The sequence below is a fragment of the Cornus florida genome, unplaced genomic scaffold, assembly GCF_030987335.1.
Source record: "Cornus florida cultivar Cherokee Brave unplaced genomic scaffold, ASM3098733v1 CherokeeBrave_3.0.0_Hap2_Chr05, whole genome shotgun sequence".
NCBI lineage: Eukaryota > Viridiplantae > Streptophyta > Magnoliopsida > Cornales > Cornaceae > Cornus > Cornus florida.
Window position 1 is genome coordinate 53837138 of NW_026775575.1, and position 72089 is coordinate 53909226.

A 72089-nucleotide genomic window follows, 5' to 3' on the forward strand; every position below is an offset into this window, starting at 1 on the left:
TTTATACCCTATAAAAGTGTATTTGATTTATAATATTTATATACATTTTAAATGGTAGTGGAAGACTTGGTAAATGTTTTTTTGTGAACGTGACAATCTTGGAGCCTTTCAACTCTCCAACAGGCCAGAAGTTTCTTACTCTCTATTACTTTAATATACTTTTACTGATATTTTATTGGATTGTTATTATTTTATAATACTTTATTTGTACTATTTATATTCTGCTATAACTAAGTGTTTTGGTCTAACTACATCCTGATCATGTTTAAATATTAAAAAAATTTCATTCTCTATGTATATGACGTGTTTACTGTTCTTTGTTGTTTTTTTGTCTAATTTTGTGTTCCTTTCCTATTTAATTTTTTAAGAAATATTGTTCTTTTATATATGTTTGTCTTATTCTCTCCAAAGTATTTAGGATTCCATTATATACTTTATTTATATTTGGAAGTCTGTTCCATGAAGATTTTTGGAAGTATTAAGAAATTGTAATGTAAAAAAAAAAAAATACAGAAAAATTAAGAAATTCTCTGGAGTTACATTTAGAATAAAACGACATTTAGTTCAACCAGTTTAATATATACATTATCCGTAAAATGTGTATTACATATACATATATATGTGTGTATATATATCATTAGAAAACAATTTCTATTTACTTATATTGATTTATTTATTTTATTATTTTTGTTTTTGTACAAAAAAAGCATGGATAGGATCTTCAATTGAAAAAAAATTATTTCATCTCAATACATCCTATTCTTCTAATAAAAACTCACTTTAATTTCACTTCTTTAGTCATTTATATTACTGAAAGTCACAAATTTTTAAAGAAAAGTATCATAAACTAGAACTCTTCTTAATTGTGAAATCTTTTTCTTCTTTACTCTTTTTCTTTAGCATTGGGAAAACATGATGGATTAAATTTAAAATTCTATCGTGCATCAAGCAGTGTAAAAGTTATTTTTTAAGTTCTTTCGTAAGTAGAGAAGTTTTACAATCTTGACTAAAAGTCAATCTCTTTAAATAATAAATTATTAATATTAAATAATAAATTAATAAATATATGTCTAATTCAAAAATTAAAAGTTGTGTTTATTCAACCGCATTAGAATAAAAAGCTCATAACATTCTTGTATATAAAGTTATTCAATTTACTGAAATTGATATTATTAAACATCTTTTAAAGAAATCAGATGATGGTTGAAAGTTATAAATTTCATTTATAAATAAATCTCTCCTGACGAATTTTAGTTAGCTCTGAATTTCTGGTATGTATTAATTCCATGTATTGAAAGCTATTCATATGAAAAAAATATGAATTTCAATTTATTTAGAGTGTTGGAAGAATCTATTGGATAAAAATGAAAGTGTCATGAAGGTGAGAGTGAAACATGTAAATGTTATACTCCTTTTCTGAATTTAGAAATTAGAGAGAACACTTATAAGTATTATACATAGTGAAATAGGCAAGTGTTATAATCCTTTTTCGAATTTAGAAACGTTTACGGTGCATAGATAGACACACTGTTAACAGCAAACACTTGTAAAAAAATTAGACTGTTCATAATTATAGATTTTATTTATTAATATATCATAATACTTACTCTATATTATAATAATTATGTGTGAACAACTTTAAAGTCTCTATATAATAAGCTATCATGTATATTATATTCTATTCAGTCATACATAATAAATAAAAAAATAAAAAATCGATATAAGACGGACATATATAATTATTTAATTTTTATTGCATGTTTTTAAATCTATTTATAAAAAAAATGTAATGTGTTATATGTAGTATTTATAAACGTACTGTTATATTCTAATACATCATATGATTTGATATAATAAATCTCTTGGACAATTGATTCAATAGTCTTTTACATTGCTTAGCAAATAAAATTATATTCTTTAATTGTTTGGCTATAAGTACCACAAGAATATTAGGGTTTACATAAGGTTTTAGCTAAAGAGACTTTGAAGATGATGAAAGTCTTATATATCTTTGAGATTAATAGTCAAATAGTTATTCGGATGATGAATGATAACTTAAAGTTTTGAATTTATTTTGCTCTTATAAATACATAAACCAAATTAATTTAGCACTTTTATCTCCAACTTACTTTAATTTCATTTCTCTGTTTAATTGTCAAATTATTTTTACATATCATGTAAGCTATTTTACTATCTCAAAATATTGCTAAGTTCTATATTACTCAACCAACTCTGCTGGACCTTCCTTGAGTTAAACTTTGGCTATAAATATATATAACCTTCTGAGTTGCATCGTCAATTCTTCATTTAACCTCCACTTTTGCTTGCTTTATGCTAATTCTTTACTTATTACAAATAAAACATAAAATATCTCAATAATAATATTTACAAAATATAAATAATATAAAAATATATATAGCTTGAGTATATAAAATAATAATTTTTGTGCCTTTATCAAGAACAGAAAGCACATTATTCATTTTATTATCAATAAAATATTAATTTCTCCCGAACTTGTGTATGCTTGTTTCTTTAAGCATTCAATCAATTTAGCTTTCGTTCCGTTACAAATCACAAAATAATAATCCAATAATACTAAGCATTCAACCAACCTTCGTATGAACATATAATTCACTATTTGAGTTTTCATTCTTTTCAATATTCTGAATACTTTTTCGTATTTTGTTATATAAATATGAATTTAATATATTATATTTACAATTGTTACGTGTTTGTTTAAAATCAATTTTCGTTCTAGATAAGGCATAGTAAATTCTCTAAATTTCCTACAACCTTGAAGAAAGATAAATAATGGGAATAGTTCAAAGTTCAAACTGACAAGTCTATATCAATTGAAGTTTTTCACATGGTGGAGCCCTTATCAAGAAAATGAACAGAGGGAAGCCATTCATTGAACTATTCTCTGTTCACATTGAAAGTTGACATCAATTACCAGCTTATGGTAAAACTTGTTGCGTTGATAAACTTTTAGATTTTTTTTTTTTCCTCGAAACTTTTAGATTAGAGTGCAATGCATTTTCCTTGTGCTTCTGCCGCTGAAATCTGCCGTTCGATTCAAGTCGGTCTCGAAAACATGGTTCTCTCTAATCTCTGGTCCTATGAGACCAAAAGGGTCTTGTTCTATCTCCACCCCCTTAGGAATCTCAAGCTTCTCGAAAACATGGTTCTCTCTAAGGCAACGGAGAGACAGAATCACATCCCTCTTAGCCTTAGTAAATACTTCCTCAGACCCGAAGCGGAGTCATCGGAAAATGTCATGGGGGTTAGGGATTTTTGGAGGAGGAGATTTAATGAGAACGGGAGACACCGAAGGTTTGGTCTCAGAATCCGTACTCTCTACTTGATCACGGGCAGATTTAGAACTCATAGTAAAGAATTACGTAGAAGAGCACAAACTGACATGAGAGAGACAGAAGTCCGAGCATCGAAGAGAAGGCAATGATGGAGGCAAGGCTTAGAAGGATTTGAGGCAGAATGCCAAAAGCCACTAACCGAACCGTCTTCTACACTAACAGCAACTGTACATATTCAGTTCCCTTCTAAATGGGTATCGTTACTCAATTTAGGAATGAATTGAGGGCAACGTGTGAGGGGGAAAATTTCCTGGTCCAATTATAACTGGCCATGTCATCCAGTCAATTTGTTATGGCATTTCCATTGGGCCCCAACGAAGTACGAAAGGATTTAATCTTTTGGCCCAATCAGCAAGATAGCCCAATTCTATGGCTTCAGCCGAATCCGAAGATAGCCATGAAGGAGGTCCATCTGTTTGGGTTCATCCATCAATCACACAAATTGCAATTATAGGAGCAATTATAGGAGAAATCTTATATGGAAGAATTGTAGAAGGAAACTATCACCTAAGGATGATTAGTGGGGGCAAGCAACGCGAGTCCAACCCTAATTCTTTCACCAAAACTTGTATAAATAGAGACAAAGACCTTCAATAAAGGATATATATTGAAACCTCAATCTCTTGCTTGCATTATTGTTATTTTCTTTTAGTGTATTGTTCTTATTCAGACACTAAAATAAAACTAATATACAATTAGAAATTGTCCGGTGGTGTATATTTATTGTCAATTAGAAATTGTGTCTGGTGGTGTATATTTTTTGTCATTGATTTTGCAAGTGATTAACCCATACTCTTAACAGGTCTATCTCTGTAACTGTCAAATTTAAATCCTCCAAAATGCTAAAAAAACATAAATTCAACCTGCGAACTTATACCTTGCGACTTAAATTTCCTTGTGCTACTATCAAGCATGAAAATGCAGGTTTGAATTTTTAAAGTAATTACCTTGTGCAAATAATATTAAAAATCTTTATATTCAATCTGCCCTTCCGAGCCGTCTCAGTAATGACCAGAATCGTTCATATATAGCACTAGGAAGCAAGAATAAGCCACAAATAATCATATTCTATGAAACAAAATAATTCTCACTTCAATGAACAATTCATCCTATGCCATTGTAGAGTTTCTAAATTAATCAGACAGAATTCAACTAATATAAACTTGTAATATTGTTATAAACAAAAAACAGGTAGAAGAGACGGGAATATAGTTGAAAAAATTAACCGAATAGAAAGCTAGCATCATTCTTTTTACATTTTTCTCAGTCTTATACCAAGTTAAATAAGCCCTTCGTGCTTTCCTACTTTTCACAATACTTCTATGGATGTCTGTCTGCAATAGAAAAAACCAAAGCAAGGAAGAAAAAGAACATTCTTCAATGTTACAAAGATTTGGGTGATGCACACAAACACAGAGACAAGATATATATACATACACATATATAGAGAAACCTACCTCGAAAGCTAATGGTGCCGTTGTTGAGCTAGCTATGAAGCATTTCTATACTTGGCCCATTGATGTGTTCGTGTATAGCAAAGAAATCTGATTATCTAATGTCACTAAACCAACTGAATCTTGTGTGAAATGCATAAACAATATTCTTTAGACTCTGGTTCAAATTTGTGAAGTTTGATATGGTAACGTGTCATTTTCAAAGCCATGCATATGGGTAGAGAAGTTCAAGTTCATGCATAAATGGATTAAGCATTAAAATCAAAGGAGGATAGAAATAAGATAACAGGTAGCAAAAACAAGTTTGTGAATATAATTTTAAATAGTTATTTCATAATTACTCAAAATAAGATCCAGTTCCTGCATATAAGGGAATTTTTAATTTTTAATTTTTATCTGTTAACCTCAAAAAAGGGTCAACAGAAACCAAAATCCAATCTTTTCCTTTATCCTTGTATTTGTTGTTACCGAGACTGGGTAGTATAGTTGGAAGCTGTAAACCCACTTTTTCAGCCCCCACAACAGAATCACACGATACCAAAAAAAAAAAATAACTGTCAGTAATAATAAATTTAAGATTAGTAAGAGAAAATTAAGATTATAAGCCGATATTCAAGGAAATGAAAGGAAAAAAAGGCATTTGAATATGAATTAACAACTAAGGAAACAGACCAAATCTCAAATATGTGTTTGGATTAGATAACAAGTTTTAAAATTTTTAGTTAATAAACGGTCCTCTATAAAATTAGTGATTACAAAAAATATATATTTTAAAATTTTCCAATGACATACCAAGTAATATTGCGCGTCCATGATTGGATGAATACTCCACTTTTTCACCTTCAATGGTCCTCTAGCACGATAGGATCCGTTAATTGAAACCTTAATGTAACACCACCCATCAGAATCGCACATCCATCCCATATTGAGTTTATGCAAAAGTATAATGTAATCTGACGTGATTCTGTTGATCCAATCATCTATAAGATATCCAACTATACATTTACCGTTGATGCCGATATAAATTATATTCTGATTCTCATCACCGTCATTGATGGGTTTTTGATTTTGATTGATTCCGATAACAATGCTCCTTTGAGGAAACGTAAAGAATTGGTACAGATCCTCAAACACACCCCAGTCATGTCCACACCGTTACTCTCATATTTTATATGGCTGAACCAACTTGGAATCTCGCATCCTGGAAAAAAAGAGACCCCAACGTATCTTCTCTGTACCATAAAAACCATATATGAGGGGCTGGTTAATTTTGAAATATATTAACAGACATAAAAACCATACATGACGTATACACACAACAAAATGACAAATACATACCTCTGCCATAAAATCTTCACCTTGTGAATAGTATATATTTGGCTTTTTGTTCCCATTCCCATTCCCATGATTCTCAACTATTGTGTGGCACTCTGTCAAATTGAAATTGCATCCAATGGAATACCCTTCTAGTGATGCGCAACCTTGTGCCAAAACTTGTGTTGTAAATTCTGGAACTGTCAATGTTTGGAGGCTTGAGCAACCACGCAAATCAAGACATCCTATGGATGATGGAAGTGACTCCAATGTGTGGAGCCTTGCGTAATCGGCCAAAACAAGTTGATAAAGGTCTGTAAGTTGAGAGAAGCTTGACCGTAGGCTAACAAAGTCATTCCCCCTTAGATCTAATATCCACAACGAGTGAGGAAGATTGACAATGGATTCTTCATCTAAATTGCAGTAACACCAACGTAATTCTAGAATACTCAACTGTGCAATGGATGATGGTAACTTTTTTATTACACTATCACTCAACCAAAGTATTCTTAAACTTCATTTCACCGATATTGTCCAAACTACCAAGCATTTTGCAATTCCACAGATATAACTTGTCAAGCCCTTCGAGATGTCCAACTGATGGAGGTAATTCTTTTATTGCAGTCCCAGTAAACCGAACAAGCTCTAAACATATCATATCCCTATGGAACTCTGGACACTTCTCGAGTTTTAAGCACCCAATCAGATAAAGAGTTTTAAGAGATTTTAAATTAATTCTTGTGACGAAATTCTTCAAATTTTTACATTTTTCGAAACTCAACCAAATAAGCCTCTTATGAAATTCAATAGACGGATGAACCTCAACTAGACTTGTACAACCTTCAAAATCCAATATCTTCAGACATGGCAACCTTGACAAATTAGAAGTTTTTTTCAAATTTTTGCAGTAGTGGAGACCGACGTAACTTAACTTTTTTTGAAACTGCTAAATCAAACGATTAAAACATAAGAGAAATCAACTACAATCAACTCAAATATAATTATCCAACGGGAGGGGAAATGTATTTAAAGTAACAACCTCACCATTAACTTCTAATCTTCTCATCTCATTAGAAAATAGAGATAGAAAACACAAGACAACTACATGTAGTTTCCCGTTTCCTTTAGTTTTCATTTTTCATTTTCTATCTCTCACATCAGAAAATAAAAAATAGACTTGAGAAAAATAAAAAGACTCAGAAAAGAGAAAGTTACTGAAATTATTCAATGACTAGATCAATACCATTTGTTCAATTAGTTTATTTCAATTTGCATTCACTTGGGTATAGTTAAATGAAATGCAAGAGGTGAAAGTAAAAAGTAAGAGGAAGTGAGTAAATGAAAAGAATATAAATTTTCTAATGTGCATTTTATTAGTATATAATTTTTTTTAAAGAAAATTAGAAAAAAAAAATACCATTTCATAGTTTAAAATACATGAAACTTGAAAGAAAATAAAGTACAATATTGTAACGTCATTAAATGTTCTCAAGAAATGAAGAAATTATTTCCCTTTTTTTGTGTGAAAATTTTATGGGAAGTTAGCTGAATATGACTAAATTACTTTCCTTCTAATCAAATGACCAATAAATTTCGCCTTCTTTTCTATTACCGATTTGACCCAAACATAGGTAGTCAGTAAGAAATTCATTTTTTGTTTTTTACATGCTAAATTATAAAGATGTACACTTTAGTTTGATTTGGTATAGAAGGTAAAATTAAAGAACCAAACTAATCATAACTGTTTAAGAATAAATTGAAATCAGTAACCCAAAAATGTAATACCCCGATATTTTAAAAAGGATTTATTAATTAAATTAATTTATATTATATTATTATTATTATTATTTTTAAGTGATTTGTTTTATTTAATTAGGTGCTTGATAGTTGTGATTTGTTTTATTTAATTAAGTGCGTAGGTAAATTGTATTGTTTTAATTAAATTATATATTTTGTAATTTTATTTGTTAAATTTATATGGTGTTTGATTTTTGGAATGCTAGTTAGTGAAGTGTTTATTTGATTTGCGTGATTTTATGTTGGTGTAACTTTATTGTTAATTATTGGTAGCTATTAAATTTAATTTCATTATTTTAGGTATTTAAGTTATTTGGATTGGGATTAAAGGAAGTTGGACCAACGGATGTGGTATTGGGCTTGAAGGAAGCCTTGTTGGGTTAATTGGTAAAGGCCCGTGGTTGGGAGGATATTTAATAATTATCTTTGCATAATTATACCTATATAATTACATGTGTATATTAATTCATTATTAAATCATGAGGAGGGACATATATGTCAATATAATTATATATTGATATATATAGGTATATATAATCTATTTATACTAATGGTTATATATGGAAGGTAATATATATATATATATATATATATATATATATATATATATATATATATTAAAATATATGTATGTATATATATTATTTAAAAGATAAATATTATTTATTTTATATGATAATAATCCTAATGGGAAAAGGATGTAGGTTTTTGGATGTGTATAAATAGACACATAAGACTTTAGGGTTAGGAGTTTTTCCACGTTAGAAAAATAAGAGAATTAAAGAGAGAAGAAGAAGGGTTAACGAAGAGTAGGCCGGATCAAAGAACGTAAGAGGAGACCGGATTTGGAAAAGAAAAGGAAAGTTCTTTTCTACTTCTCCTCATAGGGCTCATAAGCCTATCACCTTCATTATCAAAATTATAGTTTTATTTTATTTTGTGCAATCAAAATAAATTAGTAATCAGATTATTGGGATCACATTTATTGTTGGCATATATGTAGCTTTAATCCTTTATATACATGTATGTGCTATTAGGATTTTCTAATTTTAATTTCTGAAATTTTTAAAGGTTGATTTAATGATGGGTAGCATGATTAGTTATATTATATGGTGGTTAAATTATTATATATGTTAATGTTGGCCTTAAAATATTACATATAGTATTTGAGTGCTTCGGAAATTTTCTGGATATTTTATACATATGATTCGTATTATTTGTTTTAGTTTTTTTTTCCCTTTGATAAAATTGTTGGTAAAATATATACACTATTATGTATAATTTTTGGTTATATATATATATATATATATATATATATATATATATATATATATATTTATATATACTGGCAACATACAAATCGGCGCATGCACAAAAAGGGGTTGGATTTGGTGCGGCGCAACACACAGTCTTTCTTGTGCGCCCAAATCAGGACCATCATTTGGTCCTGATAACAAGAGAATAATCCAATGTGGATGATTACATGAGAAACGGTTGCACTCGCTAGGTTGGGCCGTTAGATGAAGATAATGGGTGTAGGATGATTCAGTGTGTTGCGGTTGTATAAAATTTGTGTGCGCATTAAATCTGGACCATAGATGTGGTCCAGTCAACAGGAAAATGATCCAGTGCAAGCAAATACACTAGAACGCAGAAGGCTGGCCAATAGGAACAAGCCACACATGCGCCGAGAGTGGCTCAGGCGCGTGAGGGCGCGTGCAGGCGCGTGGACGCGCCTGCCGGTAAGGGGAAGCGCGTGAAGGCGCGTGGGAGTAGTCTAGGGGTATGTGGTTGCGCGTGGAGGCGCGTGGGGATGCGTGTGAGGTCCTGGAAAGTTGCTTGAGACTCCGGTGAATTTCCAGTATTTATCTTAAGCGTGTTAGGGTTAAAATTAATCATTAGAGGGTGTGTTCTTGATGTTCTGAGAGCCTCAGAGTGTTACTAAGATACCTAGTAGCATTTAGTGGTATAAATACACTTAATTAAATATTTTTGCAATGAAAGGAGGTGTATATATGTATATATATATGTAGATATGATTTTAAATAGTCAATGATTGGTATGGAATGTATGATACACACATATATATATATTATAAATGTATATATATTATTTAAGATTATTAAATATTATAAATCTTGTTTGGTATGACTTGATTCGTGGATGGTATGGTTGATTTAAAATCGTAATAGATACACGGTTATTAAATTAAGGACATGCTTATTATATGCATGTGAAGTCTATAAGTTTAAAGTTAGTACATGGTTGAATTGTAGGCATGGATGAGTTGCCAAAGGCTTTGATATACTGCCTTATTGGTTATGAATAAATTTCATATATGGGAAGCATGGTTGAATTGCTAATTAATTGCAAAAGTAAATATACGGAAGGAAGCATGGCTGAATTGCTAATATATAAATAAATATATTTATAAAAGGCATGGTTGATTTGCCGGTGCATATTTAAATTGCTATATGTTTAGATGACTAAATTACTGTTTAGGATGGAGTTAAGGTGAGTGGGGTTTACTTTATGAGAAAATTATAAAAGGGGGGGCTTGGTCTAGGTATGTCTGATAATTAATTATTGGTGAGTGGTTTTGACAATTTAATGCCCTATTAACTGGTAGGATTCTTGCACTATATATATAAGTATTTATATATATTTGTAGCATCGTATATTAAAGTTAAAGCTTAATTAGGGATGGTTTTGGTAAAGATGATCTGTTTATTGGTTTTCAGAGGTTTGGTAGAGAGAACTTGCTCGTATGGTTTAACCCGCGATTTATTTTTCAGGTTGTAGAAGGTCAAGTCTTAAGGTTGAGGATCCGCAGCTGGAGGACTTATCCATTCCTTCTATTTACTTAAAAGTAGGATATTAGTTTTGTTTCAGTTGATATTAGTACTTATTTGGTTGAAATTCTAAATAGTAACTTTTGGTTAAGGGGTCCTTGAGTTACGGGATTCCCGAGTTGTAACCATTTGGAAGTTATTAATGGATTTACTATTAATTGGATTTCTTCAGCGTTTTATTTTATTCTTTATTTCATTTTGTAATCCGTGCTTGTTTAAATACTTTAATTGGTTTGATATCCCCTGATTTTGTGCGCGGACTTGATTAACCCGTGTTCCGAAATTAGGGGGTATTACAGTTGGTATCAGAGCACTCCAGGTTCAAGTGTCCCTAGGGTGTCTTTCGTTATGTGAATTCCGCTTTGTGTACTCGTTTCTTTAGAGCTTAAGTTTAGGATACATTGTATTCCTTTACGGTCCGTTAAAATCGTACTGATGTCTGTCGTTCTATGTTAACAGCATGGTTAATACTGGAAGAGGACAGAATCTGAACCGTCGACAGAGGAGAGCTGCACGTAGGCAGCAAGAACACCTGCAACGTCAGCAAATGGAGGAAGAGCAGCAACGACTTGGGTTTCAGGATGAGGGTCAGCTTCAGGAGGAGCAAGAGGAAGTTCAGGCTCCGGCTCAGGGCAGGGATCCAGAGTATCCTCCTCACATCAATGACCTCATTGCTCGGGCTATAGAAGCTGGGGTAGCAGCTGTACTTCGGAATCAGCCTCAGGTACAGCCGGCACCGTTACCAGCACCGGTTGTTCAGACTGATACTTGGGAGAAGGCCAGGAGTTCTTTCACAAAAGGGAGTCCACCTGAGTTCACGGGCTCCACGGATGCGAGAGCAGCTCACCAGTGGAAACAGGACATTGAGCGACATCTTCGCTTGGTTCAGTGCACGGAGGTTCAGAAGCAGATGCTTGCTACCTTCAAGCTTGTTGGGGATGCACTGCAGTGGTGGGAGTCAGTTACCACCATAGAGGAGAGGATGGCATTGACTTATGATGAGTTCAGTGCACGCTTTGAAGAAAAGTATTTCCCTTATGCAGTTAGGGCAGCCATAAAGACTGAGTTTCTTAATCTGCAGCAAGGGAACATGACAGTGGCGGAGTATGAACAGCAGTTCACACGCTTATCTCTCTTTGCACCGGAGGAGGTGGATACAGAGGAGAAGAAGCGCAACAGTTTTGTCAAGGGACTAATGTGGTCTATCAAGAGAGCTATTACTAGTAGTCCAGCCTACACTACTTATGCTCAAGTGGTGGACGCAGCTTTGCAGCTTTATCAGCTGAATGAGGATTTCAGACAGACTAGGGCTGAGAAGCGGGGTGGCAAAGACTTTGCTAATCAGCCAGCTGCGAAAGTGAATGATAATGGGAACCGATAGAATGACAAGGGCAGATTCCAGGGCCAGCAGCCTTGGAAGAAGCATAAGGGTAATTCAGAAGTTCAGAGAGAGGGAGTTTCCACTCAGCAGACTGGAGCACCTCAGACTGGACTGGGACAGCTACAGGGTAATCACCAGGAGGGGCAGTCAAGTATATTTAGGGGTCATTGCTATAAGTGTGGAGATTATGGGCATTCAGCCAAACGGTGTCCTGGGTTGGCTCAGAAACAGCATGGGCAACAGGGACAGTGGCAACCATTACCTACTCCACAGATTCCACGTGTGTAGGCTCAGACATTTCCGGCCTTACCAGCACCACCGCCACCGCAGGGACAGCCTATACAGCAGTTGCATCAGGGTATGGTGTACAATGCCACACCTTGCAATGCATGGGTACCTTAGAAGAATTGAGGTATGTTTTTTTTATTTCAAGGTAGATGTAGAAATGACTTAGTAGATATAAGTGCATCATGTTCATTAGTATCTGGATGGTTTTGGCTTATGATGGTGATATATATTTATACATATATATACAAATCATTGACTGTTAGTATATTACACCACTAAGTGTTTAAGTAATTTACACAATTGTAGGCATTTTATTATAGATATTTACATATTAAATATCTTACATGGCAAACAGTGGAATAAGGGAAAATGAAAGTTTGGGACAAATAATTAAAATTTCATTTTATGGATTCGTGAATTCTGAGGACGAAATTCCTTTTATTAGGGGGGAAGAATGTAATACCCCGATATTTTAAAAAGGATTTATTAATTAAATTAATTTATATTATATTAACATTATTATTATTTTTAAGTGATTTGTTTTATTTAATTAGGTGCTTGATAGTTGTGATTTGTTTTATTTAATTAAGTGCGTAGGTAAATTGTATTGTTTTAATTAAATTATATATTTTGTAATTTTATTTGTTAAATTTATATGGTGTTTGATTTGTGGAATGCTAGTTAGTGAAGTGTTTATTTGATTTGCGTGATTTTATGTTGGTGTAACTTTATTGTTAATTATTGGTAGCTATTAAATTTAATTTCATTATTTTAGGTATTTAAGTTATTTGGATTGGGATTAAAGGAAGTTGGACCAACGGATGTGGTATTGGGCTTGAAGGAAGCCTTGTTGGGTTAATTGGTAAAGGCCTGTGGTTGGGAGGATATTTAATAATTATCTTTGCATAATTATACCTATATAATTACATGTGTATATTAATTCATTGTTAAATCATGAGGAGGGATATATATGTCAATATAATTATATATTGATATATATAGGTATATATAATCTATTTATACTAATGGTTATATATGGAAGGTAATATATATATATATATATATATATATATATATATATATTTATATTTATATTTATATTAAAATATATGTATGTATATATATTATTTAAAAGATAAATATTATTTATTTTATATGATAATAATCCTAATAGGAAAAGGATGTAGGTTTTTGGATGTGTATAAATGACACATAAGACTTTAGGGTTAGGAGTTTTTCCACGTTAGAAAAATAAGAGAATTAAAGAGAGAAGAAGAAGGGCTAACGAAGAGGAGGCCGGATCAAAGAACGTAAGAGGAGACCGGATTTGGAAAAGAAAAGGCAAGTTCTTTTCTACTTCTCCTCTTAGGGCTTATAAGCCTATCACCTTCATTATCAAAATTATAGTTTTATTTTATTTTGTGGAATCAAAATAAATTAGTAATCAGATTATTGGGATCACATTTATTGTTGGCATATATGTAGCTTTAATCTTTTATATACATGTATGTGCTATTAGGATTTTCTAATTTTAATTTCTGAAATTTTTAAAGGTTGATTTAATGATGGGTAGCATGATTAGTTATATTATATGGTGGTTAAATTATTATATATGTTAATGTTGGCCTTAAAATATTACATATAGTATTTGAGTGCTTATGAAATTTTCTGGATATTTTATACATATGATTCATATTATTTGTTTTAGTTTTTTTTTTCCCTTTGATAAAATTGTTGGTAAAATATATACACTATTATGTATAATTTTTGGTTATATATATATATATATATATATATATATATTTATATATACTGGCAACATACAAATCGGCGCATGCACAAAAAGGGGTTAGATTTGGTGCGGCGCAACACACAGTCTTTCTTGTGCGCCCAAATCAGGACCATCATTTGGTCCTGATAACAAGAGAATAATCCAATGTGGATGATTACATGAGAAACGGTTGCACTCGCTAGGTTGGGCCGTTAGATGAAGATAATGGGTGTAGGATGATTCAGTGTGTTGCGGTTGTATAAAATTTGTGTGCGCATTAAATCTGGACCATAGATGTGGTCCAGTCAACAGGAAAATGATCCAGTGCAAGCAAATACACTAGAACGCAGAAGGCTGGCCAATAGGAACAAGCCACACACGCGCCGAGAATGGCTCAGGCACGTGAGGGCGCGTGCAGGCGCGTGGACGCGCCTGCCGGTAAGGGGAAGCGCGTGAAGGCGCGTGGGAGTAGTCTAGGGGTATGTGGTGGCGCGTGGAGGCGCGTGGGGATGCGTGTGAGGTCCTGGAAAGTTGCTTTAGACTCCGGTGAATTTCCAGTATTTATCTTAAGCGTGTTAGGGTTAAAATTAATCATTAGAGGGTGTGTTCTTGATGTTCTGAGAGCCTCAGAGTGTTACTAAGATACCTAGTAGCATTTAGTGGTATAAATACACTTAATTAAATATTTTTGCAATGAAAGGAGGTGTATATATGTATATATATATGTAGATATGATTTTAAATAGTCAACGATTGGTATGGAATGTATGATACACACATATATATATATTATAAAATATATGTGTATATATATTATTTAAGATTATTAAATATTATAAATCTTGTTTGGTATGACTTGATTCGTGGATGGTATGGTTGATTTAAAATCGTAATAGATATACGGTTATTAAATTAAGGACATGCTTATTATATGCATGTGAAGTCTATAAGTTTAAAGTTAATACATGGTTGAATTGTAGGCATGGATGAGTTGCCAAAGGCTTTGTATACTGCCTTATTGGTTATGAATAAATTTCATATATGGAAAGCATGGTTGAATTGCTAATTAATTGCAAAAGTTAATATACGGAAGGAAGCATGGTTGAATTGCTAATATATAAATAAATATATTTAGAAAAGGCATGGTTGATTTGCTGGTGCATATTTAAATTGCTATATGTTTAGATGACTAAATTACTGTTTAGGATGGAGTTAAGGTGAGTGGGGTTTACTTTATGAGAATATTATAAAAGGGGGGGCTTGGTCTAGGTATGTCTGATAATTAATTATTGGTGAGTGGTTTTGACAATTTAATGCCCTATTAACTGGTAGGATTCTTACACTATATATATAAGTATTTATATATATTTGTAGCATCGTATATTAAAGTTAAAGCTTAATTAGGGATGGTTTTGGTAAAGATGATCTGTTTATTGGTTTTCAGAGGCTTGGTAGAGAGAACTTGCTCGTAGGGTTTAACCCGCGATTTATTTTTCAGGTTGTAGAAGGTCAAGTCTCAAGGTTGAGGATCCGCAGCTGGAGGACTTATCCATTCCTTCTATTTACTTAAAAGTAGGATATTAGTTTTGTTTCAGTTGATATTAGTACTTATTTGGTTGAAATTCTAAATAGTAACTTTTGGTTAAGGGGTCCTTGAGTTACGGGATTCCCGAGTTGTAACCATTTGGAAGTTATTAATGGATTTACTATTAATTGGATTTCTTCAGCGTTTTATTTTATTCTTTATTTCATTTTGTAATCCGTACTTGTATAAATACTTTAATTGGTTTGATATCCCCTGATTTTGTGCGCGGACTTGATCAACCCGTGTTCCTAAATTAGGGGGTATTACAAAAAACATCCTAAACTGAACCACTCTGGATTTTACAAAAACAATTTGCATTGGCCAGCTTCACGAATTGAGCTCATCCTAAAATAAAATCCAAAAATAATAGGTTGACCTAAATCAAGCCTTATATAAACATAATTTCTATGATGTAGATAAAATATTTCTCAATTTTCCATTTGAGATAGCATTCCTAGTTTCTAATCTAACAGGTAGTAACATATTTAATGTAAGCCTTCGATAACAAAAGTTATCAAATCAAAATAAGTATATATATATATATATGCAAGCATTAAGGTTCAATAGAATTTTTTTATTTTTTATTTTTTGACATCTAAATGGTGACTACTTTTGGAACTAGAAGTGAACTGTTGATCAATGAAACCAAATCAACTCATACAAAGAACCGTCTTAATTAATGAATTGACATAGTATCTAATTTAAATCTATAACGCCATTTTAATTTGTTAATTAATCTGGTTTTTATTTTTTATTATGAAAAATTTCTGTGATGAACCTAAGGCTCATGTATTTAATTATAATTATGATAATAGTTATCATAATTATTATTTGCATGGACATTCTTTTAAGTGTGCCCCATGAATCTGGAGATGTTCTTGACAATTTTTTCATTGTAACATTTATTTGCAAACAAACTTGTGATATAAATACTGTTTGAAAAAAAAAAAAAAAAAAAAAAAAAAAAAAAACTTGTGATATAAATCATTTTCAAGCAACTTGATAAAATAATTTGCAAACAGAAGCATAATGCACCTTAAATAATAGCATTACCTCAAATTCAACCTCAACCAAATTGTCACAACTCTTAAGATTCAATTCCTCCAGAAAGGGGAACTCTGGAAAATTAGGATTTACCAGATTTGGGCAGTTAATGAGATTAAGGACTTTTAACATCTTTGGAAACTGTGAAAAAATATAATATATATATATATATATATATATATATATATATATAAAAAGTTAGCTTCAATTGGGTGGAGAAGATTATTTTATTTGAAAGAGAAAATTTTAATAGAAAGGGAAACGGCGTGAGTAAATTAATTATCTTACTTTTAAATTCGGGCAAGTCCGTTTGATCAGGCTATTAGGTAAATGGAGTACCACATGTCTTTCTGGATGAAAATTGTATGGCAAATATTCTTGGGAATAGCCATCCCACTCAATATACCTTAACTCATTTGAAAGATCCGTAAGGCACCCATCAAGCCGCACACCATTGATTTTGAGTATTCGTAGCTTCCTCATCTTTGCGAATGCATCAGCTCTTACATGCAACTCTCCCTCTAAAGATAATCCATTCTTGGGTAGCATAATAGCTTCGATTTTTTCTGTCACCTATTAACCAAGAGAAATAAAAACCTAACTATAATTATACTACTACTTCAAAGAAGACTACAAGTAAAATACAATACAAGAAACTTTCTTTGTTTGCAAATCTTGCACGTGGAAAGAAAGTAACATATATGTCTTTAACACGTACCATATTTTCAGCGAATACATGACGGATGTCATCAAAAGACCACAGCCTGCTGCGTTCTCCAGGTTCTTTAAATTCTTGACGAACAATTCCTCGGCCCATTTCTTGTATCAAGTCATGCATTAACACCACATTGCCTTCTGATATATTAATGAGGGACCTCTCACTAAGAATTTGTATTCCGTTGACCACGTCAGATTCAGGCAACTTAGAAACATTCATGACATGGTTCTTATGGCATCCATTGAAGAAACACGCGATATCAAGAAAAATATCCATCTCTTCCTCATTAAGGCAATCATAACTAATCTTTAAAACACCATAAACATTTTCCTTGATTTCTTTGGGAGGTCTGGTCTTCAACTTATCCAATATACATGACCAGAATTGTTTTCCTCTTTTGTGCAAAAGAGAACCCAACACTTGGAGAGCAAGTGAAAGGCCCTTGGCATAATCTTTTGCACGGTGTGAAAGTTTCTCATAATCATCTTCAGGCTTTTCCCGGTTGAATGCATGCAAACTGAAAAGTTCTAGCGCTTCACTGTCATTTAATAACTCAAGATCATATGTTGTAACATCATACTTTTCCAACAATTGTGTATCTCTAGTTGTTAGGATGATCCTACTACCACAACAAAACCATTCCTTTTCAACTAAGTACTGCAATATATTTTGGTCGTTTACATCATCAACTACTAAAAGAAGCCTTATATTACCAAGTCTAACCTTTATCTCATTGATTCCCCTATCAGGATCTGATATTGTTATAGTTTGATCCCTTAGGGTCTGCCTAAGAAGCTTGGTTTGTAGTTTAGCTATACCATCATCCTTTGCTGACTCTTGTCTCACTTTTTCAAGAAAACAACTTCCTTCAAAATCTTTTGATTTACTGTTGAAAACCGCTTTGGCAACGGTGGTCTTACCTGCTCCTCCAATTCCACAAATTCCAACAAAGAGTTGATCTTGGTCTAGCAATGTAATGATTTTGTCCACGCGTACATCGATACCCACTTAGTGCTTAGCAACTCTAAATGGTTTAGGCTGCAATTTTTCTGAAATGTCTTGAAAAATAATTTTGATAAACTTAGCCTCATACCTGTTAAGTAGACACAGTACATTAAAATCAAAGACTTCAGAAGGAAAAAAAAAAGAAAGGAAAAACAGATCGAGAGAAATATATAAAGGTTGAAATAAGTATTTAGTCATTATAAATTATATAAAGCCCCCCAAAAAAAAATTAGAGTTGAAAAGAATACTTCTAAGAAGTAACAACCCATTTGATAGAAATAAAATGACATTTGAATATGGTGACTTCTATTGAATACTAACAAATGTAAATAAGACACTTATCATAAGAGTGTCATCATGTTAGTAACAGAACATATGCACTGCTTAAATATGAAGTTTGCCACCAGATAAAGGGAAGTCAATTAAGATATGAGACTGTATTGTTAAAAATCTATAAAGTTGTTGCTGCTCTTTGTCACAAACCAATAAAATAATGTATATATACATATTGAACTAAGCTAGTAATAACTGATCATATATAGAAGCAGAACATATATACATATATATATATATATATATGTGTGTGTGTGTGTGTGTGTGTGTGTGTATATATATATTACCCATTAGCTTTATCTTGTAAATCCAAGCCGCTTAGATTTGCTGCTTCCTTCAAAGCGTCCCTCCATCTCTTCACACTTTCCATGTCCTCCTTGTAATTTTCTTCATGCTGTCTAAATGCTTGCACAAAACTCCCCTCCTGGTGCCGAACTTGCGATGCTTTCACGTCGTAGAAGATAGGCAAAACTATCCGTCCCTTGGTCCTCTTGCACTCAAGGATCTCCACCAGTTCTTCCAAGCACCATGACGAAGTCGCATAGTTTTTGGAGAAAACGATCACAACAATTCTCTATTCATTAATATTCTTCATGAGATCTGAAGAAATAGATTTTCCTTTCTGTTCGCACGGTTTTTGTTCCCTACGCCGGTCGATGGACTCTTCGCGGGCGTGCCAGAGTATTTGTACAAAATATCCAAAATTTGTAATTGAACACCAGCCTATCCCTTTTTCCGATGGCTGACTCTCAGGCGATTGTATGGGAGAGAGACTAGTAAGAACTCCCAGCAAGGTTCTTTTATGCCTTGTTTGTAGCAAGGACTTTTTAGAGTGTCTAAAGAAATGCAACGGCTGATGAATGTTTGAATGGATGGAATGGCCGAGTGAAGACAGGTGGCAAGAACTTAATCGATCGCCGGCCGAACGTGATGGCGAGAACTTAATCAATCGCCACCAGCCAAACACAATGGCAAGAATTTAATCGATCGCCACTGAAACGTGATAGAAAGGATTTAATCAATTGCCATCAGCCAAGTAATGACAAGAATTTAATCAATTGTCACTACGATTCAATGGCAAGAATTTAATCAATTGCCATTGAATTGAAAGCCTAACTAAAATTGCGTAATTAAAATTGGCATAATTGAAATTGAAAGAAAGTAAATGGCTGAATCGAAATAGTTGACGAGGATTTAATCAATTGCCATTAAATTGAAATAAAGAAATTGATAGGAAAATGAAGTAGAGTCAATTGAAAACATTTTTAGTTGAAATGCATGTTTTGTGGTGGTGCTGGACCTCCTAGAATGGAATACAATACTTCTATTTATAGAAGTTCTATCTTAACTTATTTTCCTAAGTTATTACTAGAAAATCTCTCCTTCTTTGATTCTTTCTCTTCACAATTTGAACTCAGTCAAATCCTATTGTTATTCCGCTTCCTTTCTTGTTTTGTTTCAGTAGGAAATCTCTGTAAAAACAACCTTCCTCGATTTAATCACATGTAAGTTGCCGAGATATTGCTAAAACGTTGCTAGAAAGTGGTTGAAAAGTTGCTAATTTTTAGCAACTCCTCTCCTTAAGTTTAGCAGCCCGTTTCATTCCCTTAAATGGCCTAATGGCCATTTGTAACTTTTGAACTTATACGGCTATTCCTTTCTTGTTGAAATTCCTACTTCATTGGGATTTAGTTATTTATTGTAACTAAATCTCTTAAGTCTTCTCTTTTGAATTGATGACATATTTGAATTGATTCAAAGCTCTACAAATATATTTTGCAACAACCTTATCAACAAAGTGGCTGAAATATATTTGCCTAGATTTTCTCCTTTTGTCTCTCTATTGGCCGACTTCCCTTAAGACATAATAAACACTTGTCAATTTCTCATTGGTCCACGTCATCGCTGAGATGGCTGCCAGTTTTTGATGCCAACACTCTCTCAAGCCTTTCGTCATCTTTGAAGGTCCTAATTCCTCTATCAACCAGAGCTGTGTAGAGATGATCTACAAAGGTTTTGCGAGTGTCTTTCCCTCTAAAACTTAAGAAAACATCATATTCAGATCCACGCAGCGATGATGATGAAGAAGAAGAAGAAGAAGAAGAAGAAGAAGCCATGGGAACCTAGCTTAATTATGAGACAAGTTACTGGGAGCTAGAGATTTATTTGGAGAGCAACAACAGTGTGCATATATTCTACAGATGCTATTCAAAAAAACATCTTAGCCATTAAGTTAGATGGCTGTTCAAATCTTAGCAATTTCCTGGCACTATACAAAAAGATGATCAATTTGCTTATGTTGTGACTTTGCATGAACCTTCCTATCATTTGTTTGGCACTGTCAGTGACAATAATTGAGTTTGGCACTGTCTGTGACAATAATTGAATGCAAATGCTGTTTAAGCACTTTAGGTGTTTGGTCATATGGGGTGTTTCTGTTGAGAAGGTTTGACCGTTCATCACATGGTCGACCTTTTTTCACTACGCGTTTTTCACTTCCTCATTTACTTAATGTAAGTACTTACCTATGCTCCCTCAAATCTTCACCAGGACATTTGTCACACTGTTTAGCGACACTTTCTGTGGTGAACCAAAATTTTTAAAATAATTAAGTTGTGTTTTCTTGTGTTAAAAAGACTATAACTTTATATTTTTCCCAAAGTCATGCACATGCATAGTTCAGAGTCATAGTTGTTATGTCGAATTTTTAAATTTTTATATAATTAAAGATTTAATTATATTTAAACTTATTTGAGCTGCAAACACACACTTATTTGACCGCGCACACACACACACACTTATTTGAGCGCGCGCGTGCGCACATACAGACACGCGCGCGTATATTCTACCTTTGCTTACTCAAATCTTTGCACATGCATAGTCACACACGTATATTTTACTTATGCGTATTCAAATCTTTGCACATGCATAGTCTAGAGTCATAGTTGTTATGTCGAATTTTTAAATTTTTATTTAATTAAAGATTTAATTATATTTAAACTTATTTGAGCACATACTTTTTTTCATAATTATTTCACTATAAGTGTAGTATAGCAAATGGAAAGACACGCAGAATATGAAATAAATACCCATTACACGATTTCCTAACAATTTCTAACTAATGTGAGGGATGAGAATTCAGATTGAAGAATTTATTTGTGATTTTCCACAATAAAATTTAGTGGTAAATCCTCAAATTATAAAGATGATAGAGAGTTTGAAGGGTTTAAAGTCATCGTATGGAAATTAAGAAAAGAAAAAGTAATCATATATTTCCACCATTTACGGCTTTTGTATTGGTCACATTACCTGCTCATTTGCTATGACAATTTATAAAAAATTTATTTTTATAAATAAATTAAAGAAATAATCACTTTTGTGTTGGTCCTCAACTTTAGACAATAATCACCACTTTCAAAGTAGTGATGACCACATTTCTCATTGCTTTGGTGGTTCACACCCGTCATTATTGGTGTGGTATGCTTTAGGCAATTTCCTATGGCTTTTGTGTTGGCCACTAGCCAATGTTTAGTAAATTTCCTTTGGCTTTATAAATAAAAAGGAAAAAGCAGACCACAAAGTTGTAAAGTTTTGATTCCTTCCACCATTGCATTCACATCGATAATTACATAGGCGTGAATTACTAAAGTAATGAGAAATGTTGTCGTCACTACTTTGAAAGTGACGATAACTCATACTCTTATTATTGTTTGAAGGTTTTTTTTTAGTTGGTATTCATACACTTATCTTTTCTAAGACTTGAATTCCTAATCTTCCAATGGAGCTATACCGTTAGGCTACTACTCGTTAATTTTTTTCTTTTATTTATTATTAAAAATAAAATAGTTTAAAAAGAAAGAAATTGCCTTCTTGTAATGAACCATATGTACCTTTACTAACTAACATTTGTTATATATCATCATGTCTGTAAAATCTAACCAATTTCATCACCACTTTGCATGCGACTGTGACATATTCAGAGATGGAATTTTGTTTTGTCAAATAAGACATGAAGTAAAGCCAATCTTTGAACCAATATGTCAACACTAATTTGAACCAATCTTTCACTGTGTATTGATGTATGCAATTCTTCCACTTTGCATGAGGGGTTAACAATAAGAAAAGAAAATTTAATAATGTATTTCCACCATTTATGGCTTTTGTGTTGGTCACATTACCTGCTCAATTCCCATGACTTTTGTGTTGGTTACATTGACTATAGTCAATGTTTAGGCAATTTCCTATGGCTTTTGTGTTGGCCACTAGTCTATGTTTAGGAAATTTCCTATGGCTTTATAAAGGAAAAAGCAGAGTACAAAGTTGTAGAGTTTTGATTCTTTCTACCATTGCATTCACACCAATAATGGCATGGGTGTGAACCACCAAAGTAATGTGATATCCATCAAAGTGGCGATTATTGTCAAAAGTTTTTATTTATTTATTTATTTATTTACAAAAATAAAATAGTTTAAATAGAAATAAATTAATGAACCATATGGCCCAATGCTAAGCTGTTTACAGAGTCAATGCTAAGTACCTTTACTATTAAATAACCAACCTCAAACATTTGTTATATATCATCGTGTCCGTAAAATCTAACCAATTTCATGCAAGTATGATGTTATAAGGGTTATTTGTCCCACATCAAATTCGGATGAAAAAGTAATTGGGTCTAAATAAAAAGATATACAATACTACCCAATAACTTGAACTTTTGAGTAAATGGACAAATCAGCATGATGGACTTTGAACCAATCAATCCACAATTTCTGATAGTTTTTCTGATGCCAAAGTATCTCTTTTTGGTCTAGCTACGTGATTCCACTTTAAAAGGCATATTTTTAAAATTCTCTCTTCTTCCCCATATGAATTCTTTCAGCAACTTGTCAATAGCATATTTTGTGAGCTTCGGGATTTGGTACACCTTGCACCGGTAGTAGAAGAAAAATGATATCAGTGTCCTAACTAAGTTAGAGACAAACTCAGCACAGGCAGTTAATTTTTGTGATTTGTAAAGCACTAGCACGGAAGCATTAGCCACAACTAATCATATGCAGTGAAACAAAATAATTCAATTCCATTAAACAACAAATTCAAAGAACAACTGGTATCATATCTTGTGCCAAGTACTGAGTTTCTGAATGAATCAAACAGAGTTAATTAAACTAAGATGAAGAACTTGTAATGTTGTTATCAACTACGCAAGCATTAGCCAACACTAATCATATTCCATGAAGCAAACTAATTTTCAGTTCCAATAAACAACTTCAGAGGCCAAATGCAGAATTACTATATGAATCATAAATTTCAATATTACAAGGATATGGGTGATACACACAAACATGCAGACATGATGACATGCATACAATACGCACACAAACACACACACACACACACACAGCCTTTGTGAAGTTTCATTTGGTCCTAGACCTGAAAATTCCGACTTTACTGGCTTTGAGGAATTTGTAGATGGGTGCTGCACATGGCCCATTCACGAGTACCTAAGTAACATAGAAATTTGATTGTCTAACATCAACTAAGTGAATTTGAGGTCAAATAGCGAAGTACAATTTAGAATCTGATTTATTTTATTTACTTATTTATTTTTTTTCAAATTTAGAATCTGATTCAAATTTGTAAAGTTTGAAAGAATATTTGATGAATTTGTCAAATATAAAGCTACAGTTTCTAATTATGCTTCCCGGCAACTACAGTTCCTAATCACATGAGCTGCATGGTCAATTTCTGAATAGCAACTGATAAAACAAAAATAATAATGGTCCAACACTCCTCTTCATGATATACTTTTCATAAGACAAACTTAGTAAATGTTATCTAGATCCAAAATATCATAGAAACATCAAGCAATGCACGAAAAAACGTTTTTCCAGAAAATTGAAAAGTGGTTATATAAACCTCAAAGATTCAAACCCACTTAATTTTATATTTATAGGGTGCAATTTATAAATTGGTTTATCAATAACATCAAAGATGGAGAGAGTAATAAGATAATAGGTTAAGTGCAAAAAACCCCATTTACTATCAATATAGTGCAAAACGGTCCCCCTATACTATCAATTTAGTGTAAATAGGTCCATGTATGGTGTAAAATGACGATAATACCCTCACTTCAATTGAATAAATTAATAACTATAAATATAGGCCATGTAAAATGACCCTTTTGTCCAAATTTGTGTCAAATTGTGTTTGTTTGGGATAAGGATAAAATAAACCTTATATTATATAAAATTGGAATAACCTAAACCTGAATATAATTAAAATCAAAACCAAACATTCCTCAACTATAAAAAAAACACGCTTAAACCATTTTTGTGCCAAACACCTTTATGTACAGCGCACACTCTCTCTCTACTCCTTCAATTTGTAAACCTTCTCTGGCGGCGAATTCGCCGATCATCCCACGACCTCACCGGTGACAACCACCGTCGACTCCTTATATTTTGATTGGGATCTGATTTGGTGAGGCGAAATCAACCTCAATTTTTTGATGGAGTGAAGCTCTGGATATTGTTGTTGTTGCAGATTGTCCTCTCTCGGCAGCCATGCCTACTGCTTCTGTATGAATCTTTGGAATCGGACGCCGCCATGATTGAGCTGTCCACTGTTGACGGGTTTGAAGCACTATTTATCGAACAAAAAATAATAATAATAAAAAAAATCCCAAAATCCCATGGCCGCCGCCTCCTGCCACCTCCTCCTACTTCCTCTGTCTAAGCTTAGACCTCCCTTTGAACCTATATATCTCATCATACTTGAAGTACATATTTCGGGTTCTTTTTACTTTTTGTTCACTGCAAATCAATTTCTTCACTCTCTTTTTATACCTAAGAAATGGCGAAAACCCATTTGAGGGGTAGAGAGTGCGATCTGTGTTTGGGCTTAAACATGGGTTTCATTCCTTAAAAATTGGTTTCAGTTTGATGGATTATTTTATACATGTAAATAGGGAACATATTGCATAGCTCCATATTGAAACATATGTTATGGACACAGGGATGGGAATTCAGAATGTGATGTTACTTTCAAATCTCAGAATTAGAAAATTCATATGGTTGGTTGTTTTATGTAGTGTATATATCTAGTTTTTGTTTATCTTGTTAACTGCTTAAATCAATCTTCTTCACTCTCTTTTTGTACCTACGAAATGGCGAAAACCCATTTGATAGGCAGAGAGTGCGATCTGTGTTTGGGCTTAAACATGGGTTTTGTTTCAACCACATATATGTGCGATCTGTGCGATCTATGTTTTTGTATATAAGGAATTAATATATATATATATATATATATATATATATATATGTGCGCGCGCGTGGGTGCTCAAGTGCAAAAACACACTCTTATAATATGCACTAAACTATGATCTTTAAAATATGATCTTTGTGCAAATAGCTTCTATTTATAAAAGTTAAACTAAAATATTCTTAGCAACACATTTTATAATATCTATATAAAAATAATAATTGTGAAATGACTAAAAAGGGTTAACCCTTTTCTTCTTCAACTTGGCGGTAGCCGCCGCAGAGAGTCTGCAACCCTCGCTACCACCACTGTTGCACCAACACCATGTCGCCCACTGCATCACCATCACTATCTATCCATCTGATTCATCTCCAAAATCCTCAGGTCCTCACGTGTCTCCTTCGCTGTCCCTCAACTGAAACTAGTTCCTTCTTGGACGAGCCCCACCTACAATCTATCCAAGAAACTCTTCCGATTCGTCCTCAAAGACTTCATCTCCCAATGGGTTTTCCCAAATTCTTTAACTTCATCTCGGCTTCAGATTTTTCCGACATGTTACTCCTCAGTGTCGTAATTTTACATGGGTTGACCACTGAATTACATTCCATTAATTCAAATCTCAAATCCATTGCCTTACTTTGACTGGGTTGCGTACACAGTTCAACTTGAAAGGATCAAAGTTTCAGACTAAGAATTGTCACCAGAAGTCATATTGAGCCAACCAGATTATACTGGAGCTTGTCAGACCATGGTTGACTCGTGATTGTGCATCATCATCAACAGAATGTTTGGATATATGGAATTTGATCTTGAGAATCTAAGATTGGTTTTGCTCAGGTACGGTGTGACTAAGCTGGTCAAAGAATCAGTGTATGTGATTGGGTTTAATGCATGGTTTGATTCTATAATGAAATTACAATTTTTTATTAGAAAATCCTTAGAATCAACTTTACCTTTGATTTAATTGGAAAACAATAACGATACAATAAAAATAAAAAATAAAAAATCATTCTTAGAACTATTATTACAAGAGTACTTCTTTCTTCCCCCTCCTATTGAGCTCTGTATCAGGAAATATTCTGGTTAAATACCTCAGTGATCTCCATTTTGAAACAATTTACACAAATGACAAGCTAAAATTAAGATAATATATATGGCAGAAAAATGAAGAGTATAATACATACTTCTTGCTTCAAACAAATTATCACATATGCTGCCTGCTGTCCAACTTTCTGAGCAATATTTCCTTTCAATTCCATTTTTCAACATTGAGAATCAATTATGGGAATCTCTTTGAATTCCTTATTGAGAATAGACCAATTACAGTAATACGAAGTCACAGACATAATCATCTATCGGTATAGAATAAGAAATTCCAGCTTGTTATGGATGGACTCTATATTCCAAAAGACATGAACCTTGTAACTAAAGCAAGTGACAAATCATTAAGACATCATATTCTACATTGAAAAAATATACAAAGAAGTCAGACAATGGACTGCAAATAAGAGAGAGACAACCATGAGGCCATTCACCCAGGTCCACATTCCCATTCAAGTAGTGCACAACAAACAAACGAACATTACTGCAAAACAATCTGAACAGAGAACACGAATCAGCTTAATTTATATTTATGATGCTTTCGAGAGGGAAACACACACTCCAACATAGAAACTCTATTTTTTTTTTTTTTCTATTGACAAGAAACATACACCACTCGCACACCCACTTTGCCCCTTTGAGGACTCGAACGGTCGAACCACTAGGCCACATAAACACAGTCGATATTGACAAACAAATAACAAAAGAAAAAGATTATCAAAATGAAGAACAAGGCAGATTATTTTTATTTGAAGTTAGAAATAATTTATCAAGGAAAAAATAAAAGTTGGACATAATTTATTAAGAGACTAAACAAATTCATCATCACTGCCTAGCATTTGAGTAAGGTAGTCCAGAGGGAGAGTAATTTAGCATTGTAACAATATGTGCTTCTCAGTTCTCACAGAATATTTCCATCTATCTCTAATCTGACAACGGGAAACTCCGGAAGGTGTCTGGACTGTTTCTTGCCAATCAAGTCGCCTGGCCCACGTAGAAGAAGGTTCATTTTGCCAGGTGAAACCATCTGATGATTTCAGTACAACAAATCCAAAACATCCTCTGAGTTGGTGGAGTTGACCTATTCTGAATCTCTCGGCTTTCATACAACCATCATAGATACATCTGGAACATCAACACCGAACTCAATTACTTGAGTAGAAGAATATTCACATGATGAATTTCTTTTTGGTGGTATATGCGAAGAATTTATCATTTTCTTCAATATTAGGTGAATTACATCTCACTGACAACCAAAGAAGTAGTTATGCTTTTCAGATTATAACTTCTTCTTTTCTAACTAGCCATTAAAAACATTTATATATATATATTGTTCTCCGAGAGAGGTCCACATATATATATATATATATATATATATATATATATATAATCCATGCTGGAGAAAACACGTAAAAAGTACATCAAGACACCCAGGTCCTTGAGTTTAGATTTCCTGAAGTAGTCACAACCAACAACCCCATTCACATTTCAGTTTATTAAAAACGCGTGCCCGTGTCCAAATACATATCCATGGAGAATCAAGATTCAATTTAATTGGAGGCAGAATTTCCAAAATTACATTCTCCTTTCGTAACTTTACATAAATATAGACGTAAACTTTATAAATGCTTTAGGTTAAAGCAACCCCATTCACATTTCAGTATATTAAAAACGCGTGCCTATGTCCAAATACATATCCGTGGAGAATCAAGATTCAATTTAATTGGAGGCAGAATTTCCAAAATTACATTCTCCTTCCATAACTTTACATAAATATAGACGTAAACTTTATAAATGCTTTAGGTTAAAGCAACATCCAAAGGATTTTCAAACAAATTATTAACCATTAACTGTGTGGCACCACGATTCTGGTAATATAATAGTGAAAATGTTAGTATTGGCAGGAATGAGGTTGGAACTAACAACCTAAGAACTCACTGTAATACCCTAATTTTAAAAAAATAGTCTCGGTATTTAATTAATTATTTATGTGCATTTTTAAATTCATTATTGGATTATTTGACTATTTAATTAATTATTTAATTGACTTATTTGTTTTAATTTAAATTGTATGCTTATGTGGTAATTGAAATAATTGTCTATTTGCTTTATTAAATAGTGTGTTTATTTACATGAAATTATTTGTAGATTAACATGGTTAGTAGTAATGGACCAACAATTAGGTCACATGGAGTACTTGAATAGGAGTTGTTTATGGGTACGGATAATTACCCATATATGGGTGGTTGTATATATATTTGAGTATATACTAATATAAAGATAGAGTATTATTATTATTAATTATTTATTATTAATGTTAATAATAGTAATATTATGCTAGTAGGTTATATATATATATATATATATATATATATATATATAATTATAAATTATATGTATATATTTGATTATCACGTATAGGACATTATATGTATATGCAGTTATATTTTATTTTTTCTTTCTTTTCTTTATTCTTTTCTTTTTCCTTAAGTTCACGGACTTGGAGTGAAAGAAGGATTAGGGTTTGCATAAACCTATATATATATAAGTTTAGTCTGCCGAAGGTTGAGAATCCTTTTCACGTACACATAGAGCTAAAAAAAAACTAAGAGGTTTGAGAGAAAACTGAGAGAACAAGTTAGGGTTGGCCATAGATTAAAGGTCGAACCAAGGAGGAAGAAGAAGGTCTGCTTGTGGGTTGAACCAGGAGCAACAGAGGAGTTTAACGGCAGTTAAGGAGTTGTCGAAAAAATCGGAGAAGACGGTTTAAGGTTTCAAACTGAAACCAAAGGCAAGTTCTTTCTCTTACTCCTTCTCTTAGACTTGTGTTCTGTGCATGCCTAGATAAACTCCAGAATGTAATCGGACATTAAAATTTATCTTGTATGTATGTTAATTCAGAGTTTAGACTATATTATGTGTTGTTTAATTGAAATTGTTTTATCATATCAATTGTTTCTTATTATGTGTTTTAATTGTTTTAATGATGCATACTGGGTTTAGATGATTTTCTGGGTTAATCTGGGACATAGGTTGGACCCCTAGGAACCCTAACAAAGGATTACAGAGGGATTTTACATCGCCGAAGGCGAGGAAGATGATGGGAAGCAAAGGCAGAGCCAGCTCCCAAATGGATGGAGCCGACTCCTTTTATTTTTTAAGCACACGGCTCTCTAAAGGGGAGAGCAAGCTCTAGGAGAAGGAGAGCTGGCTCCCCATGAGGGAAAGCCAGCTCCACAAAGGGGAGAGTGATAAGCGCCAAATATTGCATATTCAAGCGCCCTTATTTGTATTAGTTAAGTCCATTAGTTGATCATATTGTATATATTAGTTTTATTTGCATGCTTTTGTTTATTTTCAAGTTAGTTCCCCAAAGAAAGTTAAAGGAGATGCTTTAATGAGTTCTAGAAGAATCAAAGCATGCCGTTGCCGTGAACCGTCTTTTTTGCCGAACCAGTGATCCATGGAACTCATGGCTCTTTATGCAAGAAATTTCTAGGAAGAAGAATCGCGTCATCGGGCCAAGGAAAAATCATATCAAGTTACAAGGTGGAGCTCTGCAGCCTTGCGGGCACCTGCCAATTTCCTGCGGGCGCCCGCCCAAAAGGGCAGTAGGATTGCAATACTGCAAGCACCCGCCAATTTCCTACGGGAGCCCACCGATTTAGGCAGAGGGCTTTGATTTTCGCGAGGCCCCACCGTGCCTCGCAGGCCCCCGCGAGGTGCCACCTTTGAGCCATCTTGACAATGTACGGGCGTCCGCCCTGCGCTGCGGGCGCTCGCCAATTTGCAGACAAGTGGGCATGGTCTGCATTGCTTTATCTAATGCTGTCCCCTTGACCCAATGTGTGGTTCTGCATTCTTCTAAGGGTTTTGGATCATGAAAATAGAGTGGCCGGCTCCATCTTGTTTGGTTATGTATTGTGCATCTCTTGAAACTGGACGTCGCAGAAAAACGAAAAACTAAAGAAACCTTGAAGGAGCCGGCTCCAACCAAGTTAAAGCCGCCTCCAAACAAGATGGAGCCGGCTCCAACCCACTTAGAGCTGCCTCCAAGACCATTTAAAGCGGGCTCCATGATTCCATGGAGCCGCTTCTTCCCCCTCTTCTCCTCTTTGCTTGTTTTCGTCCCTTGTGTCTATTCCAACGACGTCCAGTTTGTCTGTCCTCCTAACCTAAGGTTCAAAAAGGTCTGAACTAAACTCTAAGGTGTTCCAAAGACCATTAACCTCTTTGTCTAGTGATCAACCATGATTTAAACACAAATTATACATTAAGGATTCAACAAAGACAATTTACAGTTTGTAAACGCTTATTGTTTAAACAATTCAAACACTGTAATCCATATTAGTTCTAGTGGTCTCCAACAGGTTCCAGACTAATTAAACTCTTAAAACACCAATTGACATGAATTTAAAACAGAAGTTATGCAAAGGAGAAATTTAAACCAACAATACACATCTTGCAACCACGCCCAGTTTAAAAACTCAGACATGCATAACAGTTGAATTTTAAACTTTATATGATCTTGGAATTGTATTAGAGATGCAAAGAACATGAGCCTAAGGAATAGAGATAGGATTAGAACTTGTCTTTAGCCTTGCACAGTCGTCTTCCTAAGTTCTCCGGCGAACACTACCTACTGAATTCCCTCTTTGTTCTCTGTTTCTTTCTGTCTCACTATATACGTGCATAAGGTTTTTAATCTCTCAACCCTAAGCCAACGTCTAATGATATATTTATAAGCTTAAGGAAACCCTAATTCTATTATAGTAGGATACAGAACCCTCAGCTAAAAAAATAACCCTAGTCAGCTAAACCGTGAAACATAAAACCCTAGAGTTATAATGAATCCGAAAACCCTAAATTAAAAGTTAGTAATTATTAAACTAATAAAAATCAGTTAAAACAATCAAGTCACTTAAATAAAAGAAATACAACAATTGCCCTAAAACAATTAAATCTAATTTACACGTAAGCATATCATTAAGACAATTAAGCAATAAAACAATTAAACAACAATCAATTCAATTAAATCAAATACCAAACAATAAATGCCACTAAATAATTAAACCAAACAAATTTACAATTAAACAATTAAAAATGCAAATAAAATAAATATTAAAATGCTGAAACCATCCTTTTAAAATTAGGGGCATCACATGAATGACATTACCTTGGTTTTGGATGGATTTTTATATATATGATTATGGTACCACGATATGAGCTTAAGTCTCAGGATCGATGGTTAGGGAACGTATATACAGTGGGATGCATAACTGGTTATGATGGTTAAAGGTGTGTCCTGTTAGGTCTACGTACTCATGCCCACTTCGGGTGCGTTTTGCATGTTGCCTATTAGTCAGGTTGAGACCACCTTGTAGTCTAGTGAGAGTCCTATAGTGTATGTGTGTGTGTGTATATATATATATATGGACTATGTAGATATTGTTGAGTTGTCTAGGATGTATCTGCGTATTGGGTCTCTATTTGGATCGTAGTAGAGTAGAACTTGCTCATGGGCCTAACTCACTATTATTTTTTCAGGTGTTCGATAGTTCCAGGCTTAGAGCTCGTTCGTACAGAGCAGAGACAGTCACTCACTCTTCTGACTACGTAGGACTTTTCTTTATGTTTTAGTTTTGGTTTTCTTTTCAGTTCAGTTTTCAATTACAGTTGGAATATTATTAGGGGTCCACTAGATGGATTCCCGAGTTGGAATAATATTAGAGGTTTTGGAAATATTGAATTATTTTATTAATTTTTTGAGGATTATTTTATTAATTTTTCAAGAATTTATTATTTAGATTTCTTTTAGCTTATTTAATTATTATTCTTTAAATTCTTCTTGTATTTTATGCTTGTTTATATACTTAATTGTTTGGTATCCCTCGGATCTGTGCTCGGACCTAATCACCCGTGACTCTAGAAACGTGGGGTATCACACTTACTAAAGCCGGCTTTTTAATGAACTGCAAAGTGAACCAAAGTAATTTTTTGCTATACTAGAAGGCCAAGACTGCCAAGTGGCTAGATCAAGCAAACTTCTATGCTCGTTACTGAATCCACAATCTACCTATTTTACTGTTGACATTTCTATCCATTTCATTCATTTTTTTACATAAACTGCTCTAGATAGCAGCATGTCAGTGTGTAAAATATCTCAAGTATGTATTCTACATGTCAAGGTAATTCATCTAGTTTCTGCAGCGATCCAGAAGATCAGCGGCTACTAATACAATTGATATAAAAGCGGCTGAGTATCACTAGATATCAATGACATCAATTTTTATTGCTTGCGTAAATACTCAGACCATGTACTGTCCTCGTCAACAATGCTGGAATGCAGTAACTTTTAAGAAATTAAAAAGGTTTCTATTCCAAAGATTAAATTTTGAACCAGAAGGTGAATTTAAGGTTGTTTGATAAAACTGAAAAAAATTAGGAAAAATTTTGATGCTGAAGAAAATAAGGCGCTGCAAAATATTTAGGAATAAATTGTCAATTCAAGTATAATTTAAACAGAAAAACTTCCACTAAGCTTGTTCAAAATATGGTACCAAGTACAAAGTCAAGTGTCTAATACTGAATTTGTTGTTTAAAGGGTAATTAATTGTGCATTATCAAACACGTATAATGTAAAAACTTTTCAACTTTCTGCACTTAATACGGTTAACAAACAAGCACTTAAATATTAAGAATTTATATCTCTGACTTCAGAAGTTTTGCAGGTTGTGGAAGATGACAAGCAAAAGTCACCAATAGATGTTAGAGTGAGGTATGGTACAAGAGAAGAGCATGTAGCAATAGCTCTCATACAGCTTAAAACGGTCAATCGGGGGACTGGAGTTCTGTATGTAGTGAGGTATGGTGCAAAAGCAGAGCATTTAGCATTAGCTCTTATACAGCTTACACGGTCCGTTGGGGGATTTGAATTCTCAGTTGTTACTCCCATATTGCAATAAATTCTCATTTTGTTAATTAGAAGGTTTTCACTATTTATGTGAAGTTCATGGTACAACTGGAGATATTGTTGAGTAAAAGGTTTTAAAAATGTTTAGTCCAATCCACATTGGCTCAATTTGTTTATTATATTCTTTGGCCGAATTGTTCTCTATTTAATTTAGCCCATATTATTTAAATTCAAATTTCATAAAAAAACAAAAAATTGTGAATCTTCATTAATGGCTTTTTATTTAGCCTACATGTGGATCTTCCATTACATGATTAATAGCCCTTTAATTTAGCTCCCATGTGATCTTCTATTAAATAATGGCACTTTCGTTGCCATTATCTCAGCCCACATGTCTAATGCAGCAGACCCGGTAACTCTATAAAAGGCTCACTAGCCTTTGAGTTTTGACATACTCTCATATTCAAGGTCTCTCTCTATTTCACCTCGGCCTCTCTCTCTTTATAAACTATTCTCTTCCTTCAAAGAGGATTAGGGTATTGATAGAAAAAGAATTAAGGGTTAGTTAAAAATAAAGGTAAGAATACATAGAAGAGAAGAAATTCAAGGAAATGACGAAAAATATTGTTGTGAAAGGAAAAAAATAAGTATCAATTGTTTGTGAAGAAAGAAAATAAGAAGAGGAGGAGAGAGCCAAAGCTCTTCGTGCAAGAGTTTGAATCTTTGAACTAAAATATTATCTTAAACATATGATTATTTTAATATAAATTTGTTTTATAAAAAAACAACTTTTAAGTAATTATGTAACGACTATCATACGTACTATGGGAAGTTATTAAACAATTCCTCATATTTACCATATTATGGGAAGTTATTAAACAATACCTCATTTTTTAACTTCAAAAATAACTTTCTTAAAAATCCCCAAGAATGTGCTTATCAAAAAAAAAAAAAAACCCAAGGATGTGATACGTGTGTTGGACACATATCCATGGCATGTCGGAGGCATGTCCACGAACTATCCGAATATTAAAAAAATTAATAATAATTCAGACACGTATTTTGAGGTGTCCAATGCGTGTCAGTAAATAAATTAATGAACCATGTCTTAGAAAAGTGCATTAAATGATTCCTTCACAAATGAACAATTGTTGATTAAAAAAGTATGAATCAGAGAATTTTGGTTTCTTGTGTAGAAGGGAGGATCAGTTCATTGGGAATTTGTCAGCTTCAGACTTCAGTTTCGGACAGATCTACAATTACTCATGGTATCAGTTATGGACAAGCCTCAAGTAAATATTTTTTACAAGGATTTAAAAGAGAAAAGTAACAACAAAAATATGAAGATAGCAACTAGAATGCTAAGACATCAATCGACATGTCTAAAATTTAATAACAATCATGAGAAATAAATCTATATCGAGAATATAATTTGCATTCCAAAGGGAAATGTCAAAATGAAAATGAAATGTTAAAGGAATGAAAACTTGAAGAGATACAATAATGTAAACAAGGGATAACAGAGCAAAACAGAATTTCTGTTGTGCAAGAGATGCCCCCGTTTGGTTCTCATTTCTATTTATAATACAAGTTTTGCCAAACAAATTGGCTACACTCAAAGGAGGAATAATTACAGTAACTATATAAAAAGGTAAGTCAAACACCAGCTAATATAATCCCCTAATTCCAACATCCTAAGGCATGGTCACTATTTACACCCCCAAATTGATGAAGATTCTGATCAAGCAACAATATTTATTTGACAAATAATAAAAATAAAAAAGCGAACATGGTTCTTAAAACACTGTGTGCAAGTCCATATATGTATTCAATACTAAAGATCATTTTGGATAGAAAAAGCATGTGACATTAGATGATTAATTCGTATTCATCTGATACATACACTTTTCAGTGTGAAGAAAGACACCTAAAGAGGATATACTTAAGCAGAAAACAACGTAATTCGAAAAAGAAAAAAAAAAAACAAACAAACAACCAACAAAATTGATTGCTAAAGGGGAATTTGGAAGTGACCTACAGTAATAATGAGTTCTAGATCTACTGGGATGTCTTTGAGGTCTTTTTTATAGATTGACAAAATAAAAGTCAATTACAGTGTTTGGATATGTAAAATTAATGTGCATCTTCTATATGGCATGTTTATTGCATTTGAAATCTGTTTATTACAATTAACAGTTCAGCAAGAATTACAGGCAAATTATAAATATCTTGTTCCTTTGCTGGACAAGGTAAGTTGTCAATCTTATTGTTTAATATAAAGAAACAACTCCATACAGTTGCAGTGTTTTACCAGTTGCACCCAACACTATGTATTGTATCTTCAGAATCGTCGTGCACCTGATTGAACTTAAAACGCAATAAAACTACAAGAACTATATCAAAAAAAAAAAAAAAAAAAAAAAAAATGACAACCCATGGCCTTATGGTTATATCTAAAGAGACTTACTTGATGCAACATGAATGATTCTCCATAGATGGAGATTCCTATGAAAGTCATTCCAAACAACAGCTCTGGCTTTCCACAAGAACATCCAAAGATTTTTCTAAAATGAGAAGCACTAATTCTCCCTTTCTGTTCATGCAGCCGTCTAGCAAGGATGGCCACTGGATGATTCAGATCCTTGAATCCATTCACATGCCCATCACAAGTTCCAACTAGCTGTCTGTCATAAATATTGGATTCTGAAGTATTACAATTATTTCCCCCAACTTCTGCTACAGCCACTTCATCTTCCCCAAGAGTTTCTTCTCCATCACTTTCCTCAAAATCAGACTCTGATGCTTGATTAGATGATCATGCATTTTGAGATACACAACCATTTCTAGGAAATCCTTTAGCAGAAAATGGTTTCCAATACTTGTATCGTACAGAATACTCGTGGAAAGGATGCTCTCCCTGCAACAGCAATTGTAAATACAAAAATGAATTGACCGATGATATCCCCAAACAAGTACATAGATCCTATCTTTCACATGCAAAGACCATGAAATATTAGCAAGTGCAGTGAAAATGATCCATTTCTTGGTGCAATTATTAAAACTCGGGCTGTCAAGCATGAAAGTGCAGGTGCGAATTAGAGGACAACCACTTCATACTAATATAGACGACATTAGGCCAACACCCAACACCACGGACTACTATGAAGAAATCCTACCTTTGACTGGTATCCTTAGAACTGAGTAAAAAAAAACCTAAATTGGAATGAGCTTCATAGAAATGATCAAACCAAAAAAATCTATTCCTCATCCCCACCAATCTCAAGTTTTATCAACATTCAAAAGTATTAAAAATTATATGCTGGAATATACAAAATAATCTAAACATATACAACAGTAATTTTATTAACAAGGAAAGACAAATGCACCTAGAAGACCCCTGAAAATCTGCCGCACATGCAGCAGATAAAGATTTATATAATATCTTTTACAAAGATGCTTGCATGACAAATGCACCAAAGTCCCATTACAATCTGCAGAAAATGTAGCAGCTAAAGGTTCATACATCATCTCCTTACCAGAAAAGTAACCTGCCTAGGTACCAACTATTTTTCTCGAAAGGAAAAACATACCCCAAAAACATTCAATATATGATTGAATTCTCAGAGATGACACTCGATTTCAGATGAACTTAAGTTGGTTTTTATTTCAATGACTTCAGCAGGAAGGAGGTAAGTATACTTGCGAATGTTACATTCCCTTCTAGCATCAAAGCTTCTGAAACAGGAACCAAAGAAAGGAATTAGGATATAGTGGGGAGAGCGGAATTGAAATATTGTATAGAGAACTAAATGCATGAGCAAGTACTTAATTATAAATAAAATTTTGCTTAATGGAAATAGGTTCGATTGTTCCTTGGTTCTTTCAGAAGACAGTGAAGGAAAATGATTCAAACAATAATCTTGATCTCCAGCATGAATCAGACCAATATCATGGAACAATTACAAGAATGTGAACCTACTGTAACTTCGCTAACATTAAGCACAACTTCGCATCGTTTTCAGCTAAATGAAATCCTTATAACTCAACTTTAACTTTGTAATTGGAAAACCAATAACTATACAATAAAAAATAAAATAAAAAATAATCATTCTTAGAAGTATTATTACAATCAGTACTGGGCTCTGTATCAGGAAATACTCTGATTAAAGACAAGGTAAAATTAGGATAATATATATCGCAGGAAAATCAAGAGTATAATAAATACTTCTTGCTTTAAAAATGGCAGTTTCCAATTCTTCTTCAATAGCTACACTACAAAATTGTATTTTTAAAAAGTTCTGGTTCATGCTACCTAGGCTATTGAAATGTGTTAGTGTAATTAATTATATATATATATATATATTTAGAAGGCAGAGATAACAAACAAATGATCACATATACTGCCTTCTGTCCAACTCTCTGAGCAATATTTCCTTTAAATTCCATTTTTCAACATTGAGAATCAATTATGGGGATCTCTTTGAATTCCTTATTGAGAATTAATAGACTGTGAATATAGTAATACAAAGATATGAACCTTATAACTAAAGCAAATGACAAATCAGTAAGACATCATATTCTACATTGAAAAATATACATTGACATTGAAAAATATACCAATAAGTCATACAATGAACTGCAAATAAGAGATAAGACAACCATGAGGCCATTCACCCAGGTCCACATTCCCATTCAACGTAGTGCACAACAAATAAATACATGCAACTTCAGAACAACGAAATGAACATTACTGCAAAACAATCTAAACAGAGGAATATGAATCAGCTTAATTTATATCTATGATGCTTTGGAAAGGAAAACACACAATCACTCACACACCCACTTTAGGCAACAACGCCCTTAGTAGTACATAGATACTCATTTTCAACAAGAAGAAACCCAGAAAAACAATAATAATAATAATAATAGTTAGGTAAATTGAATTTTCAGATAAATGGGTTTAACCCCATATTCCATACTGCAAAAAATTATTTAATAAAAAAAATGTCAAACTTAGAAGTGAGTGTTATCTCTTTTCATCTGCAAACCTGCAAATATGAGATAGTTAGAAGAAATTACAAAGTGTTAATTAAAGTTAAAAGCACAGTAATTGAATCTGCTAATTCACACATATGCATCAATATTTGTAATGGTTGTTGATAGATAAACCTGTACAATCGGTACTTACGCGCATTGCAACTTTATTGCAACAATTCTGATTAGGGTTTTTAAATGAGAATGGGAGGTCGGAGTTGAAATCGAATAGAAGAGACGGCCATTGCAACGTTGTGCATAGACACGCAACTGATAGTGTTTGGCGATGTGAGCGTGGATTTCCGCAAGAGATAGATACCGTGAGCGTGGATTTCGGCAAGAGAGATATATCGTGACTATGACACCTTCTGAGACGCTATATATATATATATACACACACATACCTAAGCTTCACCGGACAAAAGATTGTGCAAGTAAAACCTTTTGCAGGTAAGTTCGTAAATTCAATTGAAGATATTTTTCATTTTGAATCTTTCTTGTTCATTTACCCCCACCACATAATCATGTTTTGAATGTTTTAATTTTCCAAAATAGGAGTTGAAAGAGAGTGCATGGATGAGCGTGGGAAGAATACCGGAGGGCGGAGGAGGAGGGATATAATTATGAAGTGGTTTGAAATTTTGATAGGGTTGATTGCCGTAACGTTGGGTGTGTCCATAAGCATAGGATGGTTGGTATATCTTGAAAATCTTTTTTTACAAGCTATTGCGAACGGTGACACCACCACACCCAATTATTGGATTATGACATTTAATTTCCTATTTTGGGGGCTCTTTCTAGTAATCGTAGTTTGCACTGGTTTTGCTTGTGGAAGAGGAATAGGTGCAATAGGTTGTTTAATCAATTCTAGCTCTATTTATGTTTTTATTTAAATTGCACTATATATATATATTTTGTTCAAATGATATTATATGAAATTGTGTTATAATTACTTCTACCAGAATTTTTTACTTAGTTTAAGTTTGTGCGAGTAATTATTTTATATTTGAATTACATTTTTATGTGACAATCTAATTGTATTGGATTAGTACTTAGAAATAGATACTTTACAAAGTCGGTGTGTATTTAGTCAAATAATTTGTTAAGAATGCTTGTGCCCTATTGCTCCACACGTGAATTCTCATATTGAGAGCGAAATTTTAAAAATTGGAGAATACAAAATTTGAAATCCTGAATTTATGAATTTTTGCCTTTTCGCTATGGAGGATGGTGGATCATGTAAAAATGGAGTTGTCACAATTGGAATTGAGTTAAAATGAATTAACTTATAAGCTAATCAAATATTTCAATAAATCATGAATCACTTAAAAATGTTAAAAGTAAATTCACGAAATTTTTAAACAATGTGTACATTTTTTTTAAATATAATTACTCAATCAAATATATAATTATTCAATTTTATCATATAAAATATGTCACTCTAAATAAGCTATGCTCGTGCTCTCGAATTTTACATTTTGCTCTCGATGAATTTTAAAATTTTGGTAGAGCATGTCCATTTGTTACTCACTTACCAAATAAGAGATGATAGGTTGATTATCATATCTGATTTGGTAATTAAAATGAGTTGATTAATATAATTTGATAATTAAAATAGAATGGGGTCCATTTATTATTGTTCCAATACTGTATATTCGAGGCCTAGGTATTATCAAAGCCAATGTATGCCAGGGGCACTGGCCCGCCTTTTTAGTCTTTAAATTAATTTTCTTTTTAAAAAGTCAAATTTTTCTTTTTGAATCAAACTCCTATTTTTCTCCCTTTCAAATTTGTCTCATTTTTCTTTGGAAAATGATACTTACACCGAAGTGTTGAACCTATTAGTCTAGCCGAGTCTATGTGATTGTCTACGTGGATATGACAATTCACAAAAGTCAATAACTCTGAGGTTCTCTCTCATCCGTTTTTTCCTCTCCATTATCATCTTCATCGAATAGGAAATCAATATATAGGCATAATTATAAACAAAGCGTCCCTGTTTCAGCTCTTGTTGTAATTTTTGTACCATAACAACCGAAAGTATAAGTAACTTCAAGGCACTATAATTATGCTTAATATTATAACTCTTGTTTTTTAGTGATAAACTTGCAGGGATGTCAACAGGGCGGGTTTCGGATATGGCACCCCGATTCCAAAATTGGTTCCGCAAATAAAAAGTTCTTCCCAAAGCCCCTGCCCCATATTGGAGTTAGGGTGGGTTTTGGGGCCTATGGATGCATATTTTTTAACAAAAATGATTCAAACTTAAATAAATTTAAGATAAATTTTGTAAAAATAAAAAAATAAGTATAAAAAATTCTTTTTTTTTCTTTCCTAGTTGGTATTCACACACGCTTTTCGTTTGAGACTTGAACTCCAAATCTCCCTTTGTGAAGTAAAATACTGATACCGCTAAACCACTGAACTGTTGATATATAAAAAAAAATTAACAAGCATAATAACAAAAAAGTTCTTGAATTTTAAAACTGTCATTAAAATGAAGGAAAAAGAAAAACTATAACTAATAAAAGGATGTTATATTTATATATGAATTGTGCTACACTTGCCAACACAAACGATAACTGACCATTAGACATGGTTGTGGGCACCATTACAACAACACACATTCACGTCTCTCGGTTGTCGTGTGTTGGCAAGTTTAGAGTTTTCCTTTATATATTCATTATTAATTAGGCAAGTTCCGAATTTTAAGAGTTCTAAACATTCTTTCCAAACCCACCCCAATAGAGGCGACGGGGTAGGCCCCTGTGGTAGGGTTAAATTGACATACCTATAAACTCGAGATCTCGACATCTATTTTCTCCTCTTTTTTTTCTTCAATCTCTCTCATTATTATTGAAAAGCAATGCAACTCTAGTTCATTCTAGCACGATCTTTGGCGCAAGAACAAGGGGTTGATCCATATCATCTTGACTTGATTTTGTTTCCTCTAATTTTTTAAAAATCCCGATTTGAGTTCTTCACTTACTCATATCGAATAGAACATGGCCAGACAAATGTTCTACATGTAAAACCTACTTGATTTAGATTTGAAAAATCGGGTGGTTTTATGAAACCAAGTGCTCTATGGCTCGAATCCGTAGTCAATTCTATTTTTGATAGGTGCTGTTGATAAAATAATAATAAATAAATAAAATGTGTTTATTGGAAAGTGAGTGTTCATGTCTTTGCATCTGAAGACCGGCAAATTTAAAAGAGATCTACAAGTTTTTTTTTTAAAATACTACATCATATTCCTTTGTTTCTCTCCATTTTAATTTCTTAGAAAGAGAAACTATATATATAGAGAGAGAGAAACTATAAGGAGAGACTGTTTCATATTGTTATGACTCATGACCGGAACTAAGCCACCAAACCACCTAAAACCACCCTTCCATCCCAGCCTAACCCACTGTAAACCACCACTACCCCTCCCTCCAGCATCTTCTACGCGCTCTCCTGGTTCAATCCCACACAAGTTACCTACAGACAAGAACTCCATCCATCCAGAGAAAACCCCTGTTTTCCCAACAAAACTTGGAGTAAATAAAGCATAAATTAATCGCCCACATGAAGATGATACTGCAGACACACAACTGGCATTGGATAATCAAACCACCCCTCCCCCAGCTACAAGTTTTCTCAAGCCTAGGCCCCCATCTATCACTGGCTTTACTAAGTCAAAAGTCCTTAATGCACTTAAACAAGATAAATTACTTAATCCTTCCAACAAATCCATTGAGGACATTGTCTACCTCCCAGATGGCATTGATGCCTCTATTATGGAAACCTCCAAGTTTGAGCTCATTGAGGAGGTAGCAAAGCTGAAGGAGAAAATTGCATGTTTGGAGGTGGAGCTGCATGAAGTAAAATCCAGGTTCTCTCTTTTCTCTTCACTCTCAACTGACATGGTTACTCTTAGAGACATTTTATCTAGATGGGATGCTGCTCTTGGTCATGCACCACCGCCGGAGGCTGCTGTTAATGGGCTGAAGATAGACTACGCGCCACCAGAGCACCGCAATTGCATAAAGCACTCCAAGTCAATGGATCAAAATTCAAATTCAAAAGAAAGGTTAGCTTCTTTCCCTATTTTGGGGGATTTGACCCTGGCTTTTCCTGCCATGACAGAGCACCAAAACCAAAGTATTGATGCATCTAATCCACCTAACACTCCATCCCCCTCATCCCATCTTAACCAGACAAGTCCCATGCCTCAAGACAATACAGAACAACCAACCCTTCCCACACAACCAAACCAAGTGGACCTTGTCCGAACCACCCAACACAACTCAACCAAATACCACCTCTAACCCCAATGTAATATCAAATAGCCACCCAATTACAAATGCAACTATATCCACAGAATCCCAACCCCTACCCCTTCTTCAACTTGAACCGACACTTAATCCAAATAACTAATCCCCTAACCCCAACCACATTACCTCAACTCCTTCATGGGCCTCCATTGTCAATAAACCAAAGAGAACACCACTGCATTTTATTAAGCAAACTACCAGCTTAAACTCTATCATCTCCCCTCCTCCTGACATCGAGAATGCTGGACTCCAACAAATGCGAACTAGTCTTCTGGGGTACTTTGTTCATAAATGGCTTCCCTTTGGGATGGTAAAGGAGCTATGCACAGACCTTTGGGTAGAGAAAGGTCTTTAAAAAGTTACAAGCTCAGTAAAAGGACTCTTTGAGTTCCACTTCTCCTCCATTGATCAATGCAATCAAATACTTACTGAGGGGCCATAGTTTCTCTCGAACAAGCACCTGTTCCTCAATCTCTGGGAACCTAATTTTCAAAGTTCCAACATTCCTCCATTCAAATTTGGGTTAAGCTGCATGGTTTGCCACTACATTATTGGATAAGTGATGGTTTAAGTTACATTGCAAGCTGTTGATAATAGTTCGTGAATAAGATGAGTAGACCGTTCCACGTAGGCCAAGAATGCTGAGATCAGTATCTAAGTAGAGATCCAAGCAACACAAGGGATTCTTTAGGTTCAGAGATTAAGAAAGGGAAGGCCGACTTTGGTATTGTGTGAGCTCGAGCTTGTCAGGGGGATAGCTATTAATGTGGTTGTTGTCCTTAAAGGCTAATTAACACCCTTATTTATAGTGTTTACCTCATCGGTCAATGTCTTTTGGTCATTTAGCAGAGTCCGCTCTTATCCAAAGGTTTGATAGTCTCTTCTTCTGATGGATGAGACATTGATGGATGGGCCGCGGCGCTTTGCCCCCCGGTTAAAGAAGGTAATGGCGCTCCTTAATTAATACGGGTCTCATCAAACGTCTTTCATAATTAATGGGTTTCTTATCCTTCATTACTCGAGCTTAGGTACCAAAGTATCCTTTCCCCATTGTGTTGGCCTCGGGCTGAGGCGACCCCTTGGATTCAGCCACTTATCCACATGTCCTCAGCTTCCCGTGCTTCAGTAAGGATAGGTCCCTTTCGAGGTCCTGCCTTCATGACCTCGCAAGGTCTTATCCCAATTTTATCCCGAGGTCCTCTTTGCCGAGACAGGAAGTGTGTAAACAGGTTAGTCGAGGTTGCTCTTTCAGAAAGTGTCCTCGAGCAAGCCGGGGGGGGGGGGGGGGGAAAGCCTATTAGACTGGAGCGGGGCGCGTCCACAGTGGAGGAAGGGTAGCGACCCCTTCCTCGGCAGTGAGTTCAGTTATTCGATAGGTAGCACTGACCAGTTGTACCTATATTGCAGAGGTGGCACCATTTAATCAACTGTCGTGGCGTGATCATCAACACAAGCAATATTGGCCAACCCCTCTTTGCTGATTCTTACACTGAATCAAAGCAAAAAACAAAATTTACAAAAGTGTGCATCAAAGTCAAGACCACTGATGACTTCCCCTCCACTCTTAATCTGCACATGAGTAGTGGAAAGATGACAAATGTCAATGTGGAATACATTAATTGCCCAGCAATCTGCTTTTACTTGCTTGAAATTTGGCCGTACTTCAAAAACCTGTCACAACTCTAAACAGCAGGCTTATCCTTCCAAAGTAAAAAATCCATCCCCAAGTAAGGACTGGTAAATCATACCACACAAGAAAACCACTAAATCCACTCAAGACCTCTCCCCCAAATCAACCCCTCCATCCCCTCTTCCCAAATTTCCTCTCCACTCAGGCCAAAATGTCATCACTCATTACTTCAAGCCAAATGACAACTTCACTATTGATCTTAGCCCTTACAAACCTGCACTATTGGACATCCCCCAGCCCTCAGGAGCAAAGTCATCACCTACTTCTCCAACCAAGCTTAACTGCACCATCACAGCCCACCACCTCCACGTAGCCGAACCTGAGAGTTCAGTATCTGAAACAGAATCATCCAAAAGCCTACCAGTTGACCTTAACAAAGTCAAGTCAAAGATTGGCAATAAGGGCAAAGGTAAGAAGAAAGCTTCAACCAAAAAGCCTGTTGGCCCTCAGAAAGGTAGCTTTCTCCCTAGAGGCAATTTCTTCAATACCATCAAATAGTATCAATAGCCATCTGGAACATAAGGGGTTTAAATGACCCCTTGAAGCAAGCTGAAGTAAAGAAACTTCTTCGTGATCAGTGGGTGGACATTGCTGCCATCATTGAGACTAAAATCCAGTCAACATTGAATTGGTGCGTAGGGCTATTACAAGCAATTGGAACCTTGCACATAATTTTCAGTTCTCTCAGTTGGGTAGGATTTGGGTTTTATGGAATCCCAACTCAATCAACCTGCAAGTTTTACAGTGCTCAGGACAAGCAATGCACTGTTATGTTACCATTCTCAGCTGTAAAACCACTTTTTATGCATCTTTTGTTTATGGAGCAAATGAGGCTGACCAAAGAGTGAATCTTTGGAATTATATTGAGAATCATTCTTCTTCTATTTCAAGCTCACCATGGATTATTGGGGGAGACTTCAATGTCATTAAATCTACAGCTGAAAACTCAGGAGGCTCGAGGAAAACCACAAAAGCCATGCTGGAATTCAAGAAATGTCTTCACCAAGCAAACCTTGATGATCTTAACTACTCAGGGGTGTTCCACTCTTGGACAAATAAAAGTCCTAGGGTGTCAAACATTTCAAAGAAGCTTGATAGGGTCTTGATTAATGATACTTGGACCCATACTTTCCCACTCTCCCACTATACCTTCTTCCCACAAGGCATCTCAGACCATTTCCCTATGATTACAAAGCTTGGTAACTTAAAGCCAGTGAAGAAAATTCCATTCAGATTCTTTAATTGCTGGGCTGATAATGATGAGTTTCTTCCCCTTGTTCACTTATTCTAGAGCCAACCTGTGGAGGGCTGCACCATGTACCAAGTGGTTACCAAATTAAAATCTCTAAAGCATCCCCTGAAGGAAAGCTTCTCTAAGGATTTTAGATCAATTAATGTTGAAGTTCAAAATGCAAAGGATCTCCTGGACAAATGTCAACTTGCTCTGGATGCAAAACTTAATGACAGTTCATTGAGGCTTCAAGAGAAGCAACTGAGCTCCAACTGCACCAAACTTTGTGCAGCTAAGGAGAAATCTTATAGACAAAAGTCTCGAATCTAATGGCTCAAAGATGGTGATTCTAATTCTTCATTCTTCTTCAAGTCAATTGCCTCCAGACAAAACAGAAACAAGATCACATCCCTTATTTCTTCATCTGGTGCGCTGCTAGACACTGAGAATCTTGTCAAAACTGAACTCATCAACCACTTCACAGAAGCACTGGGAATGCATCCTCATCCCTATCCAGTTATGGAGCAGTTATCCCCATTTATACAACAAACTCTGCCAGCTCTTTTTCTACCATCCCTTTGTTCTATTCCTTCTGAGGAGGAGATTAAACAGTGCATGTTCTAATTGAACAATGACAGGCCCCAGGGCCTGATGGCTTTAATGCCCTTTTCTTCAAGAAAAGTTGGCCAATCATTGGTCATGAGGTCACCAAAGCAATTAAAGAGTTTTTCACTAAAGGAAAAATTCTTAAATAAATTAATACAACCTATATTGCATTGGTTCCTAAATCATCCAATCCATCTAGTGCAAATGACTTCAGGCCTATCTCATGTTGCTCAACATTATACAAGTGCATATCCACCCTCCTTGCTAATAAGCTAAAACCCACACTGCTTTTCATCATTGGACCTGCTCAGTCGGCCTTTATTCAAGCAGACACATTGATGACTCCATTCTCCTTGTACAAGAACTCCTTAATGGCTATCACAAACAATCCTCTTCTCCAAGATGTGCCATCAAGATTGATATCAAAAAAGCCTTTGATACTGTATGCTGGGAATTTCTCTTTGATTGCCTTAAGCTGATTAGATTTCCCCCTCCCTTCCTATTATGGATTAAATCATGTGTCTCTACTCCCTCGTTCTCCATATCAATCAATGGTGAACTGTGTGGACACTTCAGGAGTGTTAAAGGTCTTAGACAGGGTAACCCCCTCTCTCTATTTCTTTTTACCATTGTCATGCAATGTTTCTCCTCAATTGTTTCCAAGCTCATCTCTGAAATGACCTTCAAATATCATTGGAGGTGTAAGGAACTTGGACTGTCCACCCTCATTTTTGCAGATGATCTCATACTATTTTCACATGCTAGCATCCCATCTCTGCACACATTATTAACTGCCATTGAAAAATTTCACATTTTGTTTGGGTTACAAATTAACCACAGTAAGAGTCAGGTTTTCTTATCTGGTCTAACCTCCCAAAGGGAGTCTGCTATCCTTGATTTTCTTGGTTTTGAAAAAGGAAACCTTCCTGTGAGGTACCTTGGAGTACCACTGGTTACTAAAATGCTCAAAGCAAATGATTGCAAGACCTTAATTGATAAGGTAACATCTAGAATTGACACTGGACAAGCAAAAATCTCTCCTTTGCAGGTAGATTACAACTTATAAGGGCTGTTCTCTTCTCAACTCAGATGTATTGGAGCTCCAAATTCATCTTACCAATGAGCATTACACATGAACTTGAGAGTATATTTAATGTTTTCTTATGGTCTGGTCCAGCATTGAAAAGGACATATGCTAAAGTTGCATGGAACAAATGCTACCTTCCCAAAAGGGCAGGGGGTATTGGGATACCAAATTTGCAAACTTGGAATGAGAGTGCTATTATGAAACATTTTTAGCACATTTATAGCTCAAAGGACATGCTATGGGTCAAATGGATTCACACCTATTGTAATACCCTTAAGTTTCAAAAGGATAGTCTCGGTATTAATTAATTGTTTTATTTAATCCTTTAATTTTATTTAATGCTTTAATTGTTTTCTTTTCATTAATTGTTTTATTTAATATTTTAATTGGTTTAATTGGAATTAGTTGTTGGTTGACTTGTTTATTTGATTTTATTTTAGTTGCTTAGGTATGTTATTTAATTGTTTTATTTAATGCTTTAATTTTATTTAATGCTTTAATTGTTTTATTTTCATTAATTGTTTTATTTAATGTTTTAATTGGTTTAATTGGAATTAGTTGTTGGTTGACTTGTTTATTTGATTTTATTTTAGTTGCTTAGGTGTGTTATTTAATTATTTGTTAAATGTTTTATTTAGTTTATTTGGTTAATGGGTAATTAAAGTAAATTAGTTGATTAGATTTTTAAACGTGACAGTTATATAGTTCCTTTAGGTATGCACAGTAGCCGTCATTGTTTAACTTAAATTTCTGTATGGGCCGAGCAAATCCGGTTAGGGTTGAGGGAACCTAGGATTAGTGTGGCCTATAAATACTCACTTAGGATGCCTGCCTAGGGTTTTAAGAAGAAGATTACGACATAGTAAGCCTGAGAGCAGTTTTAGAGACGGCAGGAAAATAGAGAGCAAACGAAGAAGAGTTTCGTCGAAAAATTTAGACGAACGTCGATGCCAGGCAAGTTCTGTCTTAACTCTCTCCCTTAGACTTCGTGTTCTTTGCATGCTTAAATAGTTTCAGGATGATTTATATGTTTAAAATAAAAATAAAAAAACGTTGTCTGTTTACTTGATTAAAATTTTAACTGTAACAGAATCTGATATACCTGTGTTAAATTGTTCCAAGTTGAACTTCCTTGTTTAGTTCTCTGTTTAATCCACATTAGTGATATAATAAGGACTGAAACAAGGGTTGGAACATACTGGGATCTAGGTACAGTTTCTAGGAACCTACACAGTGAAGTGTCGGAGGAGTAAACGATGCCGGAAAATTGAACACGGAGAAGAGGAGGGAGAGAGCCGGCTCCTTTTGGGATTAGAGCCGGCTCCTTTGGACTTGGAGGTGGCTCCAAGTGTTTTTGGAGCCTGCTCCATTCTTTGTTTTCCCGTTTTTTCTTTCTGTTGGCTTCTCTTTTGATTTTCAGTGAGACAGAGGCTTGGTTATGAAGTTTCTAAGTTTTTCCTAAGAGAGTTCAATACTTTAATGAATGGTTTAACAGTGGACTGGTGTGGGGATAAAGATTTAAGGGTGGTGAGTCTGCTCCATGGGTGTTCTCTTTGGTGTTTTATTTTCTGTTTTGCTTTTTCTTCAATTGCAGTGATAAGGCTTCATGGGGGGTTGATTTCCTATGTTTTAAATGGAAATTAAATACTGTGAGAAATGGTTTAGAGTAAATTTAAATTGCCAAGAACAGAATATTATAAAGCTGCACTCAGAGTACTTAATGGTAAAATTGTATGGAATCAGTTTAGGTGTTCTGCAGAGAGGTATGGTTTTGGTTAATTAAATTTCTTAATGTTATTAGAAGTTTCTGTGAGAGCTTATTTCACTGTTAATGGAATGTGTCTGTGCAAGTATAAAAACATATACATGTTTTAAGTCTATGTTGTGCTAAGATTTTATTGTAAAATTGAGTGCATAAACTTGTTGGACAGAAAACTACAAGTATGATAAATTACTTATAGTTATTTTTGTATGTCATGGAATTGAGTTAAACAATATCTATTTATGCTCTGTTGGTTATATGGAAACTGGAAATGGAGTTATAATACAGTTACAGTCCGATGTGATCAAGTTATGGTTTCTGTGTTGATTTAATTAAAGCATGTCTGTTAAATTACTTTATCATGCTTAGTTTAGAATTCTTGGGATTGACATTCATATGGTCAGTATGTTTATCAACTGGTTTAATTAAAGCATGTTTGATAATTACTTTACTATACCTAGTAGGGACTTGTTGATATTGTTATTTAATTGTCAATACCTTATCAACTGTTGGATGGATGGAATTGTATGCATCGGTATGGGACGGTGTCATACTAGGTTTGGATTAGCTTAAATTGCTAAGTCCTACCTATTTTGGAGTAAGGGCACGGGTTATACAATACAATCCTCCTTATATATATAAGTCGGTACGGTTGAATACGCCGAGTGACTTATTGGATTTCTTGTGGATGGTTAGAAACGGAGTTTAGATATATTTTTATGTTACCGTGTCATGAGCTTGAGTCTCAGTGTCGACGGTTAGGGTGCGTATATGCAGTTGGATGTGTAGTTGACTGTGAAGGTTGAGGTATACCCTGTTTAGATTTAGGTACTCATACCCACTCAGGTGCGTATTGTGTGATGCCTTCTATCCAGGTTGAGACCCCCTGCATAGCTTAGCGAGAGTCCAGTAGTGTGGATATATGTATGTACGGATTATTAGTTATTGTTGAACTATTTAGTATGTACATGCGTATCGAGTCTCTGCTTGGATTGTAGTAGGATAGAACTTGTTCGTGGGCCTGACCCACTCCTATTTTTCAGGTGTACGTCAGTTCCAGGCTTGAGCTTGTTCGTACTGAGCAGAGACAATCTTCCATTCTACCGACGATGTAGGATTTCTTTCCAGATCTTGGATTTGGATTTTATCTTCCATTTTACTTTCATTCAGTGTGGGATTTTTATTAGGGGTCCACTAGAGATGGATTCCCGAGTTGTTCAAATTATGGATTTTTGGTTTATCAAATTTAAGTATTTAATTATTTAAGGATTATCTTTTAGTTTTCTTTTCAGCTTTAAACTTTTATTCTTAAATTCATATTTTTGTATTCTGTGTTCGTTATAATATATTAATTGTTTGATATTCCCTCGGGCTCGGCCCTGGGCCTGATCAACCCGTGTCTCGGATCCGAAGGGTATCACAGTTGGTATCAGAGCACTCCAGGTTCAAGTGTCTCTAGGATTCTATCGTATAAGACTTCCGCGTAGCGTTTTCTCTTGAGTAGAGCTTAAGTTAGGATTCATTGTATTCCTTATGGTTCGTATAGAAATGGTACTGATGTCTATCTTTTCGTGTTAACAGATGGTTAACGCTAGAAATGGACAGAACATGCAAGGAACTAGGAAGGAAAGGAGAGCGGCACGTAGGCAACAATATTTCCTACGGCGTCAGCAAATAGAGGAAGAGCAGCAAAGGTTTGGGTTTCAGGATAACATGGGTCAGTTTTAGGAGGAACAGGAGGAAGTTCAACAGGCTCAGGAACGGGTCAGGGATCCAGAGATTCCTCTTCACCTCAATGACCTTGTTGCTCGGGCTATAGAGGCTGGGGTAACAGCTGCACTCCGGAACCAATCACAGGTTCAGCAGGCACCTGTACCAGCACCAGTGGTTCAAACGGATTCTTGGGGAAAGGCTATGAGCTCTTTCACAAAGGGGAGTCCACCTGTGTTCTCAGGCTCAACCGATGCGAGAGCAGCTCTCCAGTGGAAACAGGACATTGAGCGTCATCTTCGTTTGGTTCAATGCACGGAGGTTCAGAAGCAGATGCTTGCTACTTTCAAGTTAGTTGGGGATGCACTACAGTGGTGGGAGTCAGTTACCACCTCAGAGGAGAGGATGACATTGTCTTATGATGAGTTCAGTGCTCGCTTTGACGAGAAATATTTTCCCTATGCAGTCAGGGCAGCTATGAAGACCGAGTTTCTAAATCTGCAGCAGGAAAACATAACAGTGGCAGAGTATGAGCAGCAGTTCACACGTTTGTCTCTCTTTGCACTGGAGGAAGTGGATACAGAGGAGAAGAAGCGCAACAGTTTTGTCAAGGGACTGATGTGGTCTATCAAGAGAGCTATTACAGGTAGTCCAGCCTATATTACCTATGCTCAGGTGGTAGACGCCGCTCTACAACAGTATCAGTTGACTGTGGACATCAGACAGGCTCGTGGTGAGAAGCGGGGAGATAAAAACTCTACTAATCAGTCAGCTGAAAAGGGAAATGGCAATGGTCACCGGCAGAATGACAAAGGCAAGTTCCAGGGACAACAGCCTTGGAAGAAGCACAAGGGTGGTTCAGATGCTCATCGGAATGGGGCACCTATTCAGAGGCAACAGAATAGGGGACCACAGGCAAAACAGGGTCAGCCACAGGCTAACCGACAGAGGAGGCCATTTGGTACTTTCCAGGGTAGTTGTTACACTTGTGAAGAGTATGGTCATACCACCAGGCAGTGTCCTAAAGCAGGACAGGGACAGGGACAGTATGTGCAGCAGGGACAGAGGGCGCCAGTGCCTCTACCAGCTCCACAGGTTCCACGGATTCAGGGACAGACACATCTGGCTTTACTGGCACCGCCGCAGACTCAGGGACAGGCACCACAGTAGTTGCACTATGGCAGGGTGTATAACCCCATGCCACAGGATGTTCAGGCACCTTAGACTATAGAGGGTAAGTTTCCTATTCATGGTTTACATGGACGTGTTTTATTTGATACAGGTGCTACACACTCATTTATAGCTAGGACTTTTGTTGCTTTATCTGGGATGAGGACGAGAGTATGCACTAGACCTCAGGGTATTTCTACACCATTTGGTGATATAGCTATTTTACATGAGAGTGATGGGCCTGTGACACTAGATATTGGCAGACTCAGATTTTTAGCCAATCTACTAGTCTTGGACATGCACACTTATGATGTGATACTTGGGATGGATTGGTTGTCTCACTACCATGCCCAAGTTGATTGTTTTGATAGATCTATTATTTTTACCATACCTGGTCAGGATATATATGTAGTAGCTATGCCACGTTCTAAAGGGGGCGGTAGCACCTATTTGTTCCATGTGGAGGAGGAAAATAAGGAGGGGATTACTGTGTCATCGGTTAACATACCGATTGTACAGGATTTCCCGGATGTATTTCAGGAGATTCCAGGGTTGCCACCTAATCGCGAGATCGATTTTGTGATAGACTTAGCTCCAGGCACTGCGCCTATTGCTAGGGCACCCTATAGGATGGCACCGGTAGAAATAAGAGAGCTAAGGGATCAGATTCAGCAGTTACTCAGCCAGGGTTTTACTCGTAGAAGTACGTCACCTTGGGGAGCACCGGTTCTATTTGTGAAGAAGAAGGATGGTTCGCTTCGTCTGTGTATAGATTATAAGGAGTTGAACAAAGTTATGATCCATAACAAGTATCCTTTGCCCAGGATTGATGACTTGTTTGATCAGTTAAGGGGAGCCACATATTTCTCCAAGATTGATCTGCGTTCTGGGTACCATCAGCTAAGGGTTAGGGAGCAGGATGTTCCTAAGACAGCATTTCTCACGAGATATGGTTCTTATGAGTTTCGTGTCATGCCATTTGGGACGACTAACGCACCGGCAGTGTTCATGGACTTAATGAACAGAGTCTTTCGGGCTTACTTGGATCAGTTTGTCATTGTTTTCATTGATGATATCTTGATCTATTCTAGGTCTGAGAATGACCATGCGAGACATCTTCACATAGTCTTACAGACGCTTCGTGAGCACCAGTTATATGCCAAGTTCGAGAAGTGTGAATTTTGGCAGCGGGAAGTGAAGTTTCTGGGTCACGTGGTGTCAGAAGGGGGGATAGCGGTTGATCCCGCCAAGGTTTCAGCTGTGGTAGAGTGGGGACAGCCTACTTCACCTACCGAGATTCAGAGTTTTCTCGGTTTGGCAGGATATTATCGTCGGTTCATCCAGGGGTTCTCCAAGATAGCAGGACCACTCACTCATCTGACCAAGAAGGGTGTACAGTTTGTGTGGGATGAGCACTGTCAGCGAGCTTTTGATGAGCTGAAAATGAAGTTGACTTCTGCACCGGTTCTTGCTACTCCACAGAGTGGGATCGAGTATCTTGTTTACACGGATGCTTCGTTGCAGGGTCTTGGATGCGTTTTGATGCAGGAGGAGCGACTGATTTCTTATGGATCTCGGAAACTTAAATCTCATGAGCTTAATTATCTAACGCATGATTTGGAGTTGGCAGCTGTGGTCTTTGCTTTGCGTATTTGGAGGCATTATCTGTTGGGTGAGTCCTTCAGGTTATTTAGTGATCACAAGAGTCTGCAGTACTTATTCACTCAGCGGGAGCTGAATATGAGACAACGCAGGTGGTTGGAGTTTGTGAAAGATTATCATTTTTCTATACAGTACCATCCAGGAAAAGCGAATGTGGTGGCGGATGCACTCAGTCGCCGACCTGTTGGTAGTCTTTCTGCCTTATTCACCACTAAGTGGAATGCTTTGAAGAATATAGACGAGTTGTCAGACACTTTTATGGCTTGCATGGTGGTTACACCTTCCATCATTCACAAGGTTTTACAAGCACAACTCACCGATCAGCAGTGTATCGACAAAGTTACAGAGATAGCTTCCGGAGAGGTTCCATTTTATTATGTTGGGGCTGATGGAGGTTTAAGGTACAAGGGACGGTTAGTGGTACCTTCTGCTGATAATTTGAGGAAGGATGTGATGACTGAGACTCACCACTCTGAGTTCTCTGTCCATCCAGGAGGCGATAAGATGTATCAAGATATGAAGCGGCAGTTTTGGTGGGCAGGTATGAAGAGGGACGTTGCTCTTTTTGTTTCTCAGTGTAATACTTGTCAGATGGTTAAGATTGATTATCAGAGGCCACCAAGAGCTCTACAGCCACTACCAATTCCGGAGTGGAAATGGGAGAGCATATCTATGGATTTTATGGAAGGGTTGCCAAATTCTTTCAAGGGGCATAATTCCATATGGGTCATTATGGATAGGTTGACCACGTCAGCTCATTTCTTGCCTATTTGCACTGACTACACTTCGGAGCAGTTGGCGAGGCTTTACATTTCAGAGATTGTGAAGCTACATGGCATTCCATTGTCTATTATATCGGACAGGGATTCGAGCTTTGTATCTGAATTTTGGAAGAGTTTTCAGCAGGCTTTAGATACAGAGTTACACCTTAGTACTGCTTATCATCCTCAGACTGACGGACAGACTGAGAGGGTGAATTAGATTATGGAAGATATGCTTCGATCGTGTGTTCTGGATTTCAAGGGCCACTGGGAGGAATATTTGCCACTTGTGGAGTTTGCATATAACAATAGTTTCAAGAAGACTATTGGTATGGCACCATTTAAGGCATTGTACGGTCAACCGTGTCGATCACCTGTTTGTTGGATGGAGGTTGGAGAGAATCGATTCTTGGGTCCTGAGTTCATCAATGATACCTCTGAAAAGATTGCTCTTATTCGAGATCGCATGTGTACTGCCCAAAGTAGGCAGAAGAGCTATGCTGATCGTTGTACTCGGGCATTGGAGTTTCAGGTCGGGGATCAGGTTCTACTCAAAGTGTCACCTATGAAGGGTGTAATGCGCTTTGGGAAGAAAAGGAAGTTGTCACCGCGGTTTATCGGTCCATTTATGATTACGGATCGAGTTAGAGCTGTCGCTTATCGGTTGGCACTTCCGGATAATTTGGATCGTGTCCATAATGTGTTTCATGTTTCCATGTTGTGGAAATTTCTACGAGATGAGGATCGGTATCAGCATATCGATGTTGGGGAGATTGAGTTGCAGCCGGATGCCACTTATCTGGAGCCACCGTGTTGTATTGTAGATCACCGGGATCAGATTCTTCATAATAAGGTTATTCCTTTAGTCCGTGTCCAGTGGAGTCATCACAATGAGGCTGAGTCTACTTGGGAACAGGAGGACGTCATTCGCTCGCAGTTTCCTGAAATTTTGGAAGAAGGTAAGAGCGAATTCTGAGGACGGAATTCCTTTTGTTAGGGGGGAAGAATGTAATACCCCTAAGTTTCAAAAGGATAGTCTCGATATTAATTAATTATTTTATTTAATGCTTTAATTTTATTTAATGCTTTAATTGTTTTCTTTTCATTAATTGTTTTATTTAATGTTTTAATTGGTTTAATTGGAATTAGTTGTTGGTTGACTTATTTATTTGATTTTATTTTAGTTGCTTAGGTGTGTTATTTAATTGTTTTATTTAATGCTTTAATTTTATTTAATGCTTTAATTATTTTCTTTTCATTAATTGTTTTATTTAATCTTTTAATTGGTTTAATTGGAATTAGTTGTTGGTTGACTTGTTTATTTGATTTTATTTTAGTTGCTTAGGTGTGTTATTTAATTATTTGTTAAATGTTTTGTTTAGTTTATTTGGTTAATGGGTAATTAAAGTAAATTAGTTGATTAGATTTTTAAACGTGACAGTTATATAGTTCCTTTAGGTATGCACAGTAGCCGTCATTGTTTAACTTAAATTTCTGTATGGGCCGAGCAAATCCGGTTAGGGTTGAGGGAACCTAGGATTAGTGTGGCCTATAAATACTCACTTAGGATGCCTGCCTAGGGTTTTAAGAAGAAGATTACGACATAGTAAGTCCGAGAGCAGTTTTAGAGACAGCAGGAAAATAGAGAGCAAACGAAGAAGAGTTTCGTCGGAAAATTTAGACGAACGTCGGTGTCAGGCAAGTTCTGTCTTGACTCTCTCGCTTAGACTTCGTGTTCTTTGCATGCTTAAATAGTTTCAGGATGATTTATATGTTTAAAATAAAAATAAAAAAACGTTGTCTGTTTACTTGATTAAAAGTTTAACTGTAACAGAATCTGATATACCTGTGTTAAATTGTTCCAAGTTGAACTTTCTTGTTTAGTTCTCTATTTAATCCACATTAGTGATATAATAAGGACTGAAACAAGGGTTGGAACATACTGGGATCTAGGTACAGTTTCTAGGAACCTACACAGTGAAGTGTCGGAGGAGTAAACGATGCCGGAAAATTGAACACGAAGAAGAGGAGGGAGAGAGCCGGCTCCTTTTGGGATTGGAGCCAGCTCCTTTGGACTTGGAGGTGGCTCCAAGTGTTTTTGGAGCCTGCTCCATTCTTTGTTTTCCTGTTTTTTCTTTCTGTTGGCTTCTCTTTTGATTTTCAGTGAGACAGAGGCTTGGTTATGAAGTTTCTAAGTTTTTCCTAAGAGAGTTCAATACTTTAATGAATGGTTTAACAGTGGACTGGTGTGGGGATAAAGATTTAAGGGTGGTGAGTCTGCTCCATGGGTGTTCTCTTTGGTGTTTTATTTTCTGTTTTGCTTTTTCTTCAATTGCAGTGATAAGGCTTCATGGGGGGTTGATTTCCTATGTTTTAAATGGAAATTAAATACTGTGAGAAATGGTTTAGAGTAAATTTAAATTGCCAAGAACAGAATATTATAAAGCTGCACTCAGAGCACTTAATGGTAAAATTGTATGGAATCAGTTTAGGTGTTCTGCAGAGAGATATGGTTTTGGTTAATTAAATTTCTTAATGTTATTAGAAGTTTCTGTAAGAGCTTATTTCACTGTTAATGGAATGTGTCTGTGCAAGTATAAAAACATATACATGTTTTAAGTCTATGTTGTGCTAAGATTTTATTGTAAAATTGAGTGCATAAACTTGTTGGACAGAAAACTACAAGTATGATAAATTACTTATATTTATTTTTGCATGTCATGGAATTGAGTTAAACAATATTTATTTATGCTCTGTTGGTTATATGAAAACTGGAAATGGAGTTATAATAAAGTTACAGTCCGGTGTGATTAGGTTATGGTTTCTGTGTTGATTTAATTAAAGCATGTCTGTTAAACTACTTTATCATGCTTAGTTTAGAATTCTTGGGATTGACATTCATATGGTCAGTATGTTTATCAACTGGTTTAATTAAAGCATGTTTGATAATTACTTTACTATACCTAGTAGGGACTTGTTGATATTGTTATTTAATTGTCAATACCTTATCAACTGTTGGATGGATGGAATTGTATGCATCGGTATGGGACGGTGTCATACTAGGTTTGGATTAGCTTAAATTGCTAAGTCCTACCTATTTTGGAGTAAGGGCACGGGTTATAAAATACAATCCTCCTTATATATATAAGTCGGTACGGTTGAATACGCCGAGTGACTTACTGGATTTCTTATGGATGGTTAGAAACGGAGTTTAGATATATTTTTATGTTACCGTGACATGAGCTTGAGTCTCAATGTCGACGGTTAGGGTGCGTATATGCAGTTGGATGTGTAGCTGACTGTGAAGGTTGAGGTATACCCTGTTTAGATTTAGGTACTCATGCCCACTCAGGTGCGTATTGTGTGATGCCTTCTATCCAGGTTGAGACCCCCTGCATAGCTTAGCGAGAGTCCAGTAGTGTGGATATATGTATGTACGGATTATTAGTTATTGTTGAACTATTTAGTATGTACATGCGTATCGAGTCTCTGCTTAGATTGTAGTAAGATAGAACTTGTTCGTGGGCCTGACCCACTCCTATTTTTCAGGTGTACGTCAGTTCCAGGCTTGAGCTTGTTCGTGCTGAGCAGAGACGATCTTCCATTCTACCGACGATGTAGGATTTCTTTCCAGATCTTGGATTTGGATTTTATCTTCCATTTTACTTTCATTCAGTGTGGGATTTTTATTAGGGGTCCACTAGAGATGGATTCCCAAGTTGTTCAAATTATGGATTTTTGGTTTATCAGATTTAAGTATTTAATTATTTAAGGATTATCTTTTAGTTTTCTTTTCAGCTTTAAACTTTTATTCTTAAATTCATATTTTTGTATTATGTGTTCGTTATAATATATTAATTATTTGATATTTCCTCAGGCTCGACCCTGGGCCTAATCAACCCGTGTCTCGGATCCGAGGGGTATCACACATATCTACTTAAAGGTAGAAGTATTTGGGATATCAAAGTTCCAGGACAGTGTTCATGGAGTTAGAGAAGACCTCTTGGCCTCAGAGATGCAATTTCCCCCCTTGTCAAGGTAGAAATTGGTGATGGAATCTCAACCAATTTCTGGTTTGACAATTGGAGTTTTCTTGGACCACTCCACCACCTTGTACAACCTCAACAGTTGGCTGGAATGGAGTTTGGAAGCATGACAAAATGCAGCTCATTCATCAACTCAAACACCTGGTCTTTCCCTACAGCCATCCTCAACCTCCTTCCACAACTACAAAGCATTGGCTCATTACCTAACCCAAAACCCAACAGCAAAGATAAATTTATTTGGCTCCCATCCATTTCTAACCAATTCTCTATCTCAAAGACAACGAAACACTTTAACTAGCAGCACCCTACCCTACCTTGGCCACATCTAATCTAGTCCAAACCTTCCATACCAAAACACTCTTTCACTCTTTGGGTTGCCATCCAACACAAACTGCCAACACTCAATAGGAGGTGCACAGCACACATCAACTCATCATTGTGTATTCTATGCAACACTGAAGATGAATCCCATGATCATCTGTTCTTTTCTTGTTCATTTGTCAAACCCTTGTGGAGTTTTCTGCAAGCAAGATGTGGTTTCTACACTCAGTCATCCACTTGGGCAGAATTTATTATTTGGGCATCGCATCATTGGAGGGGAAATTCAAGAATCAACAGCAATGCAATTTCCAAGCTGGGTCTAGCAGCACTTGTCTACCATATTTGGACTGAGAGGAACAATGGAATCTTCAAAAAAAGATCACTTAGTGCTAATTCAATACTTCATCAATTCTTGGAGACAGTTCGAGCAAAACTTCTTACCTCTACAATCACAGACTCACTACACTCCTCCAGAATTGCCTTGGAATGGAATATTCCTGAAGCAGTGATTCGTCCACCTGCAAAACCACCTGACTTGAATTGCTGAAACTCTTTGTAAATGCTGGATTTTACCTCCCTGATTACCGGATTGCGGTGCTGATCTAATTCACACGGTTCTATTGTTGGGCTGCTCCATATGGATGCAATGTTGTTAGTTTCCCTTTGTGCCTCTGGGCTGTGTTTGTAAAACTCTATTGTGTTAGCATTGGGCTAACTTCTAGATTGTACAATCCTTCTTAATATTAATTTTATCTTTCAGAAAAAAAAAAAAAAAAAAAAGACCGGCAAATATGAAATAGATAGAAGTAAATAGAAACTGTTACACAATTAAAGCTAAAAGAAGTCTAAAAATGTTTGCTCTCTATTGCTCCATAGCGTGAATTCTAGCGTAGGGAGCAAAATCGTAACCAATTGGCGAACTCAAGTTTTGAATTTGTGAATTCATGAATTTGCCTCTGATCGTGTGAAAATGAAGCTGCCACTATTGGAATTGAGACGAAATGAATTAGCTTATAAGCTACTGAAATACTCTCAATAAATCATATATCACTTAAAAATGCCAAATGCAAATTCACAAATTCTTAGACAATGTACTAAATTCGGTAGAAAAGTGAAGTACAGATAAGTGCCACTACTATATATCAAATATATAATTATTAAATATAATCATATAAAAATCTGGCAAACTCTAAATGATAAATACCACTTTCAGAGGTAGGGGAAATACCACTAGGCCACAACGCCCTTCCTTAATACATAGAAACTCATTTTCAACAACCGAAAAAAGAAACCCAGAAAAATAATAATAAAGACAGGTAAATTGAATTTTCAGATAAATAGGTTTAACCCGCACATTATACCGCCAAAAATTAATAAATAAAGAAAATAAATGTTGGGTTCTTTAAAAGATACTACTAACATAAAGAACCAACTCCAGTGTTAAGCCCAGTTGCATCCAACACTATGTATTCTCCATCACTTTCCTCAAACGAAAGAGTCTTGAGGCTTGATTTAGCCTTTTGAGATACACGACCATTTCTAGGAGATACTTTAGCAACAAATGGTTTCCCATACTGGGATCATATAGTATAGTTGTGGAAACGATGCTCTCCCTGCAACACAGATGATGATAATATCAGCAAGTATACTAAAAAAAGATTTGTACTCCCAGCACTTTCATGCTGCTGCGAATTATACTGATAAAACCGACATTAGGGCTACACCCAGCCTACTTCTCCCAACAGAGTCAACAGACTACTTTGAAGAAATCCTAACTTTTGAACTGAGTAGAAGAAAACCTAAATCAAAATGAGCTTCACAGAAATTATGAAGGCAAAAAGAAAAATCTATACCTCATCCCACCTGTCTTATGTTTTTATCAACATTCAAAAGTAATAAAAATTATATGCTGATATTATACAAAATAAACTAAACATATACAACACTGATTTTACTAACATGCTTGCATCACAAATGAACTATATTGACCCATTACAATCTGCAGAAAATGTGGCAGTCTTTGCTCATACAGTGTCTCCTTACTAGAAAAGTAACCTGCCTAGATACCAACTATTTTGCTTGAAAAGATATTAACATACCTAACAAACATTCAATATACTCAATTTCAAATTAATTAAGTTAGTTTGCCCAGGACTCGAACGGTTAGGCCACATATACACAGTCGATATTGAAAAACAAATAATAAAAGAAAAAGATTATCAAAATGAAGAACAGTGCTTTAACGAAAAAAAAAATGAAGAACAGTGCAAATTATTCTTATTTGAAGTTAGAAATAATTTATCAAGGGAAAAAAAAAAGTTGGACATAATTATAAAGAGACTAAACAAATTCATCATTACTGCCTAGCATCTGAGTATGGTAGTTCAGAGGGCGAGTAACAAGATGTGCTTCTCACAGAATATTTCCATCTATCTCTAATCTGGCAACGGAAACTCCGCAAGGTAAAAACCATCTGATGATTTCCGTACACCACATCCAAAACGTCCTGTGAGTTGGTGGAGTTGACCTATTCTGAATCTCTCGGCATTCATACAATCATCATAGATGCATCTGAAACATCAACACCAAACTCAATAAATTGTGTAGAAGAATATTCACATGATGAATTTCTTTTTTGGTAGTATACCGTATATGCGAAGAATTTATCATTTTCTTCAATATTAGGTGAATTGCAGCTCACTGACAACCAAAGAAGTAGTTATGCTTTTCAGATTATTCCTTTTTCTTTTCTAACTAGCCATTAAAAACATTTATATGTATATTGTTCTCCGAGAGAAGTCCACATATAAAGATACCAAAGAGACTTACTTGATGCAACATGAATGATTCCTACGAAAGATACTAAAAAAAATCTATTCCTCATCCCACCCGTCTCAATTTTTATCAACATCCAAAAGCATTAAAAATTATGTGCTGGAATATACAAAATAATCTAAACACATACAACAGTAATTTTACTAACAAGGAAAGACAAATGCACCTATAAGACCCCTGAAAATCTGCCGCACATGCGGCAGATAAAGATTTATATAATATATTTTGCAAAGATGCTTGCATGACAAATGCACCAAAGTCCCATTAAAACCTGCAGAAAATGTGGCAGCTAAAGGTTCATACACCATCTCCTTACCAGAAAAGTAACCTGCCTAGGTTCCAACTATTTCTCTCAAAAGGAAAAACATACCCCAAAACATTCAATATATGATTGAATTCTGATAGATGACACTCGATTTCAGATGAACTCAAGTTAGTTTTTATTCCAATAACTTCAGCAGGAAGGAGGTAAGTATACTTGCGAATGTTACATTCCCTAGCTTCTAGCATCAAAGCTTCTGAAACAGGAACCAAAGAAGTAGTGAAATTTTACATCACAAGAACCGCGAGAAAAAGTTATAGAAGAAGATTTTGATTCTATGTTACTCGAGGAATTTTCAGTTATAGCGTCACTAGTGTAACACAATTAAGCCATCTATTCATAAACAATTTGTGAATATTGTATACGGTTGGCAATTTATTCTTTTATTCATTCTTTCATGAGAATGAATAAATTCATTGACCTGATAGGATTCTTTTCAATTAGTTCATATCATTTTACAATAATAAAATTTGTTTTACTATGCACGTATGTAAAATCACAATCTATATGTCATGGCTTTCAGGAGCATAGCGGTATTGACAGGGATTCGGGAGGAAATTTTTTAAAACCTCGCTTTTGAACCGCACTCCTAACTTATGGTACGGATGTTATAGGACTGATACACATACACGTCATGTTAGTACCGCACTCCATGTTAGAAGTTCCTTGGCTTCCATGCAAAGTAAAAATAAAAATTGAAGGGTGTTTTTGATATGGTGAACATATTCTTTCAGATCATTGAAGGGTGTTTTTGATATGGTGAACATATTCTTTCAGATCATTGAAGGCAGATCGACCATATTCTTTCAGATCATTGAAGGCAGATCGACCAAAGTGCAACGTTTACTAGTTTAATTCTTCTTTGATATTGGAGGACCAAGTTCGCAGCATATATTTTTTTAGTAATTTTATGTTACTCATATCCTATTTTGTAACGCTTTGTTTGTATACTTTTAGATAAAAAAAAATAAAAAAAGAAATAAAAAAAAAAAAGGTATGTTGTTTATTGGGATCGGTTTGGTACGCATTTTGTTTTTTACGTTTTTGTTTTAACTCAAAACAAAATAGTGTCTTGTTGTAAAGTGTTTTGAATAACAATTGGAAGCATATTGATAATGTCCATTTATTGCAAAAAAATTAAAAGCAAAATTACAAAAACATATTTGGTGAAAAAATGTCACAAGTTTGAAAACTATAATGGTTAGTTTTAAAATATAATTTAAGAGTTTTTATTAAAAAATTATTGTTTATTGATACAGTACCAATTGCTAACATGTAAAAACAGCTATTTGGTATTTTGATTTTTGGACACTATTCATAAAACATTTTGGTATGGTGTAAAAAAAAAAAACATTTCTTTACCAAAACGTACGTAGGATTTGGTTATTTTGTAACCCTTGAAAATAATTCTGAAAAAATTATTTTTAAAAAATTATAAAAAACACTTTTATAAAAACAGATATTTTTATCCCGATAAAATATAAAAATACTAAAAACAAAAAGCATAGCATACGATATAATTAAACACCTATTAGGCAATCCTCTGTCTATACCTGGATGAGCCATATTTGTAGAAAAAAAAACCTGGCTGTCAGACAAAAACATGATTAGTGTTTCCGAACGTGATTGGGTTACGAAGGATGGTGAGGGAATATTATTGGTTATGAATAATTTTTTCATAAAATTCATTCGCAAATATACTATGCATAAAATAAGAATGTGTAGATTACATGTCAAGATTTAATTCGTTGTAATTATGTGTTTTTTTTTTTTTTTTTAAAATGTATAGATACTTCATCATTATGGATTTTGTGTTAATATTATTTTATTTGACTTACAAAAAAAAGAAAAAAAAAATCAACATGTTCTCAATTTAAATATCATAAACTTCACCATTTTTAAAATTTTACATGATAAATTTTATTATTTTTAAAGATTGTGAAATTTTACTATCATGAAAGTAGTGAAATTTCACGCCACAAACCACAGTAAAAAGTTATTGGAAAAGATTTTGGTTCCATTTTAGGGGAGGAATTTTCAAATATATTGCACTAATGTTATTAAGGAGCCAATCAAGCCACTTGTTAATGTAAATTACGATTAGCTTCTTTTTAATATACAATTTGTGAATGTTGTGTCCAGTTAGCACTGTGAATGAAAAATTTGACTGAGAGTTTGAGGTTGCATCTCCGAGTGTCTATGGTATGTTAATATTTGCATGTAGAGAGAGACCTTTATTTCCATTATATATGTATTTATTTACTGTAGTATTTTACTTTAATGATGTTTATTATTTTTTTTTTCTTGAGTAAATAGGCTCTTCTACACTTAAAATATATATTTTTTGTTCCCCACTAATTTCATGTATTTACATGTTTTATGAACGACTAGAAAAAGAGTCAAATGACTTGGTAGAATGTCTGAATGTGCTCATTTGGATAAGAGTTTGAGGTTGTATCTCGGAGTCTATGTGGTATATTAGTATTTGCATGTAGAGAGAGAGGCTATGAAGATTTTATGAAAACATGATTTTTTTTTTTTTTTTTTTTTTTTTTAACTTTAGTTCCATTATAAATTTTTTTAGGATTTTATTTTTATGATGTTTATTATTTATTCATTGTACACATTTGTATTATTGGTAAACTTTTAACATTCCAGTGTAACTTTTAATTTTCATTGTAAAATTGGTTAGTGTAAAATTATAAAATCATATAAAATAACAGCAATATCAATGTATAAAATTTTTAAATTACAAGTTTACTCTTTTAACTACACCTAAGTTTTTTTCATATATTATAAATTACCATATATGATTACACCTACCGTTTTATCATTTATATGTTAATCACTCACCTATTCCCAAAATTCACACACACATATATCTACATGTATATATATATATATATGACCATTAATTATGTAATCTTTATTCATTCAATTCAATACAAATAATATTTCTTTATTTCTAACAAAAATAATGAAGGTACTTGATATAAAGCAAGTTGGAATTATAGACTATACATATATATTTAAATAAATTACATGCTTATATAATCAATTTTATGAGTTTAAATGAAAAATTAAATAGAAAGGAAAACATTTGATCATGTTTTAAAGAGATAAAAATAGTTTACTCGCATTAAAAAATAAGGAAAAATGTATGAGTTAATATGTAGACAATTTAACCGAAACGAACAATTCTTTATAAATGTCGAACAATTCTTTGGATCTTAAACTTAAAAGTCCAGAGTCCACCAAAACTCCCAAAACCATTGCCAACACAAATATTCAACCCTCGTCCAATATGATGTCCAAATTATCTTGAATTAATGTCCTTTTCCACCCTTGGAAAAGGAAAAGGAAAAGGAAAAGGAAAAGGAAGCTGTCATTGTCAATACAAATATTCAACTTGGAGTTTTCCAAACTTTTTTACGGGATAAGTTTTCTATTGGGCCTATTTATTTTTATTTTGTTTGGGTCTATTTGTGTTTGCTTATTTATTCTATTTAATTGGGCTATTATGTGATTTATTGGCTCTATTTAACTTGACTATTACAAGAGCTTAGCTTTGCCTACAAAAGCTTAGTTCTCCTCTAGAAATTTTAGGTTCTATCCCTCCTCCGATCTCGGTTAATAGGCTTTATTTTTTATTTTTGAACAATAGTTAGATTCTCGCAAGATTATAGGGCGCGGGATAGGGAAATGTCACCCACTCCACCCTGTCAATTTACAATGATAAATTATAATTTTGTTCTTATATTTTATTTTATATTCAATAATCTTATGTATATATAAAGCAAATTTTAATTTATTCTATTACATCCACTAAATATTTTTTTTTGTATTATTCTTATTTGAAAACTTCAATACATTACTTTGGTGTTCTTAAAATAAAATTAAGTCTCTTGAGTTTATATTCAGAAGTTGAATTTTCTTTCGTTTAGGCACACAAGAGTAACTAGGTTTATTCCAACGCTAATTGCGCTGCTCGCTGTGAAATATCAAGGTAAAACAATGAACTCATTTGATACACACTCCTTGGACATGTGGGTTTTCTTTACGTCCATATCCATCCATTGCATGGTCTTGGGATTTATGAAGGAAATGAAATACCATGAATGGACAAGCGCGAAAGGATACTCTCAAATCTTGCACCATGTCCTCCTTGCTTCGGGAACACTTTCTGCAGTGTCACTTGCAACTGTTTTTCTCCCGCTTTGGATTGGGTTGCTCTTTGCTATGGTTTGGACGATTTTGATGTCTTGTCGCCTCGTAGCTCATACTTGCCAAGTGCTCTGGAAAAAGATCCTGAAGGGAGTTTTTGATATGGTAAACATATTCTTCCAGATCATTAAAGGCAGATCCACGAAAATGGAAGTAGAACGTTTACCAATTTAATTCTCCTCTGATATTGGAGGATAACATATATTGTTTAGTAATTTTATGTTGTAACACTTTGTTTGTATACCTTTAGAAGGGAAAGGAAAAATAGTATTGTATGTACTTGTTCACTTTTTTCGTTTTTTTTTTACTGACAAAAGAGCCAAAAAGCTCAAAACAACAACCCAACAATCAAAACTAACCCGCAGCATCCTCCCGAACAATGCATATAATTGAAGAGGGAATTGGTGATAAAAATTGATCCACGTGAACCGAAGGTAATGAGAACTGAGCCAAAGCATGAGCAGCCTGATTACCAGAACGACGAACATGAGATAAAGACGCCGACTGAAAAGCTTGCAAATCCCGCCAAATATCAAAACATAGAAAAGCAATTTCATAGTGCAACAGATCTGCATTTAGAATCCCCTCAATAACAGTCTTAGCATCAAATTCAAACCAGACACAATTAAAACCCAAAGTGGAAGCCCAAAGCACCGCCCACTAACAAGCACAAGACTTAGCAAACAATAGCGTGAAGAACGATGCCGCGACAGTCACAAAAAACTGCCCCACCCCCTCCCATAGACTTTGTTCACTTGACTTACTTTGATTTGCATATAATAAAACAAGTATTAGGCAATCCCCTGTTTATCTTCGGATAAGCCTTGTCCACCACATTTTTTAAAGACAAGAATAACCCCCCACCTCCTATCTCATAAAAAATATGTACATCCATATACTACTTCTCCTTGTGTGTTATATATGCCTGCAATTTTTGTTTTTTTATTCAAATCACATACTTCACCAACAATATTAACCTACTCTCAGTTACCTGTAAGTAGGTTATTGACTGCTAATGTGGTCCAATCATAAATATAAATATAATTTGTCATTACAAAATTAAGAATATGATAAATAAAAATAAATAAAAAATCAGAAAGGATGACTAAATTAATTTTTTGTTTTAAAGTTATTGTCCTTATTTTTATCACTTACTTGATTTTATGACAACAGACTATATACTTTTATAATTGGACCAAATCAGCAATCAGTATGGACGACCTACTCACCTGTGAGTAGGTAAGTATTATCCCCTTCTTCTTCATTTATTTGAAAAAATGAGTTCCCCACTGAGAAATGAGAGAGTGAAAGAGCTCCAAAATGTTTGCCAATTTAGAGTCCCAGAGTTGTATGTAACACCAATGTTTCATAGCTTGAGGTTTTGTATTCTCTCTCGCATTTCATTTTATTCTTTTAACTTTTTTTCTTTTTTTTTTAGGTATGGCGGGAGATATTGGTCAGGAGTAGAAGTCCACTAAATACAAATATTTAATTGTATGACATTTATAATAGAATGTACTTGTTGGCCACATATCAATATTTAATTAGTGGTGATACTATGTCGTTACTGTATCCTTTTTCGGTTAGGCCAGTGAAAAAATTTGCCATAGAAAAGTATTTCAATTTTCAGTGTTAGCAATGTGAAGTGATCAGCAAGGACACAGCCCATGTGGGCTATCTTTACATCCATACTCCATTTATTGCCTGGTTTGGGGATTTATGAAGGAAATGCAAGGGGGCAAAAAGGGTACTCTCAATTCCTGGGCCATCATCTCATTCTCACATCAGGAAGTGTCACTCGCAAATGTTTTTCTCACACTATGGATTGGGTTGTTCTCCGTCATGGTTTGGGCTGTTTGGATGGGCCGTCGACTCTTTAGCCCATACTCGTCCAGTGCTTTGGGAAAAAGACCCATCTTCAGCAGAATGATTGGAGGTAGATTGATTGGAGGAGAGGATTCACTATTTATTTTTATTATTATTTTTTTTTATACATAAATTTGTAAAAATTGATAAAATACCTCCCTTAAAATTAATAAAATGACCCCTCTGACCCTAAATGCACTACATTTTATTTTTATTTTATGCGTATAATTTGTAAATATTTATAAAACACCCCCATAAGATTTATAAATTATCTCCCATAAAATTATCTATTTCAAAAAACGTCTTTAATTCTTTATTCATTTTCCTTCTTATTCTTCAAATTTCTTTTTGTCATGTCCAAAAACTTTTACATTCTCTTTCTACAATTAAAACCTATTTTTTTCTTCAAAGTTCTCTCATATTTTTTTCTTTTTCTTTTATTTTCTTTTTTAAAAAATTATTTTTCTTCTTAAAAATTTCTTTTTTCTTGCACTCCTGCATAATTTATGTGCAATAACCTTCTTTTCCTTTTTATTTTTTCTCTTCTTATTTATTTTTTATTCACTTATTCTATTGATTTTTTATTTACTGTTGTTACACTATTATATTTTCGGCCTGTTTGAAAATAAATTATTTTTTCAGTACTAACATGTCCCCTAAACCAAATTTCTGACTCTGCCCCTGACGATAACCAAGGTACCTTTGATGGAATAAGAGTGTTTTAATGTAAAAAGATATGAATTTTGAGTTTTCCAATCCTATGTCTATATATTATTGATTCGGGAGCCTCAAAAGTGCAGGAGAGATATATGTTCAGAACACTTGATATACAAGAAAGAGAAAAAAGGAGACCATTATTGATCCTTTTTCAAACGTAGCAAAATTTAAAACCAAAAAAATAAAAAGAAAATAATCAATTTAGAATTTAATCCAATTCAATTTTCTCGGTCTTTTTCTCAGTTTCGCAATATAATCCAATTCAATTTTCTTTGTTTAAGCTACATTTTATAGCAATTGTCCGCCTAGAGTTCGTTAGCTTAGATTTTTTTTTTTTTAACCAATTTACTATGGAAACTTCTTGTTGATAAAGTAAACTATACGTCTAAAGTAATTATAGGAGATTTTGGTTCTATGTTGGCTAAGAAATTTTTTATTATAGTTTCGCTAGTGTTATTAAGGAGTCAGGAATTTGACAACATTGTCGACTATATTAATTGTTTACGACAGATGTATGTCAGTCCTTAACTATCTATTGATAAAAGCAACCACATCATCAATCGGGCGCGCGGGCATGTTAATAGCTCTACGCACCTTCGGTAAAAAGGTCATAACTCTCTGTTCCGAACTCCAAATAATGAACCGTTTAATTATGTGGAAAGAGAACTCAGAGTTCTATGTTCCATGCACCGTTCCTCATCTTCTAGGTCATTTTATCAAGAATGAAATCTTTCAAAGCATACTAGCCAATTGAGCCACTTCTCAATGTAAATTACGCTTAGCTTCTATTTTAATAAACAATTTGTGAATGTTGTATCCAGCCAGATATATATATCTATATATATATAATTATATTCTTTATTACATAAGAATATAATTATATTCTTTCATGAGAATGAATAAATCCATGACTTGATATGATTTTTTTCAATTATTTCATTAACTGCATCTTATATTTGAAACTTTTATTTAGCATCACCTATGAAAAAAATGACAAGTATTTATTACATATCTTTTTTACAATAACAAAATTTGTAATATATATTGTGCGTGTAAAATCACATACATATATAAATAATTTTAGTTACAGAGTATAAATTCATTTTTAATCACATGGACCACATATGCATTTTAGATAAAATAAGTTAAAAGAAATTTTATTAGTAAAATTATAAATGTAATAGGTTGGTCTTTGTTCGATTTAGTTTTTAGTAACCAAACTCACATTTAGCTTTTATTTTCACCTTTTCCTTGAGTAATCAAGACAAATATTATTTTTTACTTAATTGTGTGTGGGAAATGTAGGATGTTCATGTGGAGAAAAATTTTATTGCGTTAGTTGTATTGGTGACATGGTATTATTAACTGATTAGATACTAATATATAGTGTATGTAGTGATAGGATCCACTAAAATAAATCACTTTTATATTAAAAGGATATAATTGATTGATGGCGAGAATGATAATTAAAATGAAATCCTGCTATCTTAGTTTCTTTTTATTTTTGCAAAATCTCAATTGAAAATATTCCATTCAAATATAGCATATTTTGCGGTAGAGACCGGAAGATCACTAGACTGAGCATATGTGAGAGTGACAATTAGCCGATTGAGCATATTAACCAATTCAATTTTCTATCTTCAGTTCTAAATTTTGTAATGTAAACCAATTCAATTTTCTCTATATAAGTTACATGTTATAGCAATTCTGTGCTTGGAGTCGTTACCAAAGAAAACATATATACACATACATATATAGAGTTCTAATCTCTTACTCCCAATAGAGCAAGAAAATTAATCAATACTTTCTATATAGACTGTTAGATTAAATCTAACGGTCATTTTTCAAACCCACCTATAGTCTTTCCTTTTAACACAAAATCACTCTCACCCTATTTTTAGTTACTACATTTAATTATACCATTATCACCTACCGTAACAATAAAAAGTAATTACCAAAATAAAAAATAGAAAGCCTTTGAAAAAAAAATGATATCCGTATATTTTACTAAAAATTTGTTCTTATTTAGATGTTTCTTTGAAAGAACTAAAAATTTGTTCTTATTTAGATGTTTCTTTGAAAGAAATATCTTTGCAGCTCACTTCACCTCTATTTTTTATATTTATAACAAAAAAGAAGAATTACAAGAGAATTGATGGGAATTAGGCGGTAATAGTAGGCTAAGGTACTATATATTTTTGAATCCATGGACAAATGATTACTCTCCATTAGATAAGGTTGTGAGAAGAGCTTCACCCATTTTTTTTTTGTTACCTTGTTGTTTTTGAGGTAGATTTTACAGTACCACCACAGTCAGTACATCATCATCATTCAATAATCAAACTCACAATTTTACAGATTCAATAATAAATTTCACCAAATGCCCAACTTAAAATTGAAATAGAAAGAACTTTTGTTGAAATTTTAAATGAAATTTTCTTCAATTTCAATTCCAATGAATCAATTCGATATTCCAAAATGCAACATTACAGAATATTTGTTGGTAAATTTAGTTATAGTAGAGAAGTATATTAATT

General features: G+C 34.5%; 3 protein-coding genes across 3 annotated transcripts; all 3 read right to left on the reverse strand.

Moving 5' to 3' along the window:
• Positions 1–4430: 4430 nt before the first annotated feature.
• LOC132309288 (disease resistance-like protein CSA1) lies at positions 4431–6800 on the reverse strand. The gene is made up of 3 exons (XM_059807607.1): positions 6715–6800; positions 6167–6656; positions 4431–6060 (listed from the first exon to the last, which is right to left on the reverse strand). Exons 1-3 carry the CDS (start codon positions 6798–6800, stop codon positions 5854–5856), a joined length of 783 nt encoding a protein of 260 aa, XP_059663590.1. The 3' UTR covers positions 4431–5853.
• Positions 6801–12329: 5529 nt separating this feature from the next.
• On the reverse strand, positions 12330–18692 carry LOC132309289 (disease resistance protein Roq1-like). Its single transcript, XM_059807608.1, has 5 exons — positions 18671–18692; positions 17578–18497; positions 17199–17432; positions 12483–12509; positions 12330–12434 (listed from the first exon to the last, which is right to left on the reverse strand). Exons 1-5 carry the CDS (start codon positions 18690–18692, stop codon positions 12330–12332), a joined length of 1308 nt encoding a protein of 435 aa, XP_059663591.1.
• A 506-nt stretch (positions 18693–19198) lies between these two features.
• On the reverse strand, positions 19199–21032 carry LOC132309290 (TMV resistance protein N-like). Its single transcript, XM_059807609.1, has 2 exons — positions 20814–21032; positions 19199–19489 (listed from the first exon to the last, which is right to left on the reverse strand). The coding sequence occupies exons 1-2, from the start codon at positions 21030–21032 to the stop codon at positions 19199–19201; spliced, it is 510 nt and encodes a 169-aa protein (XP_059663592.1).
• Positions 21033–72089: the final 51057 nt, after the last annotated feature.

What these genes read in the sequence shown, in the direction of transcription:
- LOC132309288 (XM_059807607.1), bottom strand. Translation starts at nt 6,800, where the DNA reads ATGATATGTTTAGAGCTTGTTCGGTTTACTGGGACTGCAATAAAAGAA. An exon ending in CATCTCGAAGGGCTTGACAA is followed by an intron (nt 6,657 to 6,714) that starts GTTATATCTGTG and finishes GGTGAAATGAAG; the next exon opens with TTTAAGAATACTTTGGTTGA. An exon ending in GTGAAGATTTTATGGCAGAG is followed by an intron (nt 6,061 to 6,166) that starts GTATGTATTTGT and finishes TTTATGGTACAG; the next exon opens with AGAAGATACGTTGGGGTCTC.
- LOC132309289 (XM_059807608.1), bottom strand. Translation starts at nt 18,692, where the DNA reads ATGTACTGTGTCTACTTAACAG. An exon ending in GTACTGTGTCTACTTAACAG is followed by an intron (nt 18,498 to 18,670) that starts GTATGAGGCTAA and finishes TTGGAGGAGCAG; the next exon opens with GTAAGACCACCGTTGCCAAA. An exon ending in ATGTATTCGCTGAAAATATG is followed by an intron (nt 17,433 to 17,577) that starts GTACGTGTTAAA and finishes CTTGGTTAATAG; the next exon opens with GTGACAGAAAAAATCGAAGC.
- LOC132309290 (XM_059807609.1), bottom strand. Translation starts at nt 21,032, where the DNA reads ATGGCTTCTTCTTCTTCTTCTTCTTCTTCTTCTTCATCATCATCGCTG. An exon ending in GCAGCCATCTCAGCGATGAC is followed by an intron (nt 19,490 to 20,813) that starts GTGGACCAATGA and finishes ATTAATGAATAG; the next exon opens with AGAATTGTTGTGATCGTTTT.